This window comes from Anguilla anguilla, chromosome 18 (genome assembly GCF_013347855.1).
Source record: "Anguilla anguilla isolate fAngAng1 chromosome 18, fAngAng1.pri, whole genome shotgun sequence".
NCBI classification, from domain to species: Eukaryota; Metazoa; Chordata; class Actinopteri; order Anguilliformes; family Anguillidae; genus Anguilla; species Anguilla anguilla.
Genome location: NC_049218.1, coordinates 21,773,912 through 21,846,000, shown reverse-complemented (window position 1 = coordinate 21,846,000; position 72,089 = coordinate 21,773,912). Strand labels below are relative to the sequence as shown.

General features: G+C 46.8%; 1 long non-coding RNA gene across 1 annotated transcript; it reads left to right on the top strand.

Annotated features, from left to right (window-relative positions):
- Window positions 1–58,406: 58,406 nt before the first annotated feature.
- LOC118218434 lies at window positions 58,407–62,583 on the top strand. The gene is made up of 3 exons (XR_004763413.1): window positions 58,407–58,613; window positions 60,553–60,706; window positions 62,544–62,583. It is a non-coding gene; the product is annotated as an uncharacterized LOC118218434 (long non-coding RNA).
- Window positions 62,584–72,089: the final 9,506 nt, after the last annotated feature.

The following is a 72,089-nucleotide window of genomic DNA, read 5'->3' as shown; positions in this document are numbered from 1 at the left end:
CAAGTGATTTCCACATGATATGTCTGGGGACCGTGGTCTTACTGATGTAGCGTGTGTGTGTGTGTGTGTGTGTGTGTGTGTGTGCATGTGAGACATAGTGCAACAGGATCAAAAAGAGAAGGTGCAGTCTGTACTGAGTCACAGTGGTCAGTAGTGGGGCCAACATGCTACATGCATGGTCTAAGTCCTCCACCGCACATTTAATCACAGACATATTCACCCCAGTGATTCCCCGTGCTGGACACACAGCATGTTCAGCCCAACATGGCCCCACAACCGTTAAAACCCCTGCTTGTTCAACCAATCCTCAGTTTCAATTTCACATAGCTTTCCCTGACTGTACGGGAAACAAAGTCATGCATCGGACGCACGGAGGTCTTTCTTAGTCATCCACACAGCCGACTGGGACTCAGGTCATGACGCAGAGAAAGGGTTTCAAACAGTCATGTCCCTCCTCTCACTTTCACAAGGGGGGGGGGGGGGTGTCCGAATTTCTGACTGTTGCTTCCATATTTAACGAAAATGAAACTAAAAAAACAAGCTTAAATTTCTTTAAACATTTGGATGCTGATTATGGATAAGCGATTGCTTCATTTACTGTTGTGTATCACAGGGACATTGACAATTGAACACGGAACACAGAAGAACAACCCCCCCCCCCCCCCCACCCCACCTCGCCCTGAAGGCATCAGACTATACTCATGCACTGTCCTCAGCCTCAGTCTCTTCTCTGCTCCAGTGTGTGACTGCCATTTAACACATTGATTGGAGCTTATTTCTCCCGTGGTCAACGTGCACACCGCCCGCCCCCTCCACCCCCCCCCCTCCCACCTCCACCCCTTCCCCCCCAATCACCTGACCAAGGCCAGCGCTTCTTCCAAAAACAATCCCTGAAAATGAAGGTTAAAAAACCGCATCCCAGCCCGAGTGAAAACGTAGACGGAAGTTTAAGAGAGGCTGCGGAGAGCAAGCGGAGGAGAGAGCGCGCGGCTCGCTCGCGCGCGGCCAGCTGGCCTACAGCACGCTCTGCCGTGCGGGGAGCCGTCGGCGAGGAGCGATCGATCCGGGAGACCGGAGTGACGGTGGGTGAATCTGAAAGGGATTATAGCTGTAAACAGGGATCAATACACGCTCACCGCTGGAGACGGCGAGGAAGAAACAAGCCCGCCGCACAAAACTGTACACACTTAATACAGCGGACAGGGGACCGTGAAGAAAATAAGGGCCACGCTCAGGCGTACTTACTTTTTTGGAGAAACGTCTTAATGGCTGCCCTCGTGCACGAGGCGCCTGGGTAAACAAGCTCTGTCTGTTTGTCCGTCTGCCCGTGTGCGGACTTGTGGGGACCCGGACACTTCTCACACCGGAATTTGCATGCGATTAATATGAATGTACATAATGAGTTCAGTCAGGTTCTCACATGCACAGACTGCAGTGTTGTTTTTGTACGGGGCACTTGTCTTGTGATCGGTTGTGAGTTTCTGTCAACAGTATTGTCTTTGTGTCGGTGTGTATGTCTGTCTGCATATGCATGTGTGTGTATTTGTGTGTGTGTATGTGTGTATTTTTGTGATGTGCGTGTGTCTGTGTGTGTGTGCATGTGTCTGTGTGTGTGTGTATGTGTGTGTATGTGTATGCGTGTATGCATGTGTGTGTGTTTGTGTGAGTGCGTGTGTGCATGTGTGTGTGTATGTGTGAGTGTGTGTGTCTACATAGTGCTCCCTGTCTCCCCCTCCCCATGCCCGGTCTGTGAAGGCGGTGGGGCACATGACAGATCAGGGCGTTCAGGCCGCTGACACCGCCGCTGGAGAACAAACACGGGCGGGGCCGGGAGTGAAGAATGCCGCGCCCCGCGCCGCTCGCCCACAGATGAATGGCGCTATCTGTCTTGTCACCGGGGGGTCGGCGGGAGAGGTTAGAGCCGCGGCGTACCTGGACGGCCCTGCTGACGCCGGCACGCCGCGCCTTCAAAAAAAAAAATCCCGCCCCATCAAGCACTTCTTCGGTCCCAGCAGAGCCCGTCTCACCTCCCATCATCCTACACCCCTGGCGCTCGGAGCGCGCGGCCTGACACGTCTATATGTTTCTCCCCCTGACCTTTACCGTCCTCTCTGCCACCGCCTGTAAACCATAAGCTGATATATGAAGGCAATTTTTAGCGGTGCCACTTGTATCTGAGTGATTGCCCGCGCTCTGCGTTTCGGGGGTGCCTGGTCGTACTCTTCAGGATCTCTTTATTCGCTTTATAGCGGGAACGGCGAGAAATTGAAAGAAAGTGAGAAGGAAGAGGAAGTACGGCCGTAGCCCTTTTCCAGAGCCCCCCCCCCCCCCCAGACTCCACCGGCGTTTTGTATCGTGTGTGTGTGTGTGGCCAAAAGTATGTGGACACCTGACATCCAACATTCCATCCAAAATTATGGGCATTAATGTGGAGTCGGTCCACCCTTTGCTACTATAACAACCTGCATGCTTCTGGGAAGACTTTATGGTAGATATATGCTCGAGCATTTCTGCAGGGATTTGCTTCTATTCAGCCAGAAGAGCATTTGTGAGGACGGGCACTGATTGGGCGATTAGACCTGGTTCGCGGTTTGCTTTCCAATTGATCCCTAGGGTGTAGGATGGGGTTGAGGTCAGGGCTCTCCGTAGGCCAGTCAAGTTTTTCCACACCGTTCTCGACAAAACAGTTTATATATGGACCTCACTGTATGCTCAGGGGCACTGTCACACTGAAACAGGAAAGGGCCTTCCCCAAACTGTTGGGGAAGCACAGAATCATCTATAATATGATTGTATGCTGTAGCATTAAGATTTGCCTTCACTGGAACCTAGGAACCTAGCCCAAACTATGAAAAACAGCCCCAGGCTAAGCGGTGTCCAGATACTTTTGGTCATATAGTGTACATGTTGATCATTTTTAATTGCACATCCTGATCAAAAGCAGTTTTGATTAATCAGAATGTAAATGGCAGTCAGGGGGTAGCTCTGTGAGAACACCTGGTCCATGCCTCATAGTCATAGTGTGAGTATTGATAGATATCTGCTGAAACTACTCAAATCATCTGCAGTGACTTCTTTTTAAAACCATCACCAATATTCCAACAAAGAAGTCATTAATGGGCTCGTCTCTCACAGAAGACAACACCAGTTTAGCCCAGGGGAAAGTTCTCATCATATTCAAAAGGAGCAAAGAATTGGAAAAATTAATAATATTACAAACCCCAGAAGGAATACAATTGTATAAAATGTATTTTGAGTTATACACACATACAAAAGCATGCGCACACACACACGCCCACACACCTTTCCTTTTTTGTTTTCTAACTTCAATCAAATTTTATGTTTTTGTGAGGTAAATATTGAATGACATTCTGAAGCAGAAAAGCCTTCCATATTGCAGCAGGTTAAAACAAAACTGAAATTATTATTTTAAAAGGAAGAAAAGATGAGGGAAGAAGAAAAAAATATGCAAGTGCAATTTGCATTTTGATTCCAAGTTGGATTTTTAGCAACTTTACTGTTTTTTCCCCCTCTCTCTCTCTCTCTCTCTCTTTAATATCTTTCAGGATCAAAGGCTTTCATTAGGTTATTTTCCTTGCAGCATTGTTTGCCTCCCAGGACTACAACAAAGTTCCTTCTCCGAGCCAGAATCGGCAGAATAAAGAATTAGTTATTCCTGGACTAATTTCACATCAAACGCTGGGAGACGCAGAGTGGGAAAAGATAAAAGTGTCAGTCGTGACCTGGAAGATTAGCCATATGTTTCCTCCCTGCATCTTAACACCCAGGGCACTGCTCATCGGTGCTCAGTGCATCTCCCCGCTCCTCTCTGTGCAGCGTGGCCTAGAAACCACCGAGTGGGCGAGGGGTGGGGGGCCTGGGGGGGGGGGGGGGAATCACAGTCATAATGATTCCAAATAATTATAACTGCACAACAATAAGCGCAATCCATTTGGAAATAGCAGTCAGAGAGGTTTAAAATGCCGCAAAAAATAGGTTGTTGGCATGTGGAAGCAATTCAGGTAGAGTAGTATGACAGTTGAAAACATTTCGTCCAGCAAAAAAAAAAAAAAATTGTAAGAGAATTTCAGCTTTTTCATAATGTTGAATTGTAGTTTACTGTCCACCAATATGCAGTTATGCATTTAGAATGTTAAAACGGTCAAAGGTTACTGTGAATGGATTGTACTTTTGAATAACATTGGAGACTGATATTGGCATCAGTGTTTGCAATAGCAATGAGATTTTATGCAATTTCTCGTAGTCAGCTACCACCTGCGAAATTGTTCCAATACTACAAGCTAGCTAGCTAGTTAAATCATGCAACGCTTTCTAGTTAGATAGCTAGCTAGCTAAATATAGCTGAGCTATGCCAGTAGTTCCCAAGTACCAAAACAGTAAGTTTGAAAATAAATACTGTACCATCCTACATATATAGAATTATTATATTGAATTCACATAGACATACAAAAATCAGACTAATTTTCTGTCAAATTTCAGACTAATTATATGTAGATTTTTCACGGATACGAGGATATGTGGTTGAAATGCTTGTGGAACTGATAATGTGTGTTGCAAGTGATAGGCCATTGATTATGTATTGGCCATCATATCATATTCCCACATCAATATGACATTTTTGTGGTAAAATGGTAAGTGGGTAAGTTGATGGTAAATTACGGTAAGTGTTAAGGTCAAGGCAAGATTACTGCTGTGTTCAGGAGCTTGGGAAAGGGTTAGGACAAAGGTTAGTCTTTGCGTGCTGGAAATGGCTACCACTGTACTGGAGAAGCTCATTTTAAAAAGCCTATAAAGGCTAAGTAGCCTTTATTGTTCACTGCCGAGAAAGAGGAGCTGGCTTATCCACATTTTTAAAATAATAGTAATAGTGTTGCATGAAATGCAACATTTATAATATTTATGTACTATTAATTATAATCAGTGAAATGATTTAGCTATTAAGACAAATTGTCTCAGAATAGAACAAAAATACAACAGTGAAAACATACAGCCTACTGGAAAGAGCTCTGATATAGACACCAGGTAAAGTGAAAGGTAAAGGGAACAGGTGTGAACAGCTCATTGTGCTTAGCAGATCTGCATAGTGTAGCTACACGGTTAGAGGAGATGGGAATTCAGAGTACAGTACTCATCCCTGAGCTAGCTGAGTGCTGAGTGTGATGTGTCTTTGGTTTGTGCATGTATGTGTATGGTGTGAATGTATGTGTGTGTGTGTGTGTGTGTGTGTGTGAGAGAGAGAAAGGGAGAGGGAGAGACTTTTTCAGGATGAAATGGAGCAGATTCACATGACTCTTACTGCCTGGGGAGGTGTTTAGTGAAGTAACTCTTTCTCTCTTCCTCTCTCTCTCACACACACACACACGCATGCACACAGACTCACCTTTGTACTGGGTTCTGTACTGTAACTGTGACACAGTGTTTAAGGGCTTAAAGCACACCTCCCATTTTAATCCAGGTCTGAAACGATACACCACAATAGGATAAAAAACAACATCAATACAGTTTTGCTGTGAAATAATGGCTGCTAAGTCGAGATATCTCTGTTACTGTAAGCGTTGAAATGACAGGATTATGAAGTGCCAGTCATGAGCAAGGCTGACACTAATGGGACAGGTTGATCCAGCTTGCGTTTGTGTTATTGGACTGTGTTTATGTAGAATGTAAATAACCTTGCTGAGGGTAAAAAGGTAACCGTTGCAAAAAAAAAAAAAAAAAAGCTTTTGGGTGATTATACATGACCCAGTCAGCTATACCTGTGAGTGGGCAACATTGTAGCAAGGTGCTGTGTGGCTCATCCTGTTAAGGCACACTTCTAGTGCATGAGAAGGCCCCATAGTAAATTATTGAATCTTACACATACCAGTGCTGACTAGCTACGGTTGGGCAGCTAGCACTGCCCTGGAAAGGGTGATTTTCAGTCAGTCAGGATGATGAGGACACATGGGACGCCAGGGCAACCTGCTTGTTGATCAGGATGTCCGCTGGTTCACCTTCTGCACTGTCGTCTCGTGGTGACTCGTGTCTGCGCGAGCCGGACTCGCGGCCAGCGGGGTGATAAGGAGCGGCGGCCGGACGTGTTTCGGAGGAGGGCACGTGCATGTCTGCGATCTGCTGAGTCGATAGTGGGGGATCCTGACATTGATTGCAGAAGAACATGATAGGGCATTCCAAACTGAGGGGGAAAAATTGGGGGAAAAAGGTATGGGAAAAGAAAGAAAGACAAATGGTGAGCACGATGTATCTATCACGGCTGCATGAAGGAGAAGCCATGTCCCTTGCCAGTTATTCTCAGGTAATTTCTTTTCAAAAAAAATCCAATGGCTATTAGTCTCACAGACCAGTTTTTACTAAAAGTCAAGTTAATGTTACGACTCTTCATCTTGTTAAGTTTAGTAGGCAGAATTAGCAAAATAGCTAATTACAGTAAATTGGTACCCTCTCTGGTGTTCAGGTTTATGTTACTGTGCAGAGAATCACTCAAGGCTACCTAAGCCATAATTCCTGGTTGTAAACTCAGGTGAAATGTAACCAAAACTGCTGACTTGCCAAAGCTCAACCTTTGGCTTTTGCCCACCACATCAGCCCTTTTTTTCCAGCATGAAAGCGGCAAACAGAGCAAGTGAACAGATACTTAGAGGCAATTTCTCAATACAGCTCTCTTTTCTGCTCAGGTTTAAGCTGGCTGTCTGATTCATGAAGCGTAGTCAAGCTCAGAAGTCCTGCAATTAACGGATTGCCATTGACACTGTAGATTACCATCAGGAGCGTAGATAGTGTAGTCTATTTCAATAATCATCATTTAACGCTCTCTTATTTCTGTTGTATGCACACTGCTTAAATACAATAGATAGATATTGTGGGTCTAAATGAAAATAAAACCTTAATAATTATTTATGAACCGAATGGAGGAAAAAGAAAAATAGATTAAGAATTGAACCAATGCAGGTTGAGACACACAGTAGAGATGCCTACAGTAGGTCCATCCAGAACTACTCTTGTCACAGATAATAATGCCATCTATGTTTCTGTGAATAATGAGGTTAGATGAGTTGTGAGCAAATTTTGTTTGACACACAGTACTGTTGTGAGACTTAACGAATAAACAGCTGGCAAATGAAACTGGATTCTTTGGCCAGTAGTACTGAAAAGTAGGGAGTATGAGTTTGACTGGGTGGGAGCGAGCCAGAATGCACCAGATGGCATTAAATCAAATCCCCAAATGAGGGCATAGACCACCCTCCAAGATTTTTTTTTTTTTTTTTGTGGTTCATAAAATATTCAATTGAAAATAATCATGTCTGCTTGGTTCCATTCATGTTTTATTTCTGAGCATTTTCTTTGTCCGCCGATTGTCAGTACACCGTGCTACTGACCGAACGGAGCGCACTGGTTCTGAAACGCGTCTGTCTGCTGTTTCTGTTCCGACACCACCGTCATCTCACGAAATCGGGCAGTGTTCCCACGCTCCCCTGAATCCAAAAGTCTGTCTTTGCTAACACATATTTTACAGAATCAGTTAAACAAGCCACTGGAGTGGCTGGAGTTATAGTCCTGGAACTTAAATACATGGTACAATCAAAGCACTTGTAGTGAATTGTTCTCTTTAAGCAGTGGCATTTTAATAATTATATTTATAATGAATGTGTAGATGTAATGGCTTATTGTATTTTTTTTTTCTTTCATTATGCGAAATTTTCCCTTTTAATACTGTATGTTAAATACATTATTTTGAGGAATAAGCTCAGAATATTAAGTGTGGTCTCAATGGGACCTAAAGGGTTACTGAGATTATTATGAAAAATAATAGTGTTAAGTCAGAGCTGAAATAAGCCATAATGGTCAATAATACAGCTCAGAAAGAGGCCCCTCAGCATGGCAGACTGTATAATAATAATTGGGTGCCATGTCACTTAGGTATGCATAGATCTTTTTCCATTAGAGGAGGGTGAATGACAAATAAAAACCTGGGAAGATTTGCCTCTTTACTGTAGTTTGGCAGCTGGCTGGCCTTATCCTTAAATCTAATTACTACATTGTTCAAACGCTCAAATGCTGCTCACACATGGAGACCATGTCTAAATGTGCAGCGGATACTTCTAATGAAAATTTAGACCTGGTCTCTCTCTCTCTCTCTCTCTCTCTCTCTCTCTCTCTCTCTCTCTCTCTCTCCCTCTCTCTCTCTCTGTCTCTCTCTTTCTCTCTCCCCTCCCTCTTTCTCTCTCTCTCTCTCTCTCCCCCCTCCTCTCTCTCTCTCTCTCTCTCTCTCTCTCTCTCCCTCTCTCTTTCTTTCAATCCCTCTTTCTCTCTCTCTTCTATTAGTCGAGTACCTATCACATGCACAGTGTAAGTCCAGGTGCACATTCCTTTGGGTGTGTGTGTGTGCGTGCATGTGTACGTGTGCGTGTGCATACGTTTGCATGTGTGTGTGTGTGTGTGTGTGTGTGTGTGTGTGCCCCACCTCAGAAACAGCCTTTCTGTCCCTTAAGCACCCTGCCCTGCCTGTGCAGGGGGTGTGTCTGAAAGGTGTGTATGCGATAACGGAAACAGAGGGAGAGGAGGCAGGAAAGGGAGATTGGGGGGGTGTGTGAAAGCATGGGGGCAGAGCAGCCATGAGATCAGGAAGTGGACTGCCCCACCCCTACCCCAAGCTGCCAGATGGCACAGAATCAAAACCTCCAGAGGGAGGACACATATACACACACACACACAGACACACACACACACACACACACACACACACACATATCCCCTATCCTTTCATGCATGCCTACATTCACACAGATATCCCGTGGCCATGCACACACTTTCATCTTTCACACATTCTCCAGCGCGCACATGCGCACACACACACACCCGCGTGTCCAGTTGGCCCACAGGCACAGTCTGTCCCTCACAGTAACAGACATTCACACATGCTGCTCTTCATTCAGCCACATGGGGTGCCATGGAAGGGCACACTGTAGCATAGCCATGTTAAAGCATGGCTGTTACCTGTCCTCCAAAGGTTATGGTGCCTATCCCTTAGTGCACAGGTCACAGTTGCTTCTTCACCATAGATAGCTCTTCTGTGCAGCCCTGTCCACTTTGTGAACCTCAAAAGCAGCCTTTCAAAGGAAACAAAATAGTTGCTTTTGAAGGGTTGATGATTGTAGAAGGATGGTCTCAAAGAAGGATGAATCAATGAATTTGAAAAATGACCAAATTATTATTATTATTATTATTATTATTATTATTATTATTATTATTATTATAAAGTGATTATTTTTTAAATCATTGAATCATTTGAGACCATCTTTTCTTTGCTGTAGAAATCTCAGCTTGGTAAATTATACAAATATGTATGCATATATATATATATATAAACAGGAGAAAAAGTTGAAAGAGCTGGCAGGGCTGTTTTGGAGAGCAGATATAGGGCGATTGCACATCCTGCAGGAGCCTGTCCCGGGCCCTCTGATAAGTTGGACAGAAATTCGCGGGAGATTAGCGGGCGGGCTCTCCGAGCCGCGCGGCAGCGGCGGTAATAGATACGCTCCAGCGCTAAATCCTGAAAGGCCCTGCTACATCTGTCAGGCATGCCCCGCGAAAGCTCCCCTGGTTCAGATGCTATCGCCGCTCCGCCCGCATCAAAAGATTTACTGTTCACCCCCCCACCCCCCCCGGAGGACGGCTGTGTGGCGCAGTTTACAGGGCAGCACAACAAGGCGGGCGGGGGGGGGCGGGCGTGGGGGGGGCAGGGGGTTGCAGGGGGCGGGAGAGATAACAGCGAAACAACTTTTAAAAAATCAACTCTGAGGGGAAGCAAAGAAGAGCAGGAAGAAGGAGAAGAAGGGTGTGAAAAAAAGAAAAAGAAAGCAGAACATGGTGGTGGCATTGTTGCCAAGCTCTTCTCTTTCCCCCCATGGTCCCCCCCCCCCACCCCCCCCACCCCTGTCTTCGCCAGAGTCTCGGGTTATTCCGCCCAACGAGAGATCAAAAAATGAAAAAATAGAAAAAAACAGGGGAACGATATGAAACGAAGAGAGGGTGAGAGAGAGAAGAGAGAGGGGGCTACTGGCAGCTCTCCACCCCCCGCCCCGTCCCTCCCCCCCCCCCCCCCCCCCCCGTCCTTCTTCCTGGACTCCAGCTTGGCTTTAATCTGTAGCCTTACCACATCATTACAGGGCTACTGGCCCTCTGGGAGAGAGAGAAAAACTGACACGAGCTGTCTTCTGCTCTGCCCAGCATCGCTTCATCTGGGCTCTATTAAAAAATTGAAAGAGCCTCCAGCAGGTTTTTAGCCCTGAAAATGGACAGTATCCAAGCCCGGGAGAGGAGCAGGGGGCCGGGGGGGGGGCCGGGGGTGGCCGAGGGGGCCGGCACCGCGGCTCGGCAGAACCAGACAGCCGCGGCCGGCGAGCCGCGGACCCGGCCGCTCCTCCGTCGCCGCCGCCGCCGCCGCGATAAGACAACATCGTTACGTTATTATTTTAGGGGTCCGCCCGCCCGCCCCGGCCGCCTGCACCCGTCCCCGCCAGCGTGGGCGCACGCGCGCAGGAGGGAGGGGGAGAGAGTCGGGGAGGCATTTAGGGGATTAGGGGACGTGCCGTCCCCACGGGTCAGGCACTAATCAGAATTCTCCCGAGATTTGGCCGAGATTTTCTCCTTATGAATAATTTCACCAAAGGCGCAGAAAGCGGGCACATTATTTAGAGAGACGGAGAGAGAGAGGGAGAGCGAGCCTTTTGATGTATTTTTCCCTGAATAAGCACTGGTACTCGAGGATTTCTCCCCGTTCCGCGCAACAGGGACCGGCTTTATTAAATGCTCCTGCCGCCATGCCTGCGAGGGAGCTGAGATTAATATCGGCGTAACCTGTTACTTAATTCATTACGGGGATACAGGCTAATTTGATTTGAAATTATTTTAATAAAGTTCTGTGATATATAAGATTGTTTCAGGCTATCAAAATAATTTTCCAGCTATTACAGTTACTCAAGCAAGTCCTTTGATAGCAGCGGTCGGCCCTCGTCTGCTCGGAATACATTAGACCCGATGATTCATAGCCGCTGAGAAACGTTAAGCTCGCCAAGCATTGTGTCGAGACTCAAATGTATTCTTGAGGCCTTCTTGAGAAAAAATAAAAAGAGGAAAAAAGAGAGAGAAGAGAAAAAGCTAGAGAGTGAAAAATATTTTGTATGCATCGGGCTTTACATGTGTCATCGACGTGTCTCTTTTTTTTAAGGCTAATCCTTCGAGGAACACGGGGTCGGGCGCGTAGGGGAGCACTTTTCCCCCTCGCTTGGAGTGGCGCTCTTTATTATTTAAGATCTCCTGCGTGCTTTGCTGTATTAGCCCCCACGCGCAAAGTGTATCAGTCGCCTGCTTCAAAAAATATATATAATAATAATAACAGTGCTGATCATTTTCTCCTGGCAGGGAGCTTGTAAGTCATTACAGTATAATCACCTGGTCCGCAACGCTGTATGTTAATTCAGCAGTCACGCTGACTGACGCCTTCTAATGTTTGTTATGCGCAGGTCCGGGTTTCTGTTACAGCTTCGCTGGTATTGTTTTAATGGAGTCGGTCTCCTCTGTGTCGGAACGGGAAAGAATAGAAAGGTGTGACCTCAGAGAGTGTCCATCTCTCTGTATGGATGCTTGTGTTTGGCGTTTGTAGTGTGGGCTTCTTCCTTGTTTTTTATTATTCTTTTTTGGAGGGAGAGATATTAAAGGATCTGTATTTATTTGCATATATATATGACGTGCGTATCTCATCTTCTGTACTTTAATGTCATATATGGTGCATGTGCTTGAACGTGTGAGAAAGACAGATTTAAATGCTATTTGCGCTATCTCAATTAGAATGTATACTAAGCATAGTGTTCATTGTTTTATGATGTGTCTGCACTAGTTTTCAATTATATTGCAAAGAAAAAACAATATTCAATATCTTGAATGTCCACATCTCCATCACCGTTACTTTGACTGACATTACATTCTTATAAGGCCATCTCATCAGGAACTGCCTTGGAGTAGTTTTTAAGAGTTTAACAATGGTATACACAGTGGCACAAGCTATACATATGGAGTTACTGCATTGTGTTTGGGACTGCGGGAATTAAAGTTGGATCTGCACAGAGGTAGGTCTATTGTGGGATTGGATGCAAATGTAAAGAAAGCATGGATGTGAGTCTATAGAACTGAAGCAAGTCTACATGAAGGTAGGTCTATAGCAGTGGTCTCCAACCCTGGCCCTGGAGAGCTACAGGGTCTGCTGGTTTTCATAATGACTGCACTTCATGAATCAATTAGAGCAGTTGATTACACAGTTAACTCAACTCACCTGGTGTCTTGGGTCTCAATTGGGTGCTGATTTTAAGGTGAAAACAAAAACCAGCAGACCCTGTAGCTCTCCAGGACCAGGTTTGGAGACCACTGGTCTGTAGTGACCATGGGCACAGGTCAATAGAGGATATGGCAGCTGGTCTACATAGATGGCACTGCGGGCACCATGACTGTGTGTGAAAATGTGAAGAGACAGGCCCTACGTCTGGAGTGTAAGCCCAGCCCAGCCCAGCCCGGGCCCTGGGTGGGGGGGTGGGGCCGAGCACTTAAACCCCCCTCAGTCTGGAGAGAGCAGAGCGGAGGAAACGGGAGCCATCGAGTGCATCTGCGAGGGTCTGCCTTTCGCAGAACAACAGTCACATTGTGTGACCCCTGCCTGCATCCTTCAGACCCCCCCCCCCCCCCACCCCCCCTAAACTCCCTCTGCAGATCTAAGATGTAGTTTCTGAGTGGCTGACTCCCCGCTGGGTTTGTGTTGTGGCTCGATGTTAGTTTGATTTTTTTTTTTTCTGATTGGGGAACAAAGGGGGTAAAAAATGGAAGAAAAAATGAAGGCTAAAAGATGCAGTAATCTGTGTGTGAGTCTGTGAGAACTCACCTCCCTCTCACCCTCTCACCTCCTTCCCCCTCCCTCCCTCCCTCCGTCTCATTCTGGTTTCCACAAGCCGAGCACATGCAGTCTCAAATCAGGAGGTCAGGGGTCATTCAATAGAACAATTATTGAGGCCACAGTCTGAGCATGTCTTTGGTGAGTGGCCAGATTCACATGAAAGCCCCCCCCCCCCCCCCCCCCCCCCCCACCCAGTGCATTACACACACACACACACACACATACACACACACACACACACACACACACACACACACACACACCCACACGCACACACACACACACGCACCCACACGCACACACACACACACACACATACACACACACACACACACACACACACGCGCACCCACACGCACACACATACACACACATACACATACACACACCCACACACACACACACACACACACACACACACACAGCAGAAGAGGGCTGTACAGATCCCAGCTTTGACCCCCCGCACCCCCAAGTCTTTCAGAATTGTGTTGTTTATGCTTGGCTTACATATGTTTTTGATACATTATTATGTACCACTATGTGGCAGTATATAACACGCTTGCTATCATCGTCCATTTTCCTCCAGTAGAAATTCTTCTTGAATAGCAATTGAATAGCGACAGTGGCCAGTGAAGAGTAGGCAATTATGGTTGCTCTCTAGCCGGAATTCAATCAGCATTTGTCCTTTACGTTGACACAATCAAATGCGAGCATTATTTTTATCCATTACTTTTTAATAAACATGACCAAACTCCCATTATAACTAGCCGTGACCGTGTGATTACAGGTTATGACACACCATAATGCTGTCACAGTGAATCCAGAATCTATATATAACTGTTTCACAATTACTGCAGACATTATAGCAGTGTTATGACATTAGTCATAAGCTATCACATTGCATTAGTCATACATATATCATGACTGGATAAGACAGGTGTTATTTAATGCTCACGACAGTGTTACGTAGGCATAGCAAGTGTTTCTAACTAAAGTGTTACTTTTTCCTTCACAAAGACAGTTTAGTGAGTTCAGCCATCAGCAAACCTGATAAAAAATAAAAATAAAAGCATAGTGTTTGTGAAGAGGCAATGCTACTCTTGCATTTATTTGTAATTCAAAGTTAAGGGCAGATATTGACTGAATCCAAAGCTGTATTCTGCGAAGGAATATATGCACATTTGAGAGAGACCTTGCATGAAGGTGCATAGAACCCAGTTATGCACCTTCATGCCAGTTATGAAAAATATCATTGTGTAGTTATGAAAAATATCATTGTGCAGTGTGATATTTTGTGCTACCTGTTTGCAGTGAGAACAAAGGATGTTTAAAAAAAATCATTTTTGTTCTTTTGGATATGAAAGTGTTTGTGTGTGAATAAACCCTTTACATTAATATTCAAAGATGCCAGGTTGCTTTCATGAGAACCCTGGATTTAGAATTCTCCTGTCCTGAAACATTCCTTTGATTTTTCTTGACATGGATATTCATAAAGCATTGTGTTGGGGGCTAAAGTGTTTCAAAATATGAAACTGAGCAAATTATCAAGCAGCTATGTTTTGGTTGAGTGACAGAAAGGTGCTCACTCAGGGCATAGTTGAGGACCACCACTTTAGAAGTGTTACGTCCCTCCGCCTCAGGTGGGGGCGCTGGCCGTTTGGACACGCGTGTGTCTTAAAGTTAATTGTGAGCACCTGTGGCGGTGCCCTTTTAAGAAGGCTGGAGTCGGCTGCTCAAGAGATGGGAGCTTTTTCTCCTCACCTCTCGACCACGGCCGGGTCTTGATTTTATCTGGTGTTTTGCAGCTATTTTAGTATTTCTTTTTGTAATTAAATAAAGTTATTGGTTAGTTTTGGGCAACCTTGGTGTCGGCATCGCTTATGTTTGCGGGGGCTTGAGAGCAACCGTAACATAAATGGGGGCTCGTCCGGGATTTTACCCTTTAGAGTTTACATTTTCTGTTCTTAGCCCGGTTAGCTTAGCCGCCGGGCGGGTCCAAGGGACTTGTCACTTTATTGTTTTGCCTTTTTTGTTTTTTGGTGGTTAATATGAGTGGGGGTACGCTTCGGGGCACTGAGGTCGACTAGTTAAGTGGTCTGCTGACAGTGCTCACGAGTTTAGCGTTCAAAGTCGCCCCGAGCGCAGAAAACCACCGAAGACTAGTTTATTGAGTTAGAGTTTTTTTCTGTTTGGTTAGGTAGGGTCGGGAAAGCCTACAATAGAGTTAAATGGTAGCGCCACTAATTGGTTTAATTACTCTGGATTTGTATCAGCTGTGTTGGCCAGCTGGGCCGATTGAGCTGGGAAAAGGAGACTCGTTTGACTATTATGGTTTTTTTTGATAGCACTGTTCAGTTCGATAACTGAGTAACATGGACGCCTAAACCTTTAGGCTACGTAAAGTTTTGGTTAGTCTCTTGTTATCGTCTGTCAGCTGATCCTCCTGCACGGTGTTTTGGCTTACCGCGTTCAGCCAGGTTAGACTGGTTTAGCACAGACGGTCTTTCGATTTCCTAACTTCGCGTTTATGGCTTTCTCGTTTCTTATTGTGGAGTATACTATCGTGCATTTGTTGTTTTCCGAATATTAAGTCTCGTACCTCGTCCGTTTCGTGTTAGCCTGGTAGTGCTTCTGCTTCGGTCCTAGACTATTTATATTGCGGAACCGTCCGATAAACTGCTCAAGCCTCGAGATGTAACGTTGAGTTTGCTCGAGTGTCTGTGTACTTGCACATGGTATTATAGAATAATAGTCCCTTGATTTTACTGAACATCCTTTCACTACCAGTATTTAATTGAATTGCCATCTATGCTATGGCTGAGTCTGGATTCGAGTAATTACTATTTGAATTCAGTCAGCTAGATGCCTCTGGATGTACATCAGTTGTATGGCTAGCAAGTGAAAAAGTTCCTGCGGCGTCGCACGCGTAGAGTTCCTGCGGCGTCGCACGCGTAGAGTTCCTGCGGCGTCGCACGCGTAGAGTTCCTGCGGCGTCGCACGCGTAGAGTTCCTGCGGCGTCGCACGCGTAGAGTTCCTGCGGCGTCGCACGCGTAGAGTTCCTGCGGCGTCGCACGCGTAGAGTTCCTGCGGCGTCGCACGCGTAGAGTTCCTGCGGCGTCGCACGCGTAGAGTTCCTGCGGCGTCGCACGCGTAGAGTTCCTGTAGCGTTTCTGTCTGTCTCCCCTGGTTTGTCTCCCCTTGTTCATTTTGTTTTGTTTTGGGGACTGGTGTCCCCAGCTGGTGGTGGGGGTGTTACGTCCCTCCGCCTCAGGTGGGGGCGCTGGCCGTTTGGACACGCGTGTGTCTTAAAGTTAATTGTGAGCACCTGTGGCGGTGCCCTTAAGAAGCCTGGAGTCGGTTCTCAAGAGATGGGAGCTTTTTCTCCTCACTGCTCGACCACGGCCGGGTCTTGATTTTATCTGGTGTTTTGCAGCTATTTTAGTATTTCTTTTTGTAATTAAAGTTATTGGTTAGTTTTGGGAAACCTTGGTGTCGGCATCGCTTATGTTTGCGGGGGCTTGAGAGCAACCGTAACAAGAAGTAAACGGTCCAAAGGAAGTTGATTTTAACATTCATACTGTCATTTAGTTACATTTTTTATTTTACCTGTGGTTTTTTTTTTAAATCTACATACGAGCTGCATATGAAGTTGCTATAACAAAAAGAAACTGATGATTCTGATGATTATGAAATGTTTTTTTCACCATTGTTTCCATATAGGCTACATTTAATCACTGCTGAGGAAAGTAAAATTATTCAGAAAAACACTAGTGAAAGCTTAAAGTGAACTTGTTATGCAAAAAATGTACCTGTATCAACGCAATTTCCAAAAATTGAATTTTATTGTTAATCTACAAACTTTATGTACAAATGTAATCAAGCCACTACAAAATATACTGAAACATTTTTTTTTCTGAGTAAAAATTTTAAATCAGGTTGTCCAAACAGCAAATTTTCCTGTTTATTTTTATTTTTTCCCACTTGCATGTGAGATGAACCACAGCATCTATGGTTCATCTCGCATAAAATTATTGGGTAATAGCCTATAACTTATTACGTTACATTATTATTAGAAAACAGGATGCAGCAATTTATGACCATATTTTAAACACAACTGTCCAAAGTGCTGAAAAACCAGAGCTGCTAGTAAGCAAGTATTAGGCATCCTGTACCCCGCCTCCACCATTAATTTCAGTCCAACGTGTACCTCTCCATCTCAACAATGACGTCAATCTGTTGCTGTTTTCATCAGTTTGTCTGTTAGCCCTTACACATTGCTAGTCTCCATAGTGCTTGGGGAAAATACTTTTTTTTTTGGCTCTGAGCTCCACAATTTTAGATTTGTAATGAAACAATTTATATGTGGTTAGAGTGCAGATTCTCAGCTTGTACTGAAGGGTGATTTTATAAATTTAGGTTTCACCGAGTTGAAATGACAGCACTTCTTATACACATTGAGCATGTGGTCCATATGCTGAAGAGAAATCTTAAGACAACTAGCTGAAACTATCAGGAGCTGAAGATCACCAGAAAAGATATGCAGTGTCACAGCCTTCAAGCAGTCATTGCATGCAAGGGATACACGACAAAGTAATAAACATTACTATATTCATTTACATAACATTAATATGTCCCAAACATTAAGGTGGCCTGAAATGGGGGGGGTTATGTATAAAAACTGTAAAAACTGCTGTAATTTCTACATGGTGAAACCAAAGTATATAAAATACCCTTTAATAAAACCCGAGAATGTGCATTTTAACCACACGTGAACTGGAGTACAGATTCCAAATCAAGAACAAATATATATTTGTCCCAAACATTATGGAGCTCACTGTGTCTAGTCAACCAATACCATCTCTCCACATTCCATACTTTCTGTCCCTGCAGTCAATACATTCATTTTAAACATATGGCATTAGAAAATATTGTACAATCATTGAATGTATGTATGCATGTATTCTGTACACTTTTCTGTTTGTACAGATAAAAAACTGAAATAGTGAATTATAATATTCCACCTATGTAATATTTAAATATATTGGGTACCTGACATCATTTCCACCAAGCTTCACCTGAGGAAATCTTAAGCCTTCCTTGCAGAAAAGAAAGGGTAAAAAATGTAGAAAGTGTCTGTTGCAATATCCGCATTGTGTGTGCGTGTGTGCATGATTCCTTTAACTTGAGCACACGCAGCATCAGGAAATAAAACCGCTTCACAGGACAACATAAGCAGGGGATTCATTCCTGGCCGCTGTGTCTGCTGCTTTTCATTCCAAACATAACAGCAACCTCTGAATTGTAATGAGCTGTTAATTGTTCTTAATTAGACACTTTTGATGTCTATTGAAGGATTTAGCCTCTTAAGGCCATGTTATATCAGAAATAGCTATGCATGTCATCCTATATCCACATCCCAGGATTTTTAATGACTCCAATCAACTAATGCTTTTATTTGCTGTAATGTGTGATATGGCGAATGATTCCTTTAGAAAGAGGTTAATTTTTTAAATTGGTTAAATTATAGACTGACAGGTTAAATCAGTGGGGTGCTAATTACTGAAAGTGTGGACGCCTGGTCACTGAAACTGAACCGTTTGTGGGAAAAAGACTCCAAGACAAAACAAATGGCCTCACGCCAAACCTGCATTGTGCAAAAATACTGTATGTTCAAGGAAGGAATTCTGCAAAAACACACATTTCACAAACCTCAACTGAAACAGAGATTGGCTGTGGGAGAAACCAGCAAAAAAAACAGAGCATCCCTAGAACCGAATCTGAAAACTCCTGTCATAAAGCACAATCTCTACAGCGCATGGATATAGAAGTGTGACACTTTTAATGCATAATTATAATATACTTTTCTAGTTCTTTTGTTATGCGTCCATATTTATTCCAGCTTTCTGTCCCATCTGCATGGTTAAATATACATGCATTCCATTTTAACAACCTGAGAGAGGGCCCTGGGATCTGAGCAATAGCACATGGATCGCATTAATATACTATCTTTCATCTTATGATCTGAATGAGCTTACCTCACCTAGCACCAACGTGTAGTACCCACCTGGGTGATGCACAGCAGCTATTTTGCACTAAAACACCTACAATACACGGACTAAGGTATAAAGTGAGGAAAACCACTCTGCCACATTGTTAGTCTGTGTGTGAGTACGTGCATGCGTGCTTGCGTGTGTGTGTGTGAGTCTGTGCGCGTGCATGTGAGTGTGTGCGTGCATGCGTGCATGTGTGCATGCGTGCATGTGTGCATGCATGCACGTATGCGTGTGTACATGCATGTATGTATGCGTGTGTGCATGCATGTGTGCGGGTGTCCATGTATGACTGTGTGTGCATGCATGTGTGTGTGACTGTGTATGTGCATGTGTGCGCCTATATGTGAGTGTGTGTGTGCATGTGTCCGTGTATGTGAGTGTGTGTGTGTGTGTGTTCTTCATTTCAATCTTAACATTTCGCAGTCATTCAAACTGAAACATTTTAATACTTAACAAAAGAAAGTGGCTGGAACCTGAGACGGTGAGTGTCTGTTGGTCATTTTCCAGCAAAATGCTGAAATGCATAAAATGCACGTGAGTCCATATGCTGGAGCAGTAAAGAACATGTGTCCCCTTTTTGTGATTTGGATCCAATGCGAGCTCAATGTTGGAAAGCCAGCACGCTGTTCAATATTAGAATATGATTTTTTAGCTGAAATTGTTTTGCTAGGAGTGAGAGTGCAGTAATAAAGAAATTATTGACCAAATTATATTGATCGCTGAGTCCTCGGGCAAAGAACACCGACCTTGGAGTCCCACGATGCCTCTCTCTCCCCCCCTCTCTCTCCCTCTCTCTCTCTGTCTCTCTCTCTTTCTCTCTCTCTCTCTCTTTCTGTCTCTCTCTCTCCCTCTCTCTCTCTGCCTCTCTCTCTTTCTGTCTTGCAGCCACTCAATAATATATTATTTTATATATTTAAGTAAAAACCAAAAAAAAAAAAAAAAAACAAATAGCTGCACACTACAAGGTGAGAAATTGCTGGTTAATCTTTCATGCCGTGTGCCTTCAGGAATTTGGCGGCTTGGTGTGATGGGTGATTAAAAGTTGGGTCTGCAGTCGAGACTTAACCAGGGGTTGCCACGGAGGAAAAACGGGAGGACGGGGGAAAAAGGAAAAGAGAGGGAAGAACGGGCGTCTTTCTTTCCATAAATAAGATAATGACCTTGAACGTTAAATACTACCATTAAGTACGTGGAGCTCTGTTCTGGCTTATGCGCAAGGTTACGGTGAGGCACACAATGGCTATTGATTTGGTCCAATAAAGGATGTCTGTGAGGGGCCTTGGGACCCAGTCTCCGGCAGATGTAAGGGGAGAGTCTGGGTCCTCTTAAAATGGCTGAGCGGGGGGACGCCAGGCTGATTTCACATACGAGGGGGCGGTTTGAGAAAAGGTGCCAGGCTTCAAAGTGGAGAGGGAGCATTGTGCGATACACGGAGAGGTGGAGGGAGATCAGGGCACCGTCACGGCAACCGCCCCCCCCCCCCCCCCCCCCCCCCACCACCCCCCACCAACATCACCCGCGGCGACCCTGTCTCCCTGATGCGCTCCCTCTGACGATCCAGCTCGCTCTCGCTACGCCGATGTTTACGTTTAAGCAGGCCGTGGTTAAGCTCTGTAAAATATTCATCCACCTTCAACTCAAGTCAACTGAAAGATCTCCATGACAGAAATTCTAAGCAGTGTGGGAGGAGGGGGAGGGGGGGGGGGGGGGGGGGGGGTCATTTATTATTAAAACCTGTGCATGCTATCAATTTATACAGTTCAATAAGGATGATTTCAATTTGCGCCTGCTCTATGTCTCTTTAACAAATGAGCGCTGTCAATGTCTCTCCTGAGCCAACAGTGTCACTAATATTCTTGTTGGGTTTTTCTTCCTTTTGACTGCATTGTATAAAAATAACTTCTTTCCAATGTGTCCAAGCGTTGTGGGGTTGCCAGGTCTGCCGTCGTACCGAACCGAACGTATGAGTTTGAGTTCTGACCGTGCCATGAGCGTAGTTAGAGCGGAGGCCAGCTCTGTCAACCCTGCAGTGGATCGCTGTCCTCGTTCTGGCAAACCGGGAGGCTAGGTGCCGGATGGGAAGCGGGTCGAGTCCAGGGCCCGGAGACCCCTCCTCCCCCTCCCCACCCCGTCGCTCCTGGCCCTGGCAGGCCGAGCGTGAGAGCCCTGCCGAGGAAGGGCTCCTCATTTGAATCAATTATACATGCGGCGCTCCCGGTGCCGGGCTGCATTTTTCATGGGGAGAGGGGCATTTTGTGAGTTAATGTGTCCGGCTGACGCGTCAGTGAAAGCGCCGCGCTTGTCCCCTTGTCCCCCCTTCTCTGACTTCCGGAGCGAGGCGGAGGTGGAGGCATGCCAGCCCTGTCCAATCAGAGCCTGGCGGAGGCTTGAGTTCAGCACCGGGGCAGCGTGGGGTGGGGGGGTTGGTGGGGGGCGAGGGGGTGGGAGGGGGGGTGTGAAGCAGCGATGTCATGCTGCCGGACAGTATATCTTTTTAAGTGCACACATCTCCAGGGAGACCGATGCACGTGTATGCGCCACTACTTTATATGATGAATAATAAGGGATTCTGAATATATAGCGCAGTCTGTTCGCCCCCCTCCCTCACCGCACTTGAACAACCCCCCCCTCAAGATTCGTGCTACCCCAGGGCACCCTATCCTGCCTCCGCAGGCGCAGCTCCAAGCTTTCCCCAGATACGTGGGTATGAATCCCTCCCCCTGTCAACAAAAAGAGAAGTGTGTTTACCACACAGCGCCTGCCTGGTTTAACCCACACCTGAGACACTTCCAGAATCCTTCCGTCATTTATTCGCTCTCTTTCTTTGGAAAAACCTCCGCTGTTGCCATTCCTCCTGTTGCTGTAGTCTAATAGTTCTGCAGAATCCTCACAGAACACCTTGAAGCCTCCTTAAGCACATCATTGAAGTTCAGAAACATTTTTGCCATCAGCACATTGTCATACTTTTGAGGAAACGTTGAGGAAAGGTGATTACCATGAATATTCATGAAGGCCTTATGACGCTGTTATGCAGTGCTGGTGAGGACCTTATGCTGCTCTTAAGTACGACCTTTCATAGAAAGGGTTGATTTTTTTTCTATGAGATAACAATATTCATCTGAACAGTCGAGTTTACAGTGGATAATTACAGGTTCCATTTTAAGGCAGGTTAAAAAAAAAAAATCTAACTAATGATATGTATTTGTTACACTGTTTTTCTCCATCTCCCCTCTCTCACCCTCTTACCAACTTGTTCAGAAGGTGTTGCCGGCATCTGGCATTTTTGCATAATGCGCAAGGTGTTCGGAACTGGGGGGTTGTTCGTGGAGGGTACAAATTGCTTTTTTGACCTGGTAATTAACTGGATGCGACAGTGAGAGAGTCCTAGTGATGAAGACGCGGGGCCAGATATTAACACAGATGCATGAATTATCATTTACACAATGATAATGTGATGTTATGATGCTCCAGACCAATTAAAGCATAAAGTAATTTCACTTCAGAAGACAAAAACTTATAATTGTTCTGCATCTATAAATTAAAACAGGTTATTTCAAAAAAAAAAGAAGCTTTTTTTTCCCTCTATCGTATAACAGGTTATCACTGTGCATATGTTCACATATGCACACGTACTGTCCTTGCGCACACACACATGCACGCACACACACACACACGCATGCACTCGCTCTCACACACACACACACACACACGCATGCACTCGCTCACACACACACACACACACGCAAACGCGCAGTATGGACGTCACGCTCGGGATATGACAAGTTTGACACAGGAAGCGTTTAAGGATGGACCAGAGAACAGCTGTCATTACGGGAAGGTAAAAAGGGAACACAATTAGGAGCGTCACGCGCGTGATTCATCACCTCCCATTAAGTGTTCCGCAGTGCGAGGAGACGCAGCAGGCACGGCGTCCACATCTGGAAGCCGACGGCCCGGCCGACAGCGAAACACCGCCCAACCAGAGACGGGCGGCAGAAAGCATCCTCTCTCCTCCGCCACTCCTGCCCCTCCGTGAGCTGGCATCGGCGCTGGCACACAGGTGGCACAGGGGGGTTTTTGGGGGGGAGAAACGGGGAAAGGTGCTGGGAGCAGGAAGTGAGATACAGGGTCACGCGGCTCCAGCACCTGCAGCCGTCACTCTGAGGGTGCGGTGCGTAGGAACGAGAGGCCTTCTTCACTGTTTGCTCCATGGTTCAGTCCGAAAGCCGGACGTTTGCACCGCTGCTCGCACAAAGTGGTGTACGGGACCATGGAGCTTGAATTCAATGGTGTGCTTTATTGGAACGGCAGATCATCCAAAGTATATCATTATACAAAAACACCAACAAAAAAAATCACAAATCGCTATAAAAAAAGGTAAGCACAGATAGAAATAAAATGAAATAAAAATACCAAATTAGAAAAAAAGACTGAAGCCTATGAAAGAAACACAAGAAATTTGAACGCCTATTTTGCATTTATTTGGAAATGAATGTTGCATGATTAATGAATATGATTTAGGCAGATTTATTAATGGATTTTTGCAAAGCATAATTAGGATTTTTAGGAGCACAAGAAGACAGTTTTTGAGTACAGAGCACAGGATTTGAGTACAGAACACAGTTTTTGAGGGAAAAAAGCACAGGGTGTGAGTAGAAAGATTGTATTACGTTACATTTAAATGAATCTTGTTGGCAGACCCTTTTGTCCAAAGTGACTTACAAGGTTATTATGTAAAATGCAAATAACCATAACACCAAGCCCCAGACAGTAACACTGGAGATATTACGCTGAAAGCAAATAGCCAAGACATGAGTGAATGCCTACACAACCGAACGTGCACAAGGCCTTCATTACCTCAGCATAGCATCTTGATGAATCAGTCATAAGCATCCGTACAGGCATTGTGCTCACGGGGTGGATCTAAAGTGGCATCCTTTGCAATGTAACTTTTGAGAGCCGCTTCGCACACAGAACGTTTGATTCACCCATCACACAGCATCACAGATTCTTCAGAATGATTTATAAAGATGTTATTACACGTTAATGAATGATATATGCAGGCTCTGGGACACCAACGGGACAGTGTGTCACCCAGTTTTTCCTTTGGCTCCTGTTGCTCATTCAGTCCATATGAATCAGTAATTTATTTCACACTGTTTTGTATTCCTGAATAACATATGGTCATAACTTATAGATGGAGCAACAAAGAGCCAAAATAAGAAATGTAATCAATTTTCCTTTCTGGATACTGTGCTTATTCAGATAAAGACACAGGGAAATTGAAAATATAATTGATTTCCCACATACTGTACATGATTATGTGGCAGAGACTGGGTCTGAAGAGTTTAATTTATGGCTTTACAGAATTAAAAACCCATTTTCCATACCTGTAAGGATCGTATTCTACGCAATTTGGTGTCAGGTACGCTGCCGTCACCTCATATTCATGTGTGATTCTGACCGCTACCTGAACTGGTAGGAGCTGTTTTATATAGCTTTGATTAAAGACAAAGAACAACTGACAGAGCTGGGCATTGAGAGTGGAAACCAAAACTATTAAAAAAATATATAACAAAATGCATATTTGCCCGTGATTGTTCTCCACGCTTTATGTAGAATGCGTGTTTATGCTACAGGGATTGAAAAGAGCTTTAGTTTCTATATGCATTATGATCATTACATCGAGCAGGCATGCTCTGTTCCATTCTGCCCTTGTTGACAGCACGGTGAAACTGCATTCTGTTAGACCAGTCGCACCAGGATTAGGTGCAGGTTCCTGAATGGGATAGGAAGCACAACTGGACAAAAGTGATGTCATTTTTAGCAGATTTTTTTTCCAAATGTCACAAGGTCAGTTGAGGCTGCAGAGGATCGCGCTGCAGTTGTTTCAGCTACAGTGCAAACACAGAGAGATTCTCTGAGAGTTTCTTCCAGAGTTCACATACATGGCTGTGGGCAGAAATCAATGACCATATGTGCCTGGTGCTCTTTTATTGCAAAAAATAAAGGGTAGGTCACATGCTGACTGATTAGAGAAGAAAAAACCCTGCAGAGCAAGGGAGCCAGTGGCTGAAGATCTGCTCCACTTCTGAGAGACGCGGGAAAGGCTTCCATGGAATGCCTGATTAATGCTTTCAGCAGCAATTAAACTCTGCACCTGTAGCAGCAGCGATAAAGCTTCCGCACTGCTTTTCTGGTATTCCCACCTACACTTCAGGTAAGGTTCAAAAGTAAAGTAAAAAAAAAAGCCCAGACAGCCTCACGTACATGACTTAATACCCTGGATACTGCGCCTTTCTCAAACTGGCAAGCGCTGTGTCCATGTTGGGATTTGACCCTGCAACCTCCCGGCTACAAGGCTCGGTCCCTGCCCTGATCTCCCAGCCGCCGTCGCACTGGCAGCTGAAGTGATCGCGCTGGAAGAACTGAGCTGAGCGGGAGCTGGGAAAAGCGGGACTTTCTCTCTTTCTTCTTCCTTTTTTCTTCTCTTTCCTCCCCCCCTCCCTCCCTTCCCTCCCTCCCTCACCCCCATTCCCAGCACCCCCCAGCGGCTAGGCGATCACTGAGAGGCTTTTCAAAGTTCAGCCGGGTTTTAGTTTTCAAAAGAGCGAGGCCATTGATCAGGCTCCGCAGAGGGGCAGGGTTAGCCCGGGGGTCTCCTGGGCTAGCTTTGCAGCTAAGGCCTAGCGTCTCCGCACAGAGGCGAAAAGCCAATAACCCGGGAGATAACAGTGGGATTAAAGATACCACGGTTACGTAAGCGCTAACAATGCAGCCGAGATGTGCCGACGCCCGCTCGCAGAATAAAAGAGAGGGAATGAAATACTCGCGTTCGCACGGTAACATCGCTAAGACCTTTCCCTGGACTTCGCCTGGTTTTTAGGGCCGTCAGCCCTCAGATCATTGGTGGGTTTTACATGTATAACACTGTTCTGCTTCTAATTTAACTATACCTTTAGGGACTTTAAAGTGAGAAAGAATGTGAAAAACAGATGTGCTCTTGCGTGTAGGAAATAGTTGCAGTTAGATTACCCATAAATGGGGCTCCTGTTGCTTTTAGGGGTTGGAAAAGGGTTTAAAACGGAAAGCAAACAATAACACCTCGTGTGAGCCGATGCAGGACTGAAGTTTTACATCGCTCGATTGCTCAGCGTTAGCCTGTGTAACACTCCACACTGGTAAACATCAAAGTGTGGCCGTCCAAATCTTTGTTTTATTTCTACGTTCATTGTATAGGCATTCACCTGAATTTAGTATGACTGAAATATGCTTTCAGAGACAAAGAGCAGAACCAGGCAAGTGTAGTATAATGGTTTGGGAATCGGGTTCGTTACCAAGGTTGCGGGTTTGATTCCCAGCTGGGGCACTGCCGTTGTACCCTTAAGTACGCTACTGAATTGTTTCAGTAAATGTCCAGCTCTCTAGGTGGCTTGTACAATTACAGGACAATGTAATTTGTATAATTCCTCTGGATAAGAGCGTCTGCTAAATGTAAAAATGTAAATGATTACCGTAGATTGAGAGGAAGCCATTAGAAAAACATACTCACGCTGTTTTGAACCCCACGTCACCGTGCATGCAGTTGTCTTTTCTTCCAGCGCACACCTTTTATTCAAATAAGAGTCCCTCTGTGAGTAACGAAGAGGCCTCAGCTCTTCAGGAGTCTACCACGGTTGCCATGACATCCCTGCTTAAGAGCACGTTTAGAAACCGTGACTTGTGTCACTTGTGTCAGGCTAGTTTTTTGTTTAGTTTTTTTTAAAACTTTTTTTTGTTTAGCGTTCAGTCCCCCACCCAGGCGTTCTGTATTCAGAGCAGAAGGAGGCGGAGCGCCCTTCAGTAATTACTGTACTTGGGTGCCTGGTGTTCAGCCTTATCTAGATGTCCTACTTATTGATCAGGGTGCTGCGGCTGATAAAGAGGGCTGAGCACCGGGCTGTCAGCACCAGTCTGAGAGGAGGGAGGGAGAAAAGAGCAGATAGCGGCCGCCGCAGCTTGTTCTCGTTCTGATGGGGGGAAAAAGTCAGAAATGGCGGCAATTAGAGAAGCCAGCGAGCTTGGTATCGAGCAGAAACATCTTCAAAACGTGCAATTCTCACGAAAACACCTAATGCTTGTTTTTTTTTTTACATTGATTAATGCAACGTAAGTGTTCATTCACCCAGGGTTTTTGATAAAGGGCATTATGCATTGAGTTATGAAAGTTTCACAGTACATGGAGTAGGAATTTCACATTTGAAGTGTGTATATTTTGAGGGCGATATGAATAACTGATTTCAGCCTATTCCAAGGCCAGTCTTTTTTTTTACATTATAGGACAAACTGATGGAAGATGTCAATGAGGACAGACATCAACTTGAAGGAACAATGCAACAAGTTTTATTAGCAAAACTTTTTCAACATGCTGACTTTATTATTAGTATGGAAAGCTTCTTTGTCCCTGTAAAGTATTACTAATGAGTTTAGCTAACAAAGAAAAATAAAAGTGGTTCAGATGACAATGATTAGGCTACTTTTCGAGCATTTTCACTTCATTCACACTTTATTAATAGCAGTGGCGGTGCGTCAAATGTGTCAATTTGCGTATGTGTGTTCTATAACCATATCAGTCCTTCATATCGGGTAAAATCTTATTTTATCGGCTTATACCGATAAGTTCGTTTCAAACTATTATTGGCTGGTAATACAGATACCACCCTGATATTATTGTACATCTCTACTCCACGCACACACGTACACAGACACACACACGCGCACACTCACACACATCTGTGGCGATGACACTGATAATTCATAAGCTCTTTTTTATGTGTGACCTGCTCAGCAAATCTTCCTGGACAGTAGTCTGCATGCCTCCCCGTGAGTCTGTGGAAAAACTGAGTCTCCAGTTGAGCGTGAGCGCTGTGCTGGAGCCAAGCGTAACAGCGCCCCCCCCCCCCCCCCCCCCACTCCCCCCCTCCCCGGTGCCCCCCCCCACCGCGCGCGGGGGGACGCCGCGGCCGAGGCCTCCCGTCACCCGCTCCTTATTTATTACTGTTTTGGTTTCATACTGAAGCGTATATTATACTTCACCCCTGCTTTTATCCAGCTGCTTAGCATGAGAAGTAGCCGTCAAACCCCAACCTCTTCACGGGGAACAGAGGGAGAGGGCGTGTGACACGCGCTCGATCCCGCGCAGGCACACACGCGCAGACACACACGCGCAGGCACACGCGCGCAGACACACACGTGCACGCGCGCTCAAGCACGCGAAGACACACACGCGCAGGCACACACGCGCAGACACACACGCATGTACCGATGCACACGCATGTGCGGTCCGCACACGGGCGGCCGTATCAAGCGCACGCAGACGTGGCTCGTGTCTGGAGATGAAACACGAGAGCGGGAGCGCAGGAAGAGAGGAGCCTGCTGAAAAATGATTTTCTCAGGCTGAGTGACACCCATCTGTTCCCATGCCAAGAAACAGCTTTCCACGTGATATTGCATCACAACACATTATCTCACAAGATGTCATTTAAAAAAAAGGGAAATTAAATTTAAAATGTGTAAAAAAAATTATGAAATGTATTAGTAGATGTTCCCTTTAAAATTTTTTTTTTTTTTTAAATGTTCGCTAATTTTTTTGTTAGCCAAACAGCATTTTCCTGCTTTCTTTGCAGTGAGCTTCACAGTAATTAGTCCTGTGATGGTGGGGGGGGAGGGGCAGGGGGGTGAAAAACAACATCAAAGTAGCGCTGTAGGTTATTAACCTGGACATTAGAAATAACATCAAGCTGTTCCCACTCCACAGATCCTTTGGAATTTGCCAAATTGGCGACCGCGGAGAAAACCACCCACAGCACGCTTTGACCCGCTTCCCAACATCGGGAGCGAGGCTTGAACCCGTTCCCACGAATAAGTGGTGGGGCCGGGCACAGCCAGAGCAAGGGGGGGCCGGAACCCAGCGAGACGGGCAAAATCCGTCACTGTCTGCACGCTCCAGGGGCTCAGGGGTGGGGGGCTTTTGGCGGGGGGGGGGGGAGGCGGGAGGAGGAGAAGGGGGTGGGCGGGCACAGACACAGTGCCAACCCAGTCAGGCACCTGCCCCCACCTTTACCCGGCGCCAGTCACCCCTTTCGAGATGAGTACATCTCACCTCCAGCAGGATGACATCGTCTGCTGGGCCCCGCGGTCTGCCCAGCCAAGTCCGGCAGCCCAGGGACCGGAGCTGGCAGCGCCCGCCTGTTAGCTGCTTGGCAGCGGCCCGACAGAGCCGCTCAGAAGAAAGTATTTCCTACACACACTAAAAACCAATTACCAGCACTGTGATTTCCCTGCGACAGTCTCATTTGTCAGCTAAACATCCAGATAAATGTGTCCTAATGTCTCCGCTGACTTCCCCCTTTTAACATAACATGAGGCTTTGAGAATATTGAACAATTAGCCTGGAAAAGAAACAGTCACTGGAACGGAGGCTGGACTCACATGTAAATGACTAGAAAACAGATGCAATGCAAATGGACGAATTTGACTAGCAAAATAAATTTAAGTGTATGCAAGTAAATGACCCTGTTTACATCCCCGCCATATGTGGTATACATAAGACTCGGAGAATCCCCTGTTCTAAAATGGCGCAATTTTATGAGATGATTAGGGCAATATTACAGTAGGCAAGCATTTTGTGTGTGTGTGTGTGTGTGTGTGTGAGAGTATGTGTATTTTAACTAAACTGGTTTAGTTCTATTGTTGAATTGAACACATTACTCTGGAAATGAAATATCTAATATAAATTAGATAAATATAAATAAATATAGTAATAATTTTAATGAAATGCATTTTAAAAAAATCATATCCCAGAAGTACATGAGAATTCCTGTTCCGGAACAAAGCGGTATGATTGAATATAATTTTAAAATACCAGCAGACTCTAGCTGAAATTAAAAGAAAAAATATATAAAATACATTCACTTGCAACATTTGCAATTCTGATTTTCACCACAATTTATGGTCACAGTTAAATTAATTTCAAACAAAAAAATGCATAAACATTTGCATGAACAGCACATTGATGATCTGCATTTCTCAGCATTGTAAGATTATGGAAAAATGGGTTATGAACCTTTGCTGGAGTCTTTCTTTTCTGGGCTTTCTATGAAGCCAAACCTTTTCTATCTCAGGTCAGAATCTCTGCTTTCAAATGCATTTTCTGATTTAATTCAGTCTGGATCTGCATGATTTGTTTTCAGCTGCTGATGTTGATTAATGTACATTTGTAGGTGAGTTATTTTTGCCTGCTTTCTCTGTCTCTCCTCTTGCATTGCTGACTGCGTGCCAGTAAACATGTGCGTGTGTGTGCGTGTGTGTGCGTGTGTATGTGTGTGCGTGTGTTGTGTGCACGGGTGTGCGCGTGTGTGAGTGCGTGTGTACACGTGCATGTGTGTGTGTGAGTGCGTGCGTACGTGTGTGTGTGTGTGTGTGTACGTGTGTTTGTGTGTATTTACCCGTGTGAGTGTGTGTGTGTGCGTGTGTTTGTGTGTGCATGTGAGTGCGTGTGTGTTCCTGTGTTTGTTCATGCTCTTACTGTCACCCAAGGGGGCCCAGATCAGCAGATCACAAACTATTTCATCTGCTCTCTCAGCTGCACCCATTACCAGAACAAAGGCGCCCCGATCGCTCTCCTTTTTCTCTCCCTCCCAACCCCCTTGTTCTTCTAACTAACTATCACCCCCTCTCCATCCTGAAAAAGGAACACCCATACCACCCCCACCCACCCCACCCCACCCCACCCCACCCCGCACACAGACTTACGCGCTGCTGGGCTCCTCCGGCCTGTGTCAGGTGACTCCTGGGCGCCCGCAGACCCTGCCCTTAACTGTGCCGCCCCGTGTCAGAATGAAAGAGTAAACAAAGGTCCCCGGTCCCCGTGGCGGCATTAATCATTCAAATGACGTATTGGCATTCTTCAGACGCGGCTGCCTCGCCTCCAAATGAACACCTCCAGGTTCGGGGGGGTTTGGGGGGGTAGGAACGAGCCGAATTATCTGCCAGTCGCAGACGTGGCAGCGCAGTCGCCCTGGCGCTGATTTAATATGCCCCCAGAACCGCCACGATGCAAAAAAACACAACAAAAAAAACTGCTAATGGTCAAGAAATAATTTATGACATTTGTAACAGACAGGCGAAACATTTTCTGACACAGTTGGGAGGGGGGAGTCTTTTTTGTTTAGTTTTTTTTATCTTTTGTTTCTCTTTTTTATTTCCAAATGCGATTAAAGCGAGCCGTGGAAGAAGGCGCGTGACGCGGAGGAGGGAGGGCTAGCCGTGTTCGTCGCATTGCGCCCGCGCTCCCGTCGCATGCCTGCACGGCCGCTGCACGCAACGCGCCCCGTCCGGCGGGCGACCTCCCTCGTTCTGCGTCTTCCTTGGCGCGTTCGCGGCGCCGCGTCCTGCCAAAAAACCGCTGCCCCTTTGAACAATGAATTACCCTGACGCCGGCCCGGCGTTCCGCGCGGCTAGCGCTGTATTCTGCGAGAGGAGAGAGAGAGAGGATCAGAAAGCGCAGACTGCCCGCTGGAAGGGAAAGGGGGCATGGATACGGGGTTCGGAGAGAAATCCACACCGAAGGAAATAAACAGGCGTCAGATATACTGTATCTGTGGGGAAGCGTGTTGGGCGCTACGCGCTACACGCGGGCTAAATTAAATGAGGTTTTGATGTATGGCATACACAAGGGTGCCTGTTATCTGGGCACCCCAGCGCTGGGGGGGGGGGTGGGTGGGGGGGCATCGTTTCCATGGGCGCTGTATCGCTGTCGAAATAAAACAGCTGTAGGCCACGTTCCTGTGAATGCAGGTAGAGAGAGGTAGACTGGCGCAATAGGCTACAGCGTGTCTGAGATGGAACACATCGGAGGGAACACATAAAGGATTCTTTGTATCCAGTTTGCCTCAAATATAAATGAAAACATTAACATGCAAAGGTAAATTAAGTTTTTTTCTTTTTTTGTGCCATTGCTTCAAGTGATTATTTAAAATAATTTATGCATTTTTGGCAAAAGAAAGGAAAATGGCCAACTCCACAGAAAGCAGAGGGCCCTGCCCTAGAAGGGTCAGTATGCAGATCTGATGCAAGCAGGAAGAGTGAGGATCTGACCAAAGCGCTTTCAGACCTGGACAGAAGCAGCACCGTCCTCAGAAGCTGATCTAGGATCAGTGTTTACGGGCGTTTTTTTCCCCCTCGTCAGAGGCATTTCCACAGCCGTACCTGATCTGGGTTCAGTGTTTAGCCGCATGTCTGTCCCACCTCTCCCAGGTGTTTCCACCGCTCCCTTTGATTGAACGTGCCCCATTGCTGCGGCGATGACTCAAGCTGCAAACGTTTTCCTGCAAACCATTCCGTTTTATGGCAGCTGCTTCGCCATGGTAATCAGAGTGATGCGTAAACAGTTGCTACAGAAACGGCCCTTTTTTCATCATCATCCTTCATTTCGGTTTTAGCATTACAGCTTGTTAGGTGAGGCATGTGAACCTGCGAACAGCGACAGGGTATTTTATCTGTTTTATTTGATCTTCTTTATGTATCTTTATCTTTTTTGGGGGGGGGGTGGGGGTTTGTTAGTTTCAGTGAAAGGGAAAAATCAGCCCCCACGTCTATATTCCCCCCCTCGGCGGGGAGCTGGTAGCAGCAGCCATTACACGCGTACGGACGCTCTCTGCGCCAAGGAAATGCGGTCCTGTCGCTTTAAGGAAATTCTTGAGGCAATGCCAGCTCAGCGAGTGTGGCGGTCCCCTGGCATTGCAAGATGCCTGCCCAGGGTTTTATTTGCATATGATATTCAGGGCATGCCGTTTTTTTATTGTTTTTAATCAGAGCAGAATGTCAACAAAATAAATGAAGTAGCGAGTGGAAGTGAAATTTTTATCACGTCGGGGATGTGCTTTTTCTCCCATTCATCACGGGCCATATTGAGAGAGGGAAATTTCTGAAAATGTGGTAATCAATGGAAGAGCTCCATATGGCAGGGATCAAAGGTGTCACATAGTGTGTGGTTCTGTTTTATTGCCAGCCAGTACTGTTAATTGGACAACAAGATCAGAGGCAATATTAAAATCCAATTAAATTGATATGAACAGATTGCCAAGTGATGTACACTAATGTATAATTGAGTATCAAGCAAATGCGAGGCTTCGGCTCCGGCTCCTACCTCCTGAATAAACGATGGAGCCGTAGAGGACAGATACAAGTTTGCACATTACCACCCTGCTCTGGGCTTTCGCTTCTTACTTTCTTAGCCGTTGATTTTCTTTCTTTTTTTTCTGTCGCTACCCGCGATCTTAAAGGGACACCTCCACCTTGTGTGTGTGTGTGTGTGCACTTGTGTGTGCGTGTGTATGTGTGTGTGCTTGCGTCCATGCCTGCGTGTTCGTGTGCGTGTGTGTGTGTGTGTTTGTGTGTGTGTGTGTGTGTGTGCGTGTGTATGTGTGTGTGCTTGCGTCCGTGCCTGCGTGTTCGTGTGTGTGTGTGTGTGTGTGTGTGTGCGTGCATCTTTTTTGTGTGTGTGTGTGTGTGTGTGTGCGTGTGTATGTGTGTGTGCTTGCGTCCGTGCCTGCGTGTTCATGTGTGTGTGTGTGTGTGTGTGTAGGCTCCTGTGTGCATTTGTGTGTCTTTGTGCCTGTGTATGTGCATGCGGCATTCTTTCATGTGTGCCCATAAGAGTGTGTGTGTGTGTGTGTGTGTGTGAGAGAGAGAGAGAATGTGTGTACATCAGCATGCATGCATGCTTTCATGTGTGCCCGCGTGTGTCTGCAAGGTACAGAGCAACGGCAGCAGTGATCCCTGTTACCATTTTAAATGCTTAATTCCACCACACACTGGATTCTTTTATTTCTGTTTAATAATATTGAAATGATTTGTTGCTTTCCCGGTGCAAATCTGTTCACGGTGCGAGGCAGTGGCTAATCTGCCGTAAACACATACAGCCCTCCATTTTATATGAAGGTGCACCGAGACCGCATGCTCTTTATAAGAAATAAATAAATAAGATAATGTAGGATCTGTTGACACTATTTAACAGACCAATGAGGCTTGTACCAAGGTGACATTTCCTGATAAGGTAAACTTGGAAGGCAGCCCAAAATAATCAAAGTTCATCAAAATCCATTCATATATTAATTGAATATTTTTAGCTCGCCGTTGATTCTCACGAACGCACGTGTTCCTGCGCAGCGCGGTGAAATGGCGAGGAGATTTGCATGTCTAATCCTAATGACATTCGGGCTCTCCGATCGCGTGCTCCTTTGCTTTATTTTCGCTGTTTTGGTCTCTGTCCAGCGCGCTTTTTTTTAACGCCCTTGGAGCCGACGCCGTTTCCTTAATTAAGCGGGCGAGAGGGGCTCGTTTGGGGCGGCGGGGTCGACGGGGTTGGGCTCTCCTCCGACGCCGGCGCCCAGACAAAAGGCCAGCGGAGCAGGTGCTAACGAGGCCGCTGCGCTCCGCCGCCATCCCCCTTTCACGCACTCCTCTTTCAGCTCCGTCCATCCATTCAGCTTAAGATAATCGAAAAGGCGCGACGCTTTCTATACCTAGGGCCAGCTGAGCAAAAGAGAGATAAAGAGGTCTGTAAAAGGAAATAAATGCACTGCGCATTGTGGTAATTAGGCCATGGGCATCAGTGCCATCTCCTCGTGCTATATGTACGCAGGCCTTGAGTGTACCTTTGGTCACGCGTTGGTGGAATTCTCCGCCGGTTCAGTCTTCTCTCTGGACTCTGTCATTTCATTACTCTATCTGGCAGACAGTTGACTACCGTGCAAAATTGGTTTTACATCAAAAGCAAAATAACATGCAAAGTTTGATTAATACATTTATACACTACAATGCGCCTAGTTTTTTTTTCTTTGTTTTTGCTTTTCTGTGTATGCACTTCATATATAAGTCCATATATCTCATGATTAGACTTCTTTTTTTACATTCATTTCAGCTGTGAAAGGCTGCTCATATCTGTTTTAAATATTTTCATTTTACTTACAAAAGATGAATAAGGAGGCTTTTGTGCGTCTATATATAAGTGGCCCTTAATAACGTTTCAATCTATTTGGCAGACCTTGTGGTTCATATTCTATACTCAGAGCTACATGCACAACTGTCCTGAAACAATAAGAAAACATTTAGCACTCGCTCTCTCTCTCTCTCTCTCTCATCACATTACATCAGCGCTTCTGTCCTCATCTACAGCGAAACCACAGCATTTCAAAGATAAATTATATATATATATATATATATATATATATATATATATAGAAATACAAAACTATTCCTGGATAAATGGTTGACAAAACACGAATTGGAATACATGAAAAAGAACCCATTACAATAAAAGTCATGAGAAACATTTGGTCATTTGGGGTCTGCTACCTATTTCTGCTAAAACTTGATGGTACTGGTGTTGCTGTTCTTATTGTACACCATCTGTACATTTTTAGTTGAAGAATAGAGGTTGCCTACGATTGTGTCACAGGGATCACACATCCCATCAATGTATGAAAAAGCCCTTGAAATACAAATAAAACAGCAGAGAAATATGAAGAGGAAAAGCATACATCTCTATGCAGCATTTCATTTAATCCATAGCCTTGGAGCAGTCTGAAGCTATAAAAATAGAAAAAAAAACTTTCTTCTCGCAGAAAGAGGGCTATCCCTTCAGTCTGGCTCAGGGCGAGCATCGCAGAGTTTAAGTAGCTTTGTAAATTTGTAAATTGTAGTTCTTGAATGCTTGAAAGAAGCTGGCATTTCAGGAATCAGAAATTCCTGATCATCCTGCAGATTGCGCTGAAACTTCGACCCCCCCCCCCCCCACCCACCCATCGCAAATTACAAACTCAGGGTTCGAGGAGGATCGGGGTTCCTGCCACAAGCAAGCAAAAAACGCTCCCGGGTGTCTGCTTCACAAGTCCAGTGATTTGCTGCGATTAGCACGCTACTGTGCTACATTCACAGTACTCCACAGCCTGAGCTGAGGCTTTCGTTTTACAGCAGAATTTTTTTTTTTTCATTCTTTGTAATTGTAATAATGAAGAAATAAAACTGGTAATCTGTGATTTTATCATTTGATGTGATGCGTTTGACTTTCTACTTATGGGAGTCACTTCACTCTGAAGCTTGATCATAGCCAGTACTTGTCATACCTGAACAGCCACGTTCCTGCTTAGCTTCTCTCCATTTTATGGCCATTCTGTGGCCGCCTTTGAAATCTTACAGCCCTTATTACGCGGTCGTCTGTTTGGCTTTTCAGGCATTTGCCTTCTGATTTTCCAAATGAATGTTGCAAAATTAAGGTTTATTACAAAAATTGAGTAATCAGTTAGCCAAAACGATGCCCTATTCAGGTCTTTAACTACACTTTAGTGTAGTGCTGAATTTAGACTGCAAAACCATTTCAAAGGGAAACGATAGGCTGCAATCTCTCTGTTTATTTTAAAAATCGGGGGAGGGTTGTTTTGTGGTTAACCATGTGGCAAGAGGACACACATGAAAGGGAATGTTCCATTCATAAATGAGCTGCTTTATCACTGCATCACCAGCAGACTGCCCCATAGTTCTACACACACATGCACATACACACGCACCCACACACACACACGCACACACCCAAACACACACACACACACACTCACACTCACACACACACACACACACACACACACACACACACACACACTCACACAAACACACACACACGCACACACACATACTCACACAAACACACGCACATATACACACACACACACGCACCCACACACACACAAACACACACACACACACTTATGCACGCACATACATGCATGCATGCACACAACACACACACACACACACACACACACACACCTACTAGTTCTGTATAGGTTGTATGGATATTTTCAGCAGTACATGCAGAACATGAAACATTAAACCCTCTCCAGGCAACTCACAGACATTTGTGTATTAATATTAATGTGCTCATGAAGACGGAAGAACTCTGGGCATTACGCACTGCCAGTCCTGCCTCTGATCAGCCCAGGGTGTCACACAAGGCAAAGCCGGTCCTGAGCACCATGCTCCATCATTTTACAGAAGGCCTCCTTCAACGCAATCTTGGGATAAAGCCTCCCACTCACATACTTGCATAGTTCTGCATGCACACACAGTCACATAAGGATGTATATGCACACGTACACATAACATAACTTAATATAATATAATGACGAGAACAGGCCATTCAGCCCAACAATGCTCGCCATTTTCCTAACTAAATTCAAATACACGTTCAAATGCACACACGCGCACACTATCTCTCTCTCTCTCTCTCTCTCTCTCTCTCTCTCAAAGTCACATTCCCATGGTGAAACGGTGCGCCATGGTAACCACCCCATTTCCCCTGAAGTGCATATCCGCTGAGTGCTCCTGGCCACGGCAAACACAGCACCAAGCGCAGTCCCTCCCCTTGCTTCACTCTGTGGTGGGGGGCGGGGGGGATGGGGGGTCCCCAGGTTGTGGGGATTTTCTAGACGACCCTAATTTAATCCACAGGCTCTAATCTAGCGCGTGCCCCTAATCCTTTACGAGCACAAAGACACCTGTCCTAAACCCTCATGTAGTGACGTTAGCCTGGGTATGAGTGTGTGCATGGATGGTGTGTGTGTGCCCCGCAATGGATTGGTGAGCTGTCCAGGGTGTATTCCTGCCTCTTGCCCAATACTCTTGCCTCCCCCCTCCCTCCCCCCCCCCCCCCCCAGGAATAAGCAGGTTAGATAATGGATGGATGGAATTTGCTCAGTGAAATTTGTCTCAGGACCTGTGGAGGGCCATGTCAGCTTCCATGTGTGTTCTAGCTGGAGGTTGCCAGCCCTAATTATACAGATTTTGCACAACACCAAATCTATTTTTCTTTATTTTGACCGTAATTACAATCAAAATAGAAATAAAGCGATGAGCTGAAAATGACTGTCCCAGGATTCCTTGTTCTCTCAAAGAAATAACTTCATTAGCCAGAGAAAATCCCCTGTTAAGTGAACAGGTACAAGCGCGCTGATCTCTGGGGACCCGGCGACAGGGGAGCTGAGAGACGGGGGACCCAACGGGAGGCTAATTCTGCAACTGTGCACAGCTTCCTGCCTATAACCGACACAACACACAGCACACCAGCTATAACTTACTGCACGCGACACACTGGATATAACCTACTGCACACAGGACAATATTTTCTCTTTTTTTCCAAAATGAGATTTATAAACATCAAAGTGAGTTGCTGTCCTTGATGATATATGACATTGTGTTCCCCCCAAAGTGAGCAATTCTGTGCAACCTCAAGTGGGACTCTTTCTTTTTCTATCCAACGTGGATAATTTGAATAAATGAAAATACCTCCAAACCTCTAAAACAACTGATGCACTTTGTCAAATTTTGCAGGCAAATCTCACTGATGTCTGCAAAAAAAATGTGCGTGCATCTGTAATATATCCAGGACATCCGCTCCTCAATTATAGCAGGGCGGAGGAGGGAGAGGGTATCACGAATTCTGGGGCAGGAAAAGAGGGAAAAGAAAGGCTTCATTGTGCTCTGTTCCTGTAGCAGGACCCTGAGCGCTGTAACCTTATATCAAAGACACAGTGTCAAACAGGGAAGGGAGCAACATTAATAATTCAATTGCTTTTGGTAACAAGCTGTGAGACTGCGAATGCGTGTTGTAAAGATCGACTCCTCCGGTTTCCGTTTAGTTACTTTTAACCTTTGCTTTCTGATTCCCTGAACTCAAGGCTTGAACATACCCCCCCTACCCTCCCACCCCACACCAGTCACAAAAAACACACCTCTGTGATTTGATTGGCAGGTGACGTCATGATGCCCACCCCTTTGTGACGTGATTGGCAGGTGACGTCATGATGCCCACACCTCTGTGATGTGATTGGCAGGTGACTCCATGATGCCCACACCTCTCTGATGTGATTGGCAGGCTGCTGAATAGCACATGGATAACTTTTGAGGTATTAGTGAATTCATGGTTTCAAACAAAAAAAAAATTACAAATTAAAAGTTTACATTTGGCATTTTCGTACTATGCTGCATTCGTGAGAAACATTCTCAGACCAGTAAGTATACATGTTCTATAATCGAGGCATTAATGAAAATGAACTATGCAAAGCAAATAGTTATGTAGGTGTACATGTATTATATAGCGCCTTTAAAAGATATATGCTGCTACTTTTCTAACAAGATATTTTATCTTTCTCACATTACTGATTTTCAGTACTCTTTGCACTTTTTATCTTTTTTTTAATCTTTATTTTTAACAAAACTTTTTCAACTGGAAGTGCAGCGCTACAAATTGTATTTTTGCTCCATACAATAATTGTTCATACCAAAAAGCATATTGCCTAATGGAACTTAATTGGTTCGTTAGTAGTTTGGGCTCTGAAAGGCCCAGGTAGCATCTTGGGTTTTACATGCTCATCATGTAACCCACCCTAAGCTGTAACCCATTCCTACAGCTTCACAAATCCAGGCCCATTGATCATGTTCAAATTCCTGCAATGAACAAGGTCAAGCAACCCCCCAGGGGTTTCTCTCTGCGATGATTAAAACCACGCTTTGGTGACCAGTAGTATAACGGTTAGGAAAATAGCTTTGTAACATAGAGGTTACAGGTTCAATTCACAGGTAGAGCATTGTTGTACTCTTGAACATGGTACTTAACCTGAATTGCTTCAGTATATATCCAGCTGTATAAATGGACACAATGTAAATAATAACCTGTGTGAGCAGCTCTAAGAGCATCTAATATATGCTCTTAAATGTGTTGTAATCTGTACTGGAGTAGAGACAGGAGGTTCCTGTTGACTTGTAGGAAACACACTGGTTATCAAGCACATCAAAGAGAGCTGTATGACTGGTTCATCCTGACCCTACAGGTAATTAAGCAAAATACACAAATATCAGAACTATAAAGCTGGTATAGAATATCATCCTATATAAACAACCGCTCCTGTATATTACAACTAACATGTTAATCACAAGCTAAACTCCTGGCACAAAATAACAGTGTGTCAATCACAAACCATAAGTCACAAAACTATGGTATCAAATAATCAAGTGTCAATCCAAAACAACAACTGTGGCATAGAATAACCATGCGTCAAACACAAACTATAAGCCAGGTGTCAGGTGACAGTCGCCTGCGCTGAGATATCGCAGCCCTAGTGAGGTGAAAGTTCTCACGTAAGCTCTCCACCCAGAGCAGCGTTCTGACTCGTACCGCAGAACTATTCTCGACGTACCTGGCCGTACACGACAAGGGATTCAAGCAAAGGAAGTGACAAACTGACTTGCGATGATTAACAGGGACAGTAAACCTGGACATATTCTGTTCAGATATCCTTGGGTCTCCCGTTAAGGCCCATTTATCCTCATAACACACGGCTGGCCAAACGGAGTGCAAAACACAATGATGAATTTATCACAGCAGCTTACTTTTAATGAGAGGAAAGTAATTAACGGCGATGCAGAAATCCATAAGCAGAAATAATGAGATCAATACGCAGACTGATGTCACACCGCACATGAATTGTGCATTAATATTTCAGCTAGAAATCTATTTGAAAATATCAGCAGTATTACTTTATTTCTGCCCCTTGAAAAGTTGGTGAAAACAGTGATTCGTAGGAGGAGGTCAGTGGTTTGAGTTCAGTCTTTGAGAGCCATTTTTATAGCAGGGCTCTTCTGTAAGTGAAACCTTGGTCTTGGTGGGACTACGCTGGTTAAGTAAAGGTTCAATTAAAATGTATTAATTTATAAGAAATTTAATCCTGACCAGACAGCTGCCACCCCACGGCTTGGCCCTTTAGTATTTCGGTGAAGTGACACCGCATTGAGACTTCCCTCCCTAAAAAACAAACCTCCACTAAGGGGGCCCTATAAAACACTGGCTCAATAGACCCCCCAGCAGACCGGTCATCGGTGAGTGCCCTTTGATAGGCGTGTGATTTGTTTGCTCAGGTTGATGGCCTTCCCCCCCCCCCCCCCGCCCCTCGGGTGAGCGGAGAGCTCACTCCCTGCTCCACGCCGTGCCAATGAGCCGTTTAATTCCTTCCTACAGGCGCACCGTCAGGGCCGCTGCCCCGCCCTGCCCCCGCTGGTTTTACTGTCCCCAATAAAACCCTGCGGGCCCGATGGGCGGGACCGTGACAAGTCTCCGGACAGCCGGGTCCGTTACAAAAGAGCTCCTTCTGCCCAAATCTTCAGGGTACTGGGGAGCAGCCAGAAAAGGATGTTATCAGTCCCAAAATGCTCGTCTTAAGACTCTTACTTCAGTTTTTATTGTGAAGTGAAACACAGTCACAATTTACTTCACCAATACTGTACACACACACACACACACACACACACACATATATATATAATCATCATTTTATCATTATTATCAGTGAAGTAAAATATGCAGCTCATTCATTAGCGAAACAATAACATTTATGGATGTCAATAACTGCAAATTGGGATGAAACTTTTAATGTGACCACTGATACATGCTGAGTCCCCATTTGTTCTGATTTTTCTGATGACATAAGCATTTATAAATGTCTATGCAGTGCTGATGAAGGATCATTCAAGGACAGTCTCACAATCATAAAAGCTGTTTTCCATTATTATTATCATCTGAACTTCTAAAGGCCTAAAATTTTCCTAAACATATTTTGTATTTATCCTCTACATTTTTAGATTCTTGGAGCAGCTATAGAGGACTTTGTTAATTAACACAGAATATCAGTGCAAGTGCCCATTTGATGTGATTTTTACTGGAAAGACCATTGCCTTACTAACAAATCGCACTGTGTCTTTTTTTGAATTAAAACAACAATGAGCAAAAGTCGCCTTCCCAGTAGGCAGTAAGTATGAGCCCTTTCAAGCGCTGCGACTTCAATTATCTTCAATGGAGAGCCGAGCGAGAACCTTTGTTTTCTACCAGAACTCGCTTGGCTCGAACCTGACCCTGTTTCTTCGAGCAGGCTGAGGATTACATGTTCCTTTAGCGCTGTTTGGTAGTAAGAGCACTTTTATTCTAATTTATTATTCATCTCCTCCCTTAATTTATTATTCATTTGATCTAAAAATTCATTAATTTTCTAAAATGTTCCAATTGGTTTTTTTTTTTCTTCTAGCTTAGGCAAGGATTTCTTTGTCCTTCCTTGTAGTTAACTATTATTCTTTTTATGTTTCAGTGTTCCAGAGGTTATCATATTCGCGGGGCAAGCAGCGTTTTTAAAAAGTTTTAATCAGCCTCTAATGAAAAGGGTCAGCGTCGAGCTGGAGCGATGTGGGGAGAGCGCTTTTCAGCGTGCTCCTCTCCTCCGGTTTTCTCCTCTCCGTCAAACGCAGCCGCTAATTACAGCCAGAGCGGCGGAGCCGGGCTGGCAGTGCACTGTGCCACTGCGTGTGAGCCGGTATCGCTCAGCTTAGCTTCTCAACAGCGCTGGTCAAAAGAGCAGCGCTGGCTATCAGTCATTACTGCTCTTTATGCTCGTCAGTTGCGTGTATTTTTCTACTTCCCACAGAATATTGAATTCAGCGATTGGGTATATTATTTTCTTGGGGGGGCAGAGTTCAAAATTATTTTGTTGATATTCTATATTTTGAACCCAAATTAAGTTCCCATAAACTCACAGTCTGAGGAACAGAACAGTTCATCACTCCAGACGAGGGTAAAATTCTTAGGGTTTTTTTTTTTTCAGAAGGATTTCAGAAACCTCAGTGAAATCTCCCTCTTTACCTGTCTCTCCTTCTCTCTCTCTTTCTCTCCCTTTTTTTCTGAAGAGGTTTAATTCTTTCAGAGACTTCAATGCTGAACTTAATCTGCTTTGCAGGGCTAGTCTAATCCCTGACACAATTAGCATGTTATAGGGGAGGCTGGCCTTTTTTTTTTTTTTTAAATACGTGGGATGCGGGCAGGAGCCGACAACTGGGTGTGCTGATCTGACAGCAGCCACATTAAAGCGGGGGCTTTGGAGGGGCGGGGAGATGACTGCGGGGAGGATCGGCCTCGTTTTAGAGGTGGCGAGCGCTCCTGTGTGTAGGGGGACGCTTCTGTGACTCCAGCTTTCCCAGGGTTGCAGGAGAGTAAGGAGAGAGGAGTCCGTCAGTCAGCCAGACCCGTCAAGGAGGTGTTACAAAACGAGCTGATTCCTAAAATCGGACGATTTTACTGCGGTAAAATATTGAGGGAAAATAGTGTGGTTTTATTCAGTGATTTAAGAGGTGTTTCAGTTGTTGTTATTCATCTCTTTTTCCTTTAATACTTGTACATTGTGCTGTGTACTATTGCATTCTAACGACAGGATTTGTAATAACATAATTTAAACTGTAAAATTATATTTTTAAAATAATTGTGTGTGTCTGTGGGTTTGTGTGTGCATACGATTATGGGTATGCCCACGTGTGTTATCGGACGTGTGCAAACACGTTTGTGTTTTTTGGGTGGTTGTTGTTCTACCCACGTTTTTTGGGTGGTTGTTGCTCTACCCACGTATACCAAAAACATCGACTCATTTATACACGGCTGACCAGTTTGCATTGGCCGGCTTCGGTCGGCTCGCAGTTTTAAAAGAGCGGCCCGAGCTCCCAGCAGCCGTAGCCGGGCAGGCGCATCGATAAGCGCGCGCTCAGAGGCAGAGGCGAAATAAGACCCGCGCTGGCGGTGTCAAAGCTGGATGAATTCCTCAGCAGCGGCGCGGAGCTGTCCTGCTCCAGGTTCAAAGAGCCCGAGAGAGAGGATTAAGAAACGGGGGAGGCGCGGACTGTCAGGTCTATTTGCAAAGCGTGCGAGGTTGCCAAGTAGTGTGGAGGTTAGTTATAAACGAAGGTGCGGGGTGGGAGGGGGGCGGCTGTCATAACGCCTACGTGTACATTCACCCCACCAGGCTGACCCCAGAGACTCAACCCCCCCCCCCCCCCCCCACTTCCCACCCCACCCTATCCCTCGAACCCCACCCTGCTTCCCCCGCAAACGCGCCGAGCCCAACGCTTGTGAAGTTGGCCGAATAATCCGGGCTCTGTGTTTTAAGTGCGGTATCCGGGCCGATGGCTTCCGTGGGGCCTGATTAGCATAATTAGAAGGCGAGCATATTGAGAATGATCCCATTGAACCGCGGCGGGGCGGGGGCCAGGCCGAGCCGACAGCTGAAGGACCCCCCCGCGCACGGCGCACGCACAACGGGCCATCACTGACCCCTCCATAATGGAACACTGTACTCCGCTAAAACCCATTAAAATTTTAGCTGTGCGCTGTGACAACATCACAAGAGAAAGGTGAGTGAAAGCGATTAATCTTTATAGGGCCGATTAACGAATCATGCCAGAATCGCGGGGCGGGGGACGGGGGGTGGGGGGGTGTGGGGGAGTTGGGGGGCACAGGGTGGCCTTGAACAGCAGGAGAAGGGGATCTGGAATCCTGTCTGGATGGAGAGAAAGAAAGGGAGGGCGAGAGAGTAGTTCGCATTAGAACGGTGATGTCAGAATTAGCTTCCTCCGGCGCCTGCACACACAGGTGTTTTGCTAGGATTCGTGTTCTGTCTCAGGAACGTGAGGCAGGCTTGCTACCGGCGTAACAGACCGACGCCGAACCTGACAGGATGGCAGAGACCCTCCCGCTAGCACAGCGCCAACACCCTCAAAATCCAGGCTGCCTGGCCTGAGATCCACACATCACTGATCGGAGGCTCAGAAGTCCGAAGCAGCGCGGTCGTAAGCGCTATAGCGCTAATAGTTTGTTTCTTGTGAAGTGTCAGGCAGGAGACAGTAGCATTTAGCGCGCACACACGTGGGCAGACGGGGCTGTCGACAACTTTCACACGAGCAGCAGACACGTCCAAGTCATCTGAGCGTTTGCTTTTGGCTGTCAAGCACAAGGTCACAGGCGCTCGATCAAAACACCGAGATGAGCACAGGCCTGCTACAGGAGCGCAGCGGCTGTGTTCAGGTTACACAGCGGCAGGTAGAGTATTGAAAGAAAAAAGTGTGTCCACAAAACACGTTTGCTTCATGTAAGGAATGAAACTGAATGCTCCTGATTTGTGGGCACATTTATTTTCCATTTTTAACTTCACTCAGGTCAACTGGTTAACAGAAGTTTTTAAAGTGGTCAATGGATAAGTGGCTTTGCCAGGGATTGAAAATCTTATATCAACATTTCTGCGTTTTTTTTTCTGTGTGTGAATTTTATAGCTTCATACGTATAAACTCACAGCTTCATACGTATAAACCAAGGAACATAAACTACAAAGCCATCCTATTATATGTGCAGCTAGCCACCACGTCCTTCCACTCTGTATTCCACTAGCTGTGTATAGTCACTGCACCAGAGGGCTGGAATATACACTCATTAGGCACCGACCGCAGTTATTCAACTGGCCAGAGGGGTCGCTCTTTTACGCTGCTGATGTCATCCCTCCTGGCGTGATGCAAGAGGAAATTATTAGACCTTTGAGTTCACATGAACAGTAAAGCAAATGGAAGCAAAGAGCTGAGAAATCCAGCATTTTAACTGGCAAATGGTTTATTAATGATTAAAGTTGTGAAATGCAGCGCTTTCTCAAATCATGATACCGTTTTAACAAACAAAATGCAATTTGTTTTGGATGATTCAAGATACATTTGCTGCCAAATCCAAATGTAATCATGGCTAGTAGCATAGCTAACATCATGGTACAGAGACATCAGAGACCTCCACTAACTTCATCCAGTGTAGTGATAAGTCCCTGCGCACCATAAGTTAATAGTTAATCTGAGAGAACACACACACAGAAAAAGCGTTAGCCTTCATTCCGAGCCTGAGAAACCGCACACACCAAAAGAATCCTCGCAAGATGTCCAACTCCCCTCTGACAACATTTTGAGCTCGTGAACAACAAACGATTTCCCCAGAACTTGAAATATTTTTTTTTTCTGTGCTGCTCGGGTATTAATTTATCATAAATAGAATATGCAAAAAAACAAAATCACGTTGGAAGGCAAACTGATTAAATATTAAATAATGCAGATTCTGTTACCTAAAGGGATGCTTGGATGCTCTTTTTCTGTTTTTTTCTTTTCCACCCTTTTTTTTCCCTCCTTTTAAAGAACTGCAGCGGCAGGCTGAATAAAGCGTGCACAGCGCCAGACGCGGGCAAAGTTTTGGGGATGAGGCTATTTATTATAGAGCGCGGGGCGGCCGGGTCACCCCGAAAGCTTACGTGTCGTTACGCCCGGGCCCCGTCCCGGCGCTGGCCGAGGAGCTCGCGGCGCGCACCGCGCTTGAGTTATTCCTCTCCCCTCGGGCTGGCAGAGCGCCGGGCGCAGAGCTGAGAGAGAGGACACTGTGCAGTTTGTGCACGCTCCTCGGGGAGGCATTACAAAAACCTTTGAAGGAAAAAAAAAAAAAAAAAAAAAGTAAGGCGTCTGCACCGTAGCCGAGACTAACACTCCGAGCCGAGGTGAAGGGGTTGCCCCATCCCCCCCCCCGCCCCCCATCCCCCGCTCGGGCGTGCCGCTATTTTAGAGCCTCTTTCCAGGGGCTGCTGCTGAGCTGTATTTACAGTCAGCCCGGGTGGAGGGTTTGGGATACATACATCTGGGTTAGCGATAAGATCGAGATCCCCTGCTCACCTTAAACAGTCATAATGAAATGGCCTTATTGCCCGGATCGTGAACATGGTTTGTCCATGAGAACATCAGATCTTAAAGAAACAAAGGCTCAGGTAAAGTCTGAGTCTGAACTGTATTCCTGCAGGCACATCTAGGAGACTGGAATGAGAATGCTATATTTTACTCGTTTCTTGAAGCTGCCGCAGTTTATGAGAAGAGATATGTGGAGATTTTATTTTGCCCAGTTCAAACACAGTGTAACTATTTGTTTGTCTGTCTATCCGTTAGCAGATTATTGTTGTGCCATTTTCTAGTTTTAGTTTGTTTTTCTCAAGTAATATCATCTCGCTAAGATCGTCACTACAGTAGGGAGGGAAAAGTTTTTAATGTTAGCATTTTTGGGCTGTCCAGGTGTCCTGGCTTTAGCATAAAATGCTCGCTTGCTTCTGAGTTTTTTTGCTTTGTTCTTTGGAGCAGGCTTGTTTTTCTTTTTGGGATGTGGATGGTGGAGGGGAGGTTAATTGTGAAGTCTTGGTTCCACACTATGGCTCCCACATCCTAAAAGTGAGTCACTGTGACACCATTGAGCTCTGGAACATTAAGCCTTCCATGGAAGAAGTCCCTTGCATTCGTGGAAAAAGCAGGAGAGCAGGAGACAGACCAGGCGCTCTCTCAAACAGCAATACTTTCCCACAGCGTCGCTGGCACCTGGCTTATATTTCTGAAAACTTCCAACCCCCCATGGCCCCCATCCCTCCCCCCATCCCCCAGTCTACCAGCACCTAATCACAGTCAAAGAGCCTACTGTACGCACAATCAGCAAAAGGCTGGGGTCGACAGGAACAAATACCCAAACGCAGCTGATAATGTGACAGAAATGAGTGTAGTATATGTACAGAAGCTTCACCTGGCAAAGATCCTCACATGGGTCAAAACCTTGTCTTCCATTTTATACCTGTAAAACAAACATCTGTACAAGCGCTGTGCAGTGTTATGGACAGTGTTATACGCTTGATTTACTCTCAGCCCGGCACTCGCAGAAAGATTTTTGGATGTGCACGCTTTCTAGGTTTTCTACATACAGAAGCTTTCCCCCAGAAAGAGGTATTAGAATGCATGAGTGTGCTGAGGAAAAAAATAAACGAGTTAGAGTGGAGAAAAGCAGGACTGGGGCTGCTTGTGCTTACCCTTTGGAAAGCCCTCGTTTCTCCCCCTGGGTTGGGGCGTGATTGACAGGCTGGGGGAAGTTGTAGCTGGGACCCCGAGGGGAATGTGCACAGCGGGGATTTGAGTTTCAGCGCACCCCCCTATGTTTTGAAATCTAAGAATAAACAGCGATAAGGCTTAAAACTCTACACCCCACCACTGGCTCTCTCTCTCTCTCTCTCTCCCCCTGTTCGACGCTCTCTCTCTCTCTCTTTCTCTCTCTCTCTCTCCCCCTGTCCGACTCTCTCTCTCTCTCTCTCTCTCTCTCCCTGTCCCACTCTCTCTCTCTTTCTCTCACTCTCTCTCTCTCTGTCCCACTCTCCTCTCTCTCTCTCTTTCTGTCCCACTGTGCCCTCTCTCTCTCTCTCTCTCTCTCTCTCTCCCCCTGTCCGACTCTCTCTCTCTCTCTCTCTCTCTCTCTCCCTGTCCCACTCTCTCTCTCTCTCTCTCTCTGTCCCACTCTCCTCTCTCTCTCTCTCTCTCTCTCTCCCCCCCCCCCCCCATCTCTCTCTCTCACACACACACACACACACACACACACACACCCTACCCCTAATGAAGCCCAATGCGTTCTGATGGCCGCGTTCACCTGAGCCGCCTGCCTTGGGTGCCTCAGTAAAGCCCCGTATCTGGTGTTAATCGTTTTTAACGAGGAGCTAAATCGTCTCCCGCTCTCATTCCTCCTGGAAGCGATGAAAGCAGCTGTCCCGATTCGTCCCGCTTTTCCTCAGCATCCCGTTAGGTCCTCCATCATGTAAACTACCTGCTTCCTGCTTTTGTTTTGTTTTTATTCCTTTTCTTCTCTTTTTTTTATTTCGAAGAGCCTATTAGCACGTGCGATAGTCCATTTCTTTCCATGTTTAAATATACTGTTAACTAAAAATGGCATCATTTGTTTTGTGCGGTTAAATCCCTTAGCGTGTTGTTTGCTGTGCTGTACTACAGAAAGTGCGTTTGTTAGCGTAACTAGCACAAGATTCTGAAGTAATTACCAAAGTTAAAACCATTATTAATGAGACTGCTGTTTGTTTGGCTTTGTTTTGCTGTTGTTGCATTTTGTTTGTTTGTATGTTTTATTTTTCGCCCCTTTCTTTCATGTTGTAATTCATTTCTCGCAGGTTATGGTACATGATTATATTTGGCGCGCTGAACATTATCATAAGAACGTAAACAAGCCAGCGTTCGCGGAATGCCAGGCGGAGGGGGAGAGATGTAAGATGGCGCTCTGGTGTTTTCCGTGGCGGTACAAGGGCAGCGGGCGCTCTGGCGAATGAGCCGCCCTGCCAGGCCGCCCTGCTGGCCCGCGCAGGCGCCGCGTCTGGCCCCGCGGTCGCAGGCGTGCCCACGCACGACGGCCCCCGTACCCGCAGTCACCAGGCTGACCAGAACGCACCTGAGCGACCGTTATCGCCCCGCTCCCCGCGCCACCCAGGGAGAAGGGACGAAGAGAAGGAAAGGGTGAGGGAGGGAGGGAGGGAGGGAGAGGGAGAGAGGGAGAGGGAGAGAGAGAGGGAGAAGGCAGCCCTAGCATTAGCGGTCAAAGTGGCTCAGTGTCAGCTGACAGAGGTAATTACAGGCATGGTTCTCTTTCTCCAAACCGTTATTTATTTTAGCAGCTCTGACCCGCTGCAGCGGCTTCACCACCCCCGCTCCCGCCAAAGCAGCGGCTTTTTAACTGAAAGCTCTCCAAACGAGCTTCGCTGGTCCACCTGGCAGCGCTCCAAGGAGCCGTGCGCTTTCCTGGGCCAGGGCTGTTTCACAGCGAGCCTGGGATGTGTCTGAACCTGAAGCCTTGTGTGTGCGTTCCTGTGTGGGTGGCTGTATGTGTGTGTGTGTGTGTGTGTGCGTTCGTGTGTGGGTGGCTGTGGGTGTGGGTGTGTGTGTGTGTGTGTGTGTGGGGGGGGTGGGGGGGGGGTGCATGTGTATGTGTGTGCCTGCGTGTGTGTGTATGTGACTTAGTCTTGTCTGGATCTAGATATGGATCTAGATATAGGAGGGAAGGGAGTGAGGCAAATTCTAAGCAAGTCCCTGTCATCTTCATCAGACAGCACGGCCCCCCCACCCCACCCCAGCCCCCCTCCAACCCCCACCCTGGCCACCCTGGCAAGCATCCCGGCAGTAGCAACAAAATGATAAATACAAAAGTGACCCCTGTCATACTTGCCGCATGGAACATGTGCATTCTACTTGACAACTCTTGGGCTGACAGACCAGAGAGGACATCATTGGTAAACATGGAGAAGAGAAATGCAACAGCAATGGCCTCCTACTCCTCCTGTTCTGTGCTGAGTGGGAGCTCTTGGTTACAACAGTCTTTCGTTTTCTAACCCGTTAAAAGACGACCTGGATGCGCCCTCAATCTGAGTTACCACAACTACTACAACAGTGGCAACTATTCAGAGCCAGTCCATAAAGGTCTACAAAGTCGACCCATACTGTCACCTGCAGGGAAGTTTAACGCAAGTGACCGAGCCAGAAAGCAGAAGAGATGCAACAAGCATGACATGAAGAGCTTTGATGAATATGAGAGCAATATATGGCCTCCAACCTGCAAGCTCATCTCCACCACTCAGTGCTGATGGCACCACTCTGCTCTCTGAGAAATCTGCCATCTTTAGAGAGGTGGGCTGAGCACTTCAAAAGGGTACTAAATAGCCCAAAATCCTGCCACAGGATTTCAAGGATGTGACCATAGCACACCTCTTATGCTTTCACTGGGAGTGACCCAGGCATAGACATCCACTACAGAACAGATGGTAAGTTTTTCACCTATGATGGTTCCATGTCTAGACCAAAGTCCATGCGTGATTTCCTGTTTGCAAGGCAACAAATTTGGACTTACCATCAGTACAAAGCAAACAGAGGTCATGTTCCAGCCTGCTCCTGGAAAGCCCCATCAAGAGAAGAAGAAGCTGGAGGCAATGGACAGAGAAGCCTGTCGATGATGCCAGACTCGCTAAAGCAAGTGTAAGTTTTGAAAGACTTTGTTAAACACTTTGAAAATGGATGGTGAGTGAGTATAAAAGCCAAAATAAAAGTTTACCAAGCCATTGACCTCCTGTATGCCAGTGAGGCATTGACTGTCTACCAGAGGCTTGCAAAGGAACCCACTTGGTTCCATCTCAATTGCCTTCACAGGCTCCTTAAAATCTACTGGCAAGACAGAGTCCCTGACACTGGGGTCCTTCAGTGCTCAAACACGCCAAGCATCTGCACAATGCTAAGGCAAATTCAATGCAGATGGGCAGGCCATGTCTGTGGAATGTCCGATGAGTGCCAACCCAATCGCATTTTCTATGGAGAGCGACAGGCCAGAGCACAACACCAAGACAGTCAAAAGAATCACGTTAAAGACACTCTAAAGGTATCCCTTAAAGACTTCCAAATAAACCCTGCTGCTTGGGAGCAACTTGCCCAAGATCATTCAGCCTGGAAAAGTGCAATTTTGAAGGGTGCCAACAGCCATGAAAGCCAGCGCACAAAAGCAGCACAGGACAAGTGTGCTGGAAGGAACGTACAACTGTTTCCTCCTCCCTCAATCAACAAACCCTGCTTTCTTGCCCTCACTGCGCCCAAGTCTTCCATGCAAGGGAGATAGGCCTCTTTAGCCACCTGAGGAACCACGCTGCCAAAACCATAAGATAATGATGAAGATGCTCATGGTAAAGGACAAATTATGTCTGCGTGTGTGTGTGTGTGTGTGTGTGTGTGTGTGTGTGAGGGAGACAGCATGAAATAGTGACAACATATGCGCACACACACTTGTGTGATTGTGCGCTTGCTTGTGTGCATTCACTCTGATGATGACAGCCTGATGAAGAGGCAGCCAAGAAAGAATGAGAATCTAATTTGTAAATCCAGATTGTAATTTTAGAGAACACCAAGGTCTACTGTGTTTGTGTGTTTAATTTTTAGCCTTTATGTTTTTTATACAAATCCAGACTGTCTTTAACAAATTGGCAGAACTGAACAGACAGCATGCATTTTCTTTCACCATGGAACATGTTCAAAACTAATACATCATTTTCCAAAGATCCTTTTCATTAGTCTTTGAATTCAGTGTTTGAAATTGGGAACAATTAAACATAGGTGTGAATGCTTTGAAGAGGCCCTTGTCAAAACTGCAGGAAATGCCAGTTATCATGTAATTAGGGCCGTCCTCCTGCCAAATGTACTGTCCTCCTGAAAGAGAGTGAGAGAGAGATAGAGAGAGAGATAGAGGCCTCAGTAAAGGGTGATTTTTCAAGTGTTGGTTCATTTATATGTGTGTAATCAGGTGGAGGGAGTGTCAGAGTGACACAAGCAAAGGAAGGTGGTACCTATGCAACCATGCATCCAGTCACCATGCTTAAACTGTACCCACTAAACTGAGAGCAGAGAGCAAACTAACTGACCAAAAATGAACCTTTCACTTGGCTTATCCCACAAACAACCCACAGGTTCTATGAGAGAGGGTTTCTTTGGGGAAGGGCACCATGGCAGCAGCTAAACTTACAACATGGTGTTAGACTGATGTTATATATAAACAGTACAGTTCAGCATTAACATACCAATTCCAGTCCAAATACCCATATGTGCCTTTGTTGGCTGTGTCAAATATCAAATGCATTGTATAATCCTGATCACACACCCTAGTGGACAGCCGCTGAAACTACAACATTGACAACGCAGCAATCATTAGACCATGAGCTTCTGCAGTTTAAGCCTAGAGGACCGATATAGAGCTGGCTTCTCCAAACCATGAGCATCGTAGCCAGTGATGGTTCATACACGGTATCCTGTTTACCTTTGCCATCCCCACAAGGACACAACCTTTCCACTGAAGGGTCTGAGTTGCCACATTTTGTCTTGGTGGTTCTCACCAGGGATATTTCGCTGGAAGCTCACTTCTGTCGGGTTTATAGCAGGCACAGGGCGACCAGAGATCCGCGGAGACAGGGTAGCCTACGGTGGCGCTGCTAAAACAAACCGCGCAGAGAGAAGCACGTCCACCTCTTACAGCCGTCATAAATAGGTCTGTGCAATAAATAAAAGCAATGACAGGCATTTTTTTTCTCCTGACTGATACATGCTGTCAACAAGAAAGGATAACTTCACACTCCACTGCTTGCAGGGAAACGCTAGACCTGCATTAATATGCAAATATACTGCGTACATCTGGCAAGTTCTTCAGAAAGCTGGAGCTTTCATGTGGAGCAATTAAAAGTGCAAATGTTTCCTTATTTATGCTCTCTGTACGTGAATTTTTCCTAACTCTAAATGCTACTGTGTAATTGCTTATATGACTGTGTGTAAATAAAAGACATCTACACCAGCGGTTGGATTAACCACACTCATATGTTCATTATCATATTCCTGAGTATGTCAATTTTATTTATTCGTTTATTTATTCATTTGTTTGTTTGTTTGTGTGTTTGACCTCAAAATCACGGTTTCCAGCAAACAATTTATTAATGCCTTGTTTGAAATAGAGGGAGGGGGAAAAAAATAATCTTTTTCTTCCGGCTGGCCGAATAGAGATACGCATTGTCACTTTTCATGAGGGAAGTAAGCCAAGACGCGGATACACATAAAAACCTTCCTGGCCACATCAGAAATATTAATAATCATAACAAAGGTTATGATGGGGCAGATCAGGCCTTCACTTTGAGCTAGCCCTCAGCATTATTACAGTAACTAGGCAGCCCTCAATGGAAGCATTGGACACAGCCATGCAAATAATCCCTCCCCCCCCCCCCCCCTCGCTTCCCCACCCCCGACACCCCGACCCCCGCCCACCCCTTAGGGAGCGCTATGGAGCCCCCTGCAGCCACCGAGATGCACGCTTCCTGACCTCTGTCGCTGAGCATCAGCCGCTGCGTTCACTTCCTCCTCCCAACCGTCTGTGTCCCCTGACCCCGCGCATCATTAGCATCGCTGTGCGCACGGTTTGTTTGTTTTATAATGCACGGCTTAATGTGCAATATGCACCACAAGGGCTTGTTTTTACCATCTAGAGCTGGGAGCAGAGGGGTGGGGGTCATTATTATTATTATTATTATTATTATTATTATTATTATTATTATTATGTATTGTTAAAAGGAATACTCATTCTGATTACACCTCAGATCAATGTGTTTTTTTTTATAACCTGCCTTCTGCATGGCCAAATGTCTGTATGCTGTGCCAAAGTATTTAACTATGTTCAAAAACCACTGATGAAAATCTATGTATCGCACATCCTGGAAAAAACATCGGAATCTACTGACCGTTCACTGGAAGGGCCGGGGTCAGAAAGTCCGGGCGTGATCGACGGCAGCTGAAGGAGGAGCCGTTGGAAGGGTCCGTGTGCTTCTCGGCGCTGCGCTGTGTGCGGAGCCCTTCAGAACACAGCCTCCGCCGCGCGCTCCTGTTTAATCTTCTTTAAATGAAAGGGACTGTGGTCGGGGGGCCGTTCTGTGTGCCAGACTGCACGGCGATGTTGGCGGGAGCCGCGGTAATGGCCAGCTCTGCGGCCTGGGGAGGAGGCGGCGGAGGGCTGAGCACCGTCCAGGGAACAGCAGGGGACTCCAGATGTGAGGACACAGAGCTGACAGCACAGGGCCCTGTGGGCCACTCTCCGGCCAGCCAGCGTGCGTGTGTGTGCGTGTGTGAGTGTGTGTGTGTGTGTGTGTGTGTGTGTGGGTGTGTGTGTGTGTGTGTGTGTGTGTGTGTGTGTGTGAGAGCGCATACAGTATGCGTGTGTGTGTGTGTGTGTGTGTGTGTGTGTGAGCGCATACAGTATGCGTGTGTGTGTGTGTGTGCGTGTGTGTGTGTGTGTGTGTATGTGTGTGTGTGCATGTGTACGTACGTATTTGTGTGCATCCTTTCATGCATGCATGCATGTTTTACGTGTGTCTGAGAGAACAAGATAGCAGGAGAGAGAGGGAGGAGGTCGTGGGGTCTGGTTTATAACTTCTTGGCTTCATTTGAGAAAAAAGGGCTTTCAGTGCCTTCTAGCTCACGAACTGTATCAATGTCTCAAAACATGTTTCTGTTACAATCCACAGAATACGGAGAGGTTGGATGCCTTTGCTTGTTTGTTTGTTTGTTTAAAGTCTGTGGGCGAGATCAGCACCACATGGCTTTGTTTTCCAGGGAAGCGTTCAGTCGTCTGGGGCATCCTGAGGACAGCATGTGACTTTCGGACGGCTGAAGTACAGAGGGTCACAGATGGGATCTTATCGGCATGGCCTGGTTTTGGGAGGGAACAGAACGCACGTATCTCCTTGGCGGTACAGGGGGGGTTAGCCGTGACCACCCTGATAAGGGCCAAGTGGAACAGCCAGACAGTTCAGAGGACAGTAGGAAGAACAGATAAAAGCAGATAAGATTCAGCGTAGTAAAAAAAAATAAAATAAATAAAAAGCAGTCCCGGCAGGGGACGCGAGAACACAGCGACGGAGACCGGAACCTTCCGGAGCCCGCGCGGGATTGGGCGGGTGGCTCCGCCGCGCAGGTGTGACATTGTCAGGCGCGGCAGCGCGGCTGCGCTGGTCACCTTTACCGCGACGGCGCGAGCTGCGGGGAGAGTTTGGACGCCCTCAAACGGCGTCCCGCAGAGACCGGCGCTCGCGAGCCCGCTGCCTGTGGAGTCATCTGCTCCTGCTCCGGCCATATGGCAAAGGAGCGGCCATTTACATAATGCCATATTTTATTTAATCAGGGCGTCGGAAATGCAATCAAATTCTGATGGAGGTTCTGGCACGGGAAGCTAAGCGGCGGCGCGACGCGGCGCTAAGATCCAAAGCGCGAAAACGTTTCATCTGCGCCCTCTGCGCGTTCCTGAGCCCGTCTCGCTCCCCCTGAGCCCGCCTCGTCCCCCTCGGTTTGCAGCGGAGCGTGCCCACGTCAGCGCTCACAAACACGCTCCTGTGAGCCGATTGGTCTGCGGGATGCGCAGTGTCAGCGAGCGAAGGGGAATCCGCGTTCGCCGTTTTTAAAGCGCCTTTTTAGAACACGTCGGAATGAAACAGAAAAGATTTCGGCAAAGTGACCGGGCGAAACGAACACTTTAACCGGTCGCCTGCGGCCCCAGAAAGCAGCCGGACCTGCACCCCAGGGGGCCGCTGGGTGCTGAGAGTCTATTTTGGTGCGTCGGCGTGCCGACGCAGGTGCGCATCTTTCCGAGAATCGGGAAGTGGGCCCACCCGGGCGGACCGCCGTGCTCGGTCAAGTGTCGAGGTGAGAGGCGCGGCAGAACGAAACTCGCAGCTCCACAGGAAGGGGCCGAGGGCTGCCGGGCCCTTAGAGAACAGGAAGGAAGCAGGGGCCAGTGCTTTCGCTACACACAAACCGCTCCTCTCGCCCCCCGCCGAGGGAATGCCCCAGAGCACAGGCAGGTAGCGCTTCTGCGGGGGCTTTTTTAAAACCACCTTATGCAAATCTTATGCTGGTGGTCCGAGTTTGAACGCGCATTCTCAGCAGCGGCCTGAAAGTGCTTTAATCTCACAACGTGTCCTGCCATCTGTGGTTTTCAGTCATATATGAACAATTTAAAAAGTATCATCTCCCATTTCAGAATATGTTTTACTCGACCCGAATAATCTAAAATATATTGGAATTCCATCACTAAGGCTATGTTATCTCTGTTAAATAACAAAAAATATAAACACAGTTAAACCAAATTGCAATATAAAAACTGGTATAAAAGTCACAAAATGGAGAAATGTCCTCAATATTTATTTTACACATTTACGTGTTACGCATCCATCCCATTTGACTGTTAATACATCGGATTTCAATGCAATCCAATCCATTCTAATGCAAAGCTCAGTCAGCCCAAGCCAATCAGTTTAAAAAATCCATTATTAATATGCATTCACTATTTAAAATGTGAAATCCTCATAAGACCCAGCAGCCTGTCAAAGTGAGCTGAGTTGTCGCTCACGGAAAAAGTTTGAAAGTATGTCAGCGAACTACGCCCACGCTCGGCGTGTCAGTGCATTGAAGGAACATGGCTTAAAACATTCTCCCCAACTTTCCACAATTTATAAATTCAAAGTTCCCCCCCCCCCCCCCCCCAGCGATAGCTGTCAGATATGAAAGGTGTCAGAGCCACAATCAGTCCTTTTAATGTGGCACAGAGAACCTGTCGTTCCCTCTTCCTTTTCTCCCTTTCTCAGCCTCATAATTATGTCTTATCTGGAGTGGTAAACTAGGCCTGGGCCTTCTTATCACCCCGCCATGGCTGATCACTGGCCTCTTGAGTAACTAGCTACAGGAAACGGTAAAAAAAAAGAAGCAAAAAGTGCGAACTCTACTCTTCCACGAACGCTGTTATCGAAACGGGTGGCTGGCCCACACACACACACACACACACTCACACACACATGCGCACACACACACACGCACACATGCGCACGCACACACACACACACACACACACCTCACAACTGCTAAAGAATGACCAGGCCAGACTGTTTATCATCCACCCTCTCGCTCTCCTTCCTCACACCCAAAACTCCTGCGGCCACCAGATAACCACCACCCCCCACCCTGCTGTGGACCCCCCACCCTCCACTCCACCTCCACATACACACTTCCTGTAAACAACACACGGACACACCCAAATAAACACACAATCATGTATGTCCATACATACAGATACATACATAGACACAGACAAGCACACACGGACACACACACATACAAACACACACACAAAAATACAACCAAGCATATCCACATATAAAGATACATACACAGACACAGGCATGCTTACACGGACGCACATGCAAACACACACACACAAACACACAATCATGCATGTCCACACATACAGTATAGATGCATAAACACACGGACACATACACTAGCACGCACACAAACACACAATCATACACACGAGAGAGAAAAATACTAGCATGATGTATTGTGTGATTGTGTGTATCTGTGTGAGTGTGGACATGCATGATTGTGTGTTTGTGTGGGTATGTCTGTGTAAGTGTGCATGTTTGCGCGTGAGTGTGTGTGTGTGCGTGCTTGCATTTGTGCATGCTTGTGTGTTTGTGTGGGTATGTCTGTGTAAGTGTGCATGTTTACGCGTGAGTGTGTGTGTGTGTGTGCGTGCGTGCTTGCATTTGTGCATGCTTGTGTGTTTGTGTGGGTATGTCTGTGTAAGTGTGCATGTTTGCGCGTGAGTGTGTGTGTGTGTGTGCGTGCTTGCATTTGTGCATGCTTGTGTGTTTGTGTGGGTATGTCTGTGTAAGTGTGCATGTTTGCGCGTGTGTGTGTGTGCGTGTGTGTGTGTGCTTGCATTTGTGCATGCTTGTGTGCGAGCCCGTGCCAGTGCATTTGTGTCTGTGCATGGTTTCCTGTGCATGAGCGCGTGTTTGCGTTCGTATAGGTATACGTGGGAGTCTGTGGGCTGTGTGACTGGTCAGAAGCGAGTGCCTGTATCTCCCCCCCCCCCCCCCCCCCCCCCATCGTCAGTGGGTAGCTGGGGTCAGAGCCGGGGTCCCAAGATAAGCTGACATTTCCCTCGAACCCGACCGCTCGCTCCCTCGAACCGACAGCAGCCAGGCAGGGGAGGGTACAGGGACGCCGGAGTCGGCCGAGCAGCGTTTTTACATATCTCCTCTCTGAGAGAGCTGTTCACCGCCGCTCTTCACCCACATGAACGCTGAAGAGCAGCGCTGTTTCGTTTTGTTTCGCTGAGATGGTGGGGGGTGCGTGCGTTCAGAAGGCAAACCGTGACTTGAAGACGGGGAGAGTTCTGAAAAACTGCAAAGCGGCGGTGGAAACTGGAGTGAGCTCTTTTTATTATTATTTTTTTCCTCAGATAAAGGAATTGAGACGAGGGCTGGCTTCAGTGTGCGCTGAGCACTGCTCGTCTGAGCGCAGATCACGTGAAATCCCGAGTATAAATTAGCCATTCTTTTCCTTTCATTTTTTTCCCCACCTTAAGTCTGATTAGAAATGTATTCCTGGGATTGCTTAAGTAAAGTAAAGAGCAAGGGAGAAAGAGATGGAGCAAAAGAGAGAGAGGGAGTGAAAGCGGGGGATAAAGATAATCTGAGGCTTATGTGATACATCGCAGAGTCAAACCAGGGCAGAGCGATGCAGGTAGGAAAGGGAGACGAAGAGCAGAATTCACAGGCCCTCAAAGTTTCAGGGATTCAGGTGTAAGAAGCTCCCGTTAAGCATTCTGACCATAATCACATCTGTCCCAGAAAGGGCCAGTGTCAGACCTGTGGGCACTGTCAGAGGCAGACACTGATGTGAAGCTATCGCTTGCCACGCGCTGCTGTGAAAATGCACCCAGAGATCAGGGGAAAGGGACAAGGCAGAAGAAAGTGGGGGGGGGAGGGGCGGTCAGCACAGAGCAGGCCTTCCAGACCCCTGATCCTTTTCTTTAGAACTGAAAGATTCCCATTTTTCCTGAGCTATTTGGCTTCATTTCTAGAGTACTTTCTTTTTTTTTCTTTTTGTTTCTCTTGACTCCCAATGCTTTACTGGGGTCAGATTTGTTCATGCATAAATGTCCAGTCAGTGCAGCCAAAACGTGCATTTGCCCCAACACTGGACATTGCATGTGGAGAATTTGGGGGCCCCTGTTCCCCGCTCCTCCTCCAGGTGAAGTGTAGCAGGCTGCAGGAGGCCTGGGGCAGAGCCAAGGTGCGGTTTTTTGCGCTTGCCAGGAAAGTTTTAGCCAATTACGGCTTAATAAGCTGTAATTCTGACCATCAGCGCCTCAGTCCGTCTCACACATACAGTGCACACACTCCGTATAGACAGGACTTCACACACAACCTACACACATGCACACACACACGCACACACGCGCAGGCACACACACGCCCGCATAACACACACACGTACATGTACACATGCACGCACACACACACATGCCCGCATAAACACACACACGTACATGTACACATTCATACACACACACATGCACACACACACACACACACACACACACACACACACACACACACACACACACACACACACACGCAGGCACACACACACACACGCCCGCATACACACACACACACACACACACACTCACGCACACACACACACACACACACACGCACGCACGCACGCACACACGCACGCACACACACACACACACACACACATGCCCGCATACACACACACACACACACACGCACACACGCACACGCACACACGCACACACACACACACACACACACACACACACACACACACACACACACACACACACACACACACAATCTCGCGGGGACCTTCTGGTCAGCGTAGAGGCTGTACTGGGTAGACTGGATTGATTAGCACCTCTGACATGAGGCCCTTGGATCAGCAGCCATAGCCCCAGAGAGACAGGGGGGGTCCTACTGCTGTCCTCCTGATGGTCCCAGACTCTTATTATACCGTGCAGGGGGCGTAACGGGAATTTGGCTAGACAGGGTCTCACTGGGGGGGGTGCAGGTATTGATTAGGACCCCGGTGCACACAGTAATTTGAATGGGTGGAGCGAATGGGAGGAGGGGTCAGAGATAGCTGTGCGGAAGGAACAAAACGACACGGGGCATCGATACCCTCCAAAATCGCCACCAGCGGGGTTTTCCGACCCTTCCATTTAACGCCCCCCTACCCACCCACCCCAACCACACCCCCCTCCTCTCCCTGCAAATCACCAGACTGCAATTATTAAAGGTAGCGTGTGAAGGAACTCTTCCTTCTTCTGTTTTCAGGATGAAAGGGAAGTGGCTTGTCTTTTTGGCGGGTGCGCCGCGTGAGCACCGTCTGACTGCGGGAGGGGTAAAGAGAGCCCCACGGTGCAGTCGATGAGGCCAGGCGGGGCGCAGCAGATGCCCCTCAGCAGGACCCCATCTCCCCCCTGAGCAGGTGAAATTTGGGGCGCAAGAAGAAATTAAACATTTAGCTCCGGAGTGTCTGGAATCAAACTGCATGCACATGTGAGCGAGTGCACTAAAACATGCTGAATACACATGGGTGTCTCCATTTAGGTTTGAGCCCCCCCCCCCCCACAATATACTAGGTCAACAAAAAAATCACTGTACCTTTGCCAATCTGAGGCCTGGAGCTCTAAAGTTAACAGTGGCTAAAAGGCTAGTTTCACTGAATGGAGGATATAGAGTCACGCCATCTTGTCCGATGCTCGCTAACTTTGCCACAGAATGAAAGGCAGAACTAAAGCAGGACTTAGCCTTAGCACCAGGTTTTGATTCTGTCCTGACGGCCCTCTAATTGTTCCCAGAGACAGATATTTGACGAAAAGGAATTTATAATAAATAATAAGGTCGAACACAATGTGTGACCAGTATCTGCACCGGCTCAAATGTGTTTTCTTTTTTCTCTTTCTGTCAAGGCAGAAGCCTTATCCCCCGTTTGAGAATTTCACAGCTTCTAGATCCCCCAACCCCCCCGCCCCCCCAACACCCCCCGCCCCATCAGCCTCACTTTGACAATAGGAATTCATTATGCACTAGTACAGTACATATGCTGTTTTGTCTGGATCTGACCAGAACAAAAGCGAGATTGCGATCCACGTCTATTTTCAAATGCAAAAGAGAAGACGTATCGTTTTCTTATCATTGACTGACGTCAGTTTTTTTTTTTTTTTTTTTTTCCATTCTTTTTTGTTGGTGCTCATAATTAAACGCAGAGATTTTTTAAAAATCATTTTTATTATTTTTGATAACCCATTAGCGATGATCTGTCTGACACGCGTGCCAAAGCCAGTGATGTCACACGCAGAAGAGGAGCATTTTCTGTCACAGTGAGCGTCTTTCGCTCCGACAGCCGCGCCTTCACAGACAAATTGATTTGCAAAGGCGCAGAGGTGGCAGTCCAGGCCTCTATGCATACAGAATGAGACACAATGAAGGAAAAGAGAAAGAGAGAGAGAGAGAGGGCGAGGGGGGGGGGGGGTACCCCAACAAACAGGCACGCAGCAGGACAGTGAAAACTGGCCGGTTGAAGGTCCACAGTTTACCCCACCCCAACCCCCTTTCCACCACAACCCCGCCCCTAGCCCACAAACCCCCGCCCACCCCCTCTCCCGTCTGGTTTGAAAGGTCACTGCGTGTCTGGGAAAGGACTCCCAGAATTCCCTCTTTATTAAAGGTCACTATTATTCAACAGCACTTAACACGCATCCGCAAGAGGCAGACAGTGGGGGAGGAGCAGGCAGAGGGGGCGAGGGGCATTGAGGGTTGGGGGTCCAGGGTTGGGGGGTTGGTTGCTGGGGAGGGGGGGTGCACTGACAGCTCACACATTGTACCCCACTACCCCCCCCCCCCCTCACCCTTCCCCATTGCATTCTCACCTAGATTTATGTGCTGGTCAGCAAACTGGGACCCCAGCCTGGTGATCGCCCCACTCAGACAGAGAGGGGGCTACCTTTGGGGAGAGAGAAGCCTCATTCACATGCAAAATACAATCGTCATTTTAGGCTTTTCCTTTTCCTGAACCCATCCCTCTCCCCTTCTCTCTGCTCTCCATCCCTCTCCCCTTCTCTCTGCTCTCCTGTCAAACACACGTCTTTTTCTCCCACATAGAATCACTATTACAATCACCACCACTACCGCCACAACCACCTCCAACACTACCGCAACTACAGCTGTGATTGCTATAATTAGAAAAATCAAGGATAACCTAGATGTACAAAGCCACCCTGATTCTGTCGGTTCCATTTAAATTTTTTTCCCCTCTCTTTGAGGAAGGTGGCCGTTCTCTCTCTCTCTCCGTCTCTCTCCATCCCTCTCTCTCTCCGTCTCTGTCTCTCTGTCTCTCTTTCCATTTCTCTCTTTCTTTCTGTTTCTCTGTCTGTCTCTGTCTCTTTCTTGCTCTCTCTGTCTCTCTTTATGTCTCTGTCTCTGTCCCTCTCTCTCTCTTGCTCTCTCTCTCTCTCTCTCTGAGAGTTATAGGGGTAAAGTCTGTTGAGGGCTGTTGAAGATGGCTCTGTTTGGAGGTCAGGTCTTTCATTCCTCTGATCTCTGCACAAAAGGCGACCTTGAAACTCTTTCTCTCTCACTCGCCACCCCTGCTGGACACACGCTTTACGTGGAGGGAAGCACCTTCCACAGGAAGTAGTCAGGTAGGCCTTGACCTCCTTGTTCTCCTCTCCATTCTCTAGAAGGGCTTCTCTTTGCACATAACCACACTGCTTTAGAGTATGTGACTATTGTGCAGTTTCAAAAGGCAGTTTCTTTGGGAAAGAAAGAAGAAAAAGGAAATCCAATAAAACACAAAAATGCACAAGAATGATGGAGAAAGAAATCACGCTGTTGCGAAAAGCCGTGATCGTTTATGCCCAGAATACCCTCACACACATCCTGTTTGTTATGATCTCAACAAAAAAGATCTTGTAAACTTCTGAAGTTGTCTGTCTGTCTGTCTGTCTGTCTGACTGTCTTCGACCAATAGACATCACTAGAGGCCGGGTAGCTTCCCTGGTGTTGCTTTGCCCAGCCTGCACTTCAAGTGTCCTCAGCTCCTGTTTGAAGGGGTTTTTGCCTTCAGTCTTGTCGTCAGCATTGAAAACACATGTTCGGTTGGATTCAGGATGGGCGATTGACTTGGCTACTCAAGAACATTACACATTTTGGATCTGAAAACCAACAGCTGTCACATCGTCAATAATAACAAGTGAGTCAGTTCCAGTGGCGGCCAAACATGTCCAAGCCATAACACTAGGTCAACCGTCCACCAGATGAGGGTGGGTAGTGGAGCTTTAGATCAATAGGAAATAATTTCTCCACACTTTGCTTATAAAAAGCACTTAAAACAAAGGGAATTGCAGAATGGGGGAAGTGACAGAATCCGTGGCACCTGCGACTTGTGTGACTAACACCCAGCCTTACTGGCTGGTCAGTATAACCCCACCACATCATGAAATCTCCATCTTTATGATATGAAATTATATATATATATATATATTTTTTTTTTTTTTTTTTTGGGGGGGGGGGGGTATCTTGCCTAATATTGAGTGGTACCCCCTATCCCCCTAAAAATCATGTTTTAAGAAATTTAGTTTTTAAGTATTAAGATGCTGACAGAATAGTAAAAATTATATTATTTTCTCTCGCACTGACAAAAAAAGGTATTGCTGGTAAATCAAATGTGAGATCCTTCTCTGTTGTTTAATCTTCTTCAGGGCCACATATATTTAAGTTTTTTGCCCGTTTTCAGTTGACAGCTTCAATAAATTACACTCTCAATTTGCGTTCGAGGCGAATTTGAGGGACAATTTTAGATGCCGTTTTCAGTCCTCTGGCGCGGCTGAACTGTAGATACAAGCCAGTGGATTAAATTCTTTGCAGGTGTCTTCTAAATCAATTTAATCTGCAGTGGTAACAGCTTTCAAAAATCTGTCCCGCAGTGTGGCCAAACAGCTCAATTTCCACCTTAAAAAAAGGGAAATAATATCTGGATTCCACCTTAAACAGAAGCGGTCTGGAAGCCATGTTAATGGCTGACCTCTCCTAACTCTGCTTTTGTATCAGAAGGATCACACGGCAGACCGGGGGCGGGGGGGGTGTTTTAGCGACCTTTCAGTTTTGATCTTAATAACGTGTCCCTGATCCCACGTTCAAAAACTGCCCCAGAACTTCCTGCCTTCTGCTCCTCAGCCAGGTGACCTGTCTGCCCCCCAGCTCCCCCCCCCCCCCCCCTTGGCTCCTCCCACCAGGTGTTCCTGCTGTGACTCAGGTTGGCGCTGACGACTGTTGCCAAAGATACGGCTCCCCTCACGTATCCTGTCTGCGGGGAGAGAGCGATATGTTTACAGTGCAGAAGTGTTGTTTACTTCTTTTTGGGGGGGTTGTCTTTTTTCATTTTGTTGTGATGCAGGAAATCAGGGCTGTTTGCTGAAATTGAGTCAGGGGCTGTTTTCGCAGGGATAGAATTCAAGGGGTGAAAGGGGGCATGAGTGAGCTGTGGGGGTGGGGTGACAGAGATCCAGCTGGCTGGGGGGGGGGGGGGGGCTCTCCCTCCCTGAGCATTGTGGGAAAGCCCCTGGGGTGTCTGAGACCCTCCATGGGGGCTAGTCTTGTCTCCCCCCCCCCCCCTTGCGTCTCTCTCTCTTGTGATCATTCATCTCTCTTCTGACCTGTTAAGCAAACGGCATCAAATATGCCTGCGTATCCAAGTGAACTACCAATGAAATAAGTTCAGCTGACCTGCATTTCTCTCTCTCTTTCCTGCTCTTTCTCTCTCTCTCTCTCTCTCTCTCTTCCTTTTTTACATGTGTGTTGTCATTTTAATTGCTCTTGTTTTCTCGTCTTCTCCTGTAAAAGAGAGATAGTGTTTGTCACACAGGTAAGGCGCCAGCTGAAATGGAGTGGAGAAAAGCACACACAAACTCAAGGGTGTAACTGCGCTCTAGAGACAGAGAGAGAGAGAGTGTGTGTGTGTGTGTGTGTGTGTGTGTGTGTGTTTACACACGTCTGGCTGGCTCACACTTGACCATGACAGAGTGTGTGTCTGGACTCGGAGGCAGGGAGGTGATTCTTCGTGTCTGTCTGGGATGGGACGGATTGGGGGCGGTTGGGGGGGGTGGCGGGGGGGTGAGGGATGGGGGCGCAGGTCGCAGGCAAAGCACTGAGCCGGTTAGCCTCCCTACAGGGGTGCCCCCATCCTGAACTAAGCCTCTATTCAGGGCAGCCCTGTCAGCCAGTCTCTAACTTCAGGAAGAAGGGCTACTATGCAGCCACCATAGCTGCGTAGCGCGCTTATTTAGCATCCACGATTACCGTTGTCTTTAAAAATTATGAGTATATAAATATCCTATTTTTGAAAGGACTGTTGGACTATAAAAGGCACATTTACATCTAATCCTCAACCACCCCCCCACTCACTGAACTGTCGCCTCAGCCCCCTTCCCAATCCTGCTAAGGATTATTTTGTATAATGATGAATAATTTATGAAAATCTACCCCCTGGCTTCCAATGATGCTTCTCAATTGGCCTTGGCATTAAGCCATTCGCTGCTCTGTCTGTGGTGGGAGTCGCTTATAAGCACCCGCATAATAAAATCTCATTTTTCCCTCCGAACACTAAATGATTTTGTGATGCAAAAAAAAAAAAAATCTTATGAATAATTTCTAAATCTTGGAGTGGAAACCTTTCTCTGTTTTGCGTCGATCAAAGGAAGACACACAAGAAGCACAACGCCTTCCAACCACCTATAGCCTGGGTGTCATATCATACAACCATGTACACATGATCGGATGGACTCAGAAAATAAATATTAAAAACATAAATGAATAAAATGACGGTCAAGGTCAAAGGTGAGAGGGAAATGTACTTTGGTGGATTTAGTGGCAGCCCTGGTTACAGCTCTGTTGGAAGGGGTAGATCAGGTTCCTGGATCCCAAATTTGGAAGGTTACTTGAATTTAGGGCCTGGCCCTTACGCATCCTATCCTTTCAGTGGGGATTAGGCTTGACCGCATATTGCTTCTTCACACAGTGCCCCCTCCTGGCCAAACCATCACTTGCCTATCAGCGTCCAGCTGCAGATAAGGTTTCTCGATTGAATACGAATGGACTTTAAGTAAATTGCACAGCGAGCGTATGCCGTACGGGTCCACCGGACGCAGAGGAGGAGCTATCCCGGCGTGAGGGTTGCCAGTGGCGATGGTATTATGTTATCAGGAGGAAGCGGAAGCGTAAAACGGAGAGCCCTGGAAACGTAGTCACAGCGACGACGAGGACAGGAGTGCGTCGGGGAGGCAGTTTAAAGAATAAAGATGGAGTGTTATCTGAAGCTGCAAATCCACCACCCCCCCCCCCCCCCATCACTTACCCACCCACCCCCGCCACCAACACCAGCACAATCCTACCGCCATCCCCATCTCCCCACCCCCCCACCCCCACACCCCAGCTCCCGTGCTGGAGGGATCTTTGATGGTGGAAATCAATAGATACTCAGAGCACACTGGCATAACCTTGTCAAGGCGTCGCAAGGGTACGCTGGCTAAAGAGGCCGGGTGGAAAGAAGCCGGGGCTCGGTGTCAGGTGACGACCCTCGGCGGTAATCGCATCGCGGCCTTGCGCTGCCTCTAAAGCCGCCAGCCTAAGGTAGCGGAGCTGCCAGTGGCCATGGCTGCGCGTCTGGTGTGAGTGTAATGGGAAGCGTGATTCAATTTTACTTTCTTCCAAAACAAGAGTCACCCATTTGGCTAGAGTTGCCAGGCTCATTGATAGGAGTGAGATTAGGCAAATGTTCAGCAACCCGTTTGATAATGACTGACTCACTGCTCCATTTTTGGACTGAGTCAATGATCTCGCTGCATTGGATTAAAAGCTTAGCAAGGCAATGGAAGCCCTCCATCACAAATAGAGCGACGGAGATTCAGAGCCTGTTAGATTCTCAAAATTGGAGGCATTGAAATGGGAAAGAAAATCCAGCAGACTTTGGCACACGAAGAGCAAGAGTTGAAATTCTGAAGTATGACTTGCCCTGGTGGCATGGGCATGGGCCAGAGTCGTTGAGAGTGATGAAAGTTTTGAACGTGACTCAGACCCAGCAGTAGATGGTTCCTTCGAAGAAAGCATCACACAGAACTAACCGACAGCTCAATCTGACCCTAGTGATGATCATTCATTCCAAGGAGCCATTCAGAGAAAGTCAAAGAAATGTGTTTTTTGATCATAAAGGGGAGACAGGAAATAAAGAATATTGTAAATCACTGTAAATCACATATGCAGAAGATTCAAGGTCAGGCACGGACAACAGGTAACTACTCATTTGCCCAAAGATAGAAGCCATGACTTTTGAGGTGGCCAGTGTAGATTTTACAGGTCCACTATATAAAGTCAACCCATCAAAAGGCAGAGCACTATTCACATGTGCAGTTACGAAGGCTGTGCATTTTGAGTTAGTTTCAGATCTTTATTGGTTTCAGATCTTACCAATGCTTTAAGACGCTTTGTAGCAAGAAAGGAAACTTGTTGAATTATGTACTCAGAGAATGCAAAAACATTTAAGAAGGCCCCTGAATAACTAAAAGAAAAATGGAATGGAATGAAAACAAAGAAGGAACCGAATAAGTTTTTTGTTGGAAAGAGAATTCTGTGGAAATGTAATTTTGAAAAGACTGCCTGGTGGGGAGGAACGTGGGAAAGAATGGTGAGGTCAGTAAAGACGTGCTTAAAGAAAATCCTTGGAAGAAGCATTTCTGCGATTTGAGGAACTACAAACCTTCCTGCCATAAGTGGAGGGGGGTCATTAGTTCCAGACCCTGCACATATCTGCACTCAGGTATTGGGGACCCATCACCCCTCTCACCACCGCACTTCCTGATTGGAGAGCGACTCACGACTCTACCCCCACAAACTCTTCCAAACTCCAGCGTTTGGCACGGGAACCAAAAGGAGCCAGCTAAAAGGCGGAGGTGTGTTGGAACGCCTTTTGAATAAGTTTTGGACTCCTCGGAGGAAAGCGCATTTGATGGAATTTAAATCTGCCCACACTTCAACACCCACAATAAAATGTGTCCCATTTACGGCAGGTGATCTGGTTTTACTGCGCAAACATATGCTACCTAAACAGTCATGGAAAATGGGCCGTACTGAAGATACATTCGCTGGACGTGATGGCAAAGTGAGAAAGTGATGGTATACTGCCATCCGACAAGATTGTGAAAGGACCTATCCAGCTACTGCATAATATGGAAATTGTCTGATGAACATTGTAGAAACCAAGTTCATCAGGCTGGAGTTTTTTGTGACTTTTAATGCAACCAAGAAAAACGTGGCATGCATTATCGTCAGTCACCACCAGGTGAACCCTTGAAGAAAAGAAGTGATGATCTCAAACGGGGGAGGACATCGGCCCGTTCAGCCATATTTTGACATGACGCCTCTTTTTTCCGAAAAAGTATACAGTAGATTCTTTAATAAAAGAAAATAAATGGCAATAATCAGAAAATACAACTCTTTAGTGTTTCTTCAATCTGCAAACAACACAAAGACACACAAAGACATGCATGTGCATGCATGAGATTCACAGAGGGCCAGTGCTGTTTTCACAGGCAGAAGAGCATTGGATCTTGGCTGTACATGTTGGGGTGGGAGATCTTGGATTGTGTCACTTGGCACAAGGTCGAAGGTCAGGCCCAAAGAGGCCAGTGTCAGTCTAGACCTCTCAGATTTCATGTGTACAGCAGGTCAGGTCAGGGTGACCTGAGGAGCTGCAGCCAAGTTCTGCTGTCCCCTTTCCCCTTCTCTCTCTCTCTCTCTCTCTCGTTCTGTGGCATGAGAGCATTCTGCAGCCAGCATACTTCTGCTCAAAGAGGCGTGAACATCTTACGCACGTAACACATTCACACACAATCACTACCCCCGCAACCGCCCCCCCCCCCCCCCCCTCACACACACACACACACACACACACGCACACGCACGCGCACGCGCACGCGCACACGCATACACACACACACACACACACACACACACACACACACACACACACACACACACACACACACGCACACACACACACACACACACACGCACACCCTCCATTGGACGCACACCTGGGTGCAGGAGACCGCCTGAAGCAGAAAGGCCAGCCAATAGACACGCCCTCCTGTGCCTCCAGGGCTGACCTATTGTGGCTGGCATTCAGGCACTCCCCAAAAACAACGCATCACAGCGCAATTAAAGAATCCCCCCAACCCCACCCCCCTCCCCCCCCGCACCCCACCCCCCTCTCGTGTTATTCCTCTATTTCATTGTGTCACGCCTTTGTTTCGCCTTCTTGCTGTTGGTCGGTTAGTGTTTTTTGGCTTTGTTCTCTTGTTGTTGTGCGTATGTGCGCGCGCGCACGGGCGTGTGTGTGTGTCTGTGTGTGTGCGACAGAGCGCAGGTCCGTGTTTCGCCTCCAGGAAGTGCCCGGCTCCACGCGGGAGCGGCGGCGTGAGTAACGCAGAGAACTCACTTACCCAACGGCGGCGAGCCTTTGTTGACGAGCCAATTCAATTAGCGTCTGCCGACCGGCGCAGGTCCGCGCCGAACTCGCCGCGTGAGGAACTGCGCGCCCGCCTGGCCTGCATTTAGCTGAGTGGCTCTCAGACTGGCCATCCCACCACTGGGGGGGGCGGGGGGGGGGGCTGGATAATGGTAATTAATGGCCTTCTGTCACCAAGCCATTTTATAGGCAGAGTGCTGGAGGAGCAGTCTCACTATTAAAGAGGTGGGGGGGTATTAAAGAGGTGGGGGGGGAGGGGGGGGGGTGCAAGACCAGACAGGCCAATGCAGTAGATTCTGCTCACCTAATGGCAGAAAGCAAGGAAGGAGCATTATTATACACTGATCAATCATAGCAGGAGGGAGAACATGCAGAATATACTGCGCCAGTCTGGGCTAACGGATTGACCAGACCAGAGGGACAGGTAGACTTCTAATCCACACTCATTTGTTGTGCCTATTTATTCTATTTCTTTCAATGTCATTATTGTCCAAAATATTATTAAATATACTACTATAAAATAATAATTGATTAAATAGAATACTAACAATAATTATTATGAATAAAGGGTAATGATAATGCATGTTACATGGGTCACATCCCATAGAGGACGGACATGTAGACAAACCTTGTGATGAGATCCATTTAATAGCTATTGGGTCAGAGAACACAACACAAAACACTGCGAGACATTAAATGTGGACAGATGTGATGCATCAGTGTGTAAATGTAATGTAATGTAATGTAATATAAATGTAGATGGTGGTGAAATGGGCTCTCCCCTGCCACGTGCGGTCCCTGGCCTGTCTTGCGCAGGTGAGGTCTGCGGAAGGGAGAATGCCGGACAGCGGCCTGCGCAGAGCTGCGCAGACCGCCCTCGGACGAACCGCTTGACCCGGGTCCCCGGTGACCGCAACGCGATACGAAGGCATTACAGCACGCTGCCTGTGTCTGCGCCGGAGGCAGGACAACTCCCACAATGCCTCCCTCAGAACGGCTGCCTTCCCACAATGCCTCCCTCAGAATGCCTGCCTTCCCACAATGCATCCCTCAGAACGGCTGACTTCCCACAATGTATCACTGAGAGCGGCAGACTTCCCACAATGCATCCCTCAGAACGGTTGACTTCCCACAATGTATCACTGAGAGCGGCAGACTTCCCACAATGCATCCCTCAGAACGGCTAACTTCCCACAATGTATCACTGAGAGCGGCAGACTTCCCACAATGCATCCCTCAGAACGGCTAACTTCCCACAATGTATCACTGAGAATGGCTGACTTCCCACAATGGCTCCCTCAGAACGGCTGACTTCCCACAATGCATCTCTCAGAACGGCTGACTTCCCACAATGCATCTCTCAGTACGGCTGACTTCCCACAATGCATCTCTCAGTACGGCTGACTTCCCACAATGCATCTCTCAGAATTACTGATTTCCCACAATGCATCCCTCAGAACGGCTGACTTCCCACAATGCCTCTCTCAGAACAGCTGACTTCCCACAATGCATCTCTCAGAACAGTTGAATTCCCACAATGCCGCTCTCGGTATCGCCGAGGGTGGCTTTCAGAATTAGGTCACGGTGGCAGCACCTTAAATTGACCTGTCCTAACTTATCCCCAAATTCACAAATGTGTGTGTGTGTGTGTGTGTGCGTGTGTCTGTGTCTGTCTGTGTGTGTGTGTGTGTGTGTGCGCTCATTGCGCCTGCGTGTGTGACTCATACATATGGTCACGTGACTGCATCTGACCTTTACACCCTGGCCCCTTATTAGAGAAATTGGCATTCAGGCCCGCAGCCCGAGGGCCAGTCAGTCCCTGTCATCTCTCCCAGCTCCGCGTCAAACTGCAGGCCCATGTCAATCAGCCCAGTCCTGCTCCCAGGATCCTCTGGGCACTGCACCAGCAAACAAGCCTCCCATAGCGCCTGTTTCCCCCTGCCTATTTTCACTAGGGTATACATACATATATACATAGTCACTGTCCATTATAGGCTCTTCCCCTGGATCTTCATTGGATTTGAGTTTCACCACCATTCTCTCATCCAATGCCCAACGGATCAGCAACAAGCTAATAGTGACTGTTGTGATCGGATGCTCACAGGCAAACTTTAAGCTTAGGCTAGGTTTCACTGTGGTACGATGTTCCAGTATCGCAGGCTAAGCATCCTTACTTGGCTAAGTTGCTCAACCTTGGTCCCATGGGGGTTGCTGGTTTTCATTGTTCTCAGCACTTAATTGATCGATCGCTAAGCTAACTGACCTCACCGTGATTCTTCGGTGTAAAACC